At 44.2% G+C, this 72,089-nt stretch overlaps 1 protein-coding gene and 1 long non-coding RNA gene across 2 annotated transcripts; one reads left to right on the forward strand and one right to left on the reverse strand.

Annotated features, from left to right (window-relative positions):
* The first annotated feature begins 11,877 nt into the window (after positions 1-11,877).
* Positions 11,878-16,769, forward strand: LOC121002137. The gene is made up of 2 exons (XR_005779228.1): positions 11,878-14,902; positions 14,984-16,769. It is a non-coding gene; the product is annotated as an uncharacterized LOC121002137 (long non-coding RNA).
* A 139-nt stretch (positions 16,770-16,908) lies between these two features.
* MTURN (maturin, neural progenitor differentiation regulator homolog) lies at positions 16,909-36,914 on the reverse strand. The gene is made up of 3 exons (XM_040433465.1): positions 36,436-36,914; positions 23,070-23,192; positions 16,909-17,362 (listed from the first exon to the last, which is right to left on the reverse strand). The coding sequence occupies exons 1-3, from the start codon at positions 36,595-36,597 to the stop codon at positions 17,252-17,254; spliced, it is 396 nt and encodes a 131-aa protein (XP_040289399.1). The 5' UTR covers positions 36,598-36,914; the 3' UTR covers positions 16,909-17,251.
* Between the last annotated feature and the right edge of the window lie 35,175 nt (positions 36,915-72,089).

Here is a 72,089-nt window from a genome sequence, read left to right on the forward strand (position 1 = left end):
CATGGGCCACAAATGTGCATACAATGTACTTTGATTATAAAAGCACGGATCTATTTCCCCTGGCAGCTTTAGGATTTTTTTTAATTTTTTATTATATTACTGTATGTGAAAACTAGAAGATATGTGTATCATATATAAGGTTGTGAATCTTGAAGAACAAGTCAGTGGGTTATTTTTACCCCTTAAGGACACAACTATTTGGACTGTAAAGGTTCTTTTCTCCACAATTGACATTTATCACCTATTCACAGGATAAGAGATAATTGTCTGATCTCTGGGGGACCCACTACTGAGACCCAACACCCAACAATCACTAGTGTCTCAAGCCCATGTTTAGTCATGCAGTTAGGAGGAGTTTGAATGGGGCGATGGCCAAGGGCATAATGTGCCGCTCCATTCAAAATCTATTGGACTGCAAGACACAGCCGAATACAGCACTTACTTGTTTCCAACAGCCCCACAGACATTGAATGGAGTGACAGGATGCATGCTCATCAGCGCTGGGTGTCAAGAACATACTGCCAGTGCTGTAAATGTAAGTCAGATGGCGCCAAAGGGTTAAACAGAGGCTATGATCAATGATGGCTTTTGCTGAGATGACGCTTTATTCAGGGCTTATAATAGGAAATATGTCTCTCAAGATTTTACAGAGCAAAAAGTAGTATTCGAGTATCCCTTGCTGGTGTGGATTTCTTTTTCTGGCTCATGGAACTCCAGATAATGCGCAAAAATTATTACCTCTTAATTATTATGGCAGATCGCACGCCATTGGGTTTTGTTATTAAGACTAGCGTAAAAGCATCAGTCTTAATACTTAGCCACCCTCAAAGTGTCCTGCTCGGACTCCAAACAGGGAGTGGTAGGGCCATTGAGCACAGGGAAGGAGATCAGGCCTAGACTGGATCACTGGAAGTAGGAGGGCAGTTTATTTCAGGCTTGTGCACATGTGAACTGTGTTCGGTGGAGCGGTCCACAAGAAAGGCTGAAGTCTGTGTGAGAACAGCAGCCTCAGAACAGCCGCTACTGCTCCTGGAGTGAAACTTCAGCAGCTCCAGCAATAAGGGAGACAGGGCCAACCACAACCATACACAAGGAAAAAGGCACCTAGTGTAAGAAAGGACTAGTTCTCATGCAGAACCGGCCTCCAAGTTCACTGTTACGCACTCTGAATTATTCTGTTTAGACTGTTCCAGTTAGATCTCAAATTACTCAAGAGGTGGTTCTCAAAGAGACTGTTCATGTAAACATGTCATAAAGGAGAACCTCTGTTACGATATTCTTGCTGTATTTTATTCTTGCTCAAGTTGTTCAGTAAAGTATCAGTTAACCACACCTGGTCTGAGTCTACCATGTGTACCATTCAGCTGTAATCTGTGGGGGAACCGAGTATTAAAGGGGTTCTCTAGGAATTAAGAAAATTAAAATACTTAAATATTACTTTATTATAAATATATTCCCAAATACCTTTCACAGAAAGGACGAACAGGACAGACTGTAGTAATGGAGACTGCATACAAGTGCTGCTGCACATTATCCACATCCCCACTTCCTCTCTGTACTTCATGTCTCCTCATGGACTCCATTTCTACAGAGATTCAGCTGAAGACCTGATCAGCTGTATTCAGGATCATAACCCCTGACAAGCAGAGCAGAGAGGAGGATGAGGCAGCTCTTTACCTTAGTGTTATGAAGTAACTTGTCCTGCTGTGTGATCAGGACAGGTTTTGTGTGCACTAATGGGACAGCGGCCATTTTATTTCCCCTGATGATTGCTCCCCAGATAAAACGAGCCATTATATCTAATGAAAGGCATACATTTATAATAAAGTAATATTTAAGTATTTTCATTTTCTTGATTCCCAGAGAACCTCTTTAAGTATTCACTATCCTTGTACAGAAGCTCCACCACCATGGGACAGAAGCATTTGAGACTCCATGTAATACAGGGCCTACAAAGTGATTAATTCTCTTTGGGAGTATTCATACATCGCAGCCAAATAGCATTTTTGCCACAACCACCATATAGCCACAATGTGTTAATACACCCATTGTAGCCCCTTTCCACTCTGGCTACAACATAAGGGCTGTGAATAAGGTATCCCCTATATAAAAGGGTACCTCCTGTTATAAAACGTAGCCTTTAATGTTAATTACATATAAAATAACAAACTGTGGGATTAAATGAGAATATTGATTTCTCCTGCTTTTTATAGCTGACCATGACTTACCTATATAGGAATATAGTGTCAGTATAGTGTCAACTACGAGAAGGGGAGGGTCTGTAGCCGTCTCCTACACTATACGTTTTCACTCTCTCCTGACATATAACAATTTAATTTGAAACAAAATGAATATTCTTGCCCACACTGATTTGGCACAGAAATAGAACGAATAGCTAGGATGTTCCTGTTATACATGCATGTACAACCATTAACCCATTAATCACGTGATTACCTGTTATATCATGTGACTGAGCACATGGCAGCGCGTCATCATGTGATCGTGGATGCGGTGATGCGGATCACGTCATCACTAAGCGCCCCTACTCCACATCGAGGCATGGTGGTGTGACGTGACTAGTGACGAAGTTACGCGCCATCACGTGACTAGTACAGGCGGTGACGCAGTGTTGACCATGCCACCGGTTACGCCTACCTAGGGATAAATACACATTGATGACGGTGAGTACGCTGACATTAGCCCCTCCCACCTGTAAACCAGGCGGGCTATTTAAACCACACTCTAAGTATAAGCTGGCGACCTCACCAGTGAGACCAGTGAGGCGCCGGCATAGGTGAGTGTTTGGAAGCAGGGATGATTCGAATCCCACAGCAACGAGGTCAGTAACATGAGGATTGCTTTGGCTAAATTGTCCATCTTTCCCCTGGTTTCCTTCAGATTATCATGGGTCAAATCGGAACACCCGGGGCACGCCACAAACCCCAGTGAGCCCAGGTTATTGGTGTGGGCGAAACGCGTTGGAATCAAGGTGCCTAGCTGTATATTGTTGCTCTAGGGCAGCAATTCCAGGCGCTTAAAATATCATATGTATACCAATAATGTGTTTGGCATCTCATTAGACAGCTGTACTGTGAACTGATTAATATATGTACTCAGCAGCTTTGGAGAATATGTACATAGATAACCGTATATATAGAATATCACGATTCTCTTGTATCATTAGGACGACACATTGTGGAGAGCAATTGTTTATCAATATACCGGGCATCCACAGCTGTGGCGCTCTACTGCTCCTTGTACGGCAGCTTTGTTATATTTTGTACCTAGACTAGACCATCACTAACTGGGCATCCAATATGGCTCTGCCCACAATCTTGCAATAGGGTCAGCCTAGGGCATTTCAGGAGGTTCCTGAACACGGGATCGCCCTTATTTGGGCGGCCATTACGTTTTTAGGCAGGGCATATGTAGTAGAGGGCCAAACCTAGGGATAGGCCCAAACCAACATACGACTACCCTGCCTATATCCTAGCGTCCTCAAACCACAACTGAGGAACAGGAACATTGCTGCGGAGTATACACAGTATACATCCACCCCTGATGTGTAATTTTTTCATTTCTTTTTTCTGTGTTTTGTTTGTCTGTGGGAGTTTGTTATGTTATATGTAATTAACATTAAAGGCTACGTTTTATAACAGGAGGTACCCTGTGACTAAATAATTATATATACATACCACCCGTAATCATCACTCCCTCTGACGGGATATCGTCTTAGCAGTGATTTCTCCCTATATAGAAGGGGTAGTCTCATCTGAGACATTGTGGCATATCGCTAGGATATGCCACCAATGTCAGACAGGTGTTGATCCAAGAGTTGGGAACCACAGCTATCTCTAGAACAGGGCCCCCAAAGTGAACGAGGGTGCACCACACAAGTGCAGCCACCCTCCATTCACTTCCATAAGAGAAAATGGTTAAGTTCCGGCTCAGCTATTTCAGGAAATCCCATAGAGGTGAATGGAGAGATGACACTGCATGCAGCATGGTGCTCTCTTCCACTTCTATGGGAGTTCCGGAAGCGTCCTCGGATATTTTTGGAACTCTTATAGAAGAGAATAGAGAGCATGCTATGCATGCACAGTGCACTCTCCTTTGGTTTGGGAGCCCCGTTCTAGAGATGAAAAGATAAAAAAAAACGGTAATATGACATGTATGTATATTTATGGTACTAACTGTAGACAAAAAGACAAGCAAAGCCTTAAATTGTCTAATTCTGAGAATGCATGGTCTAAGACAACCCTTAAATTTTCCTTTGTGTTTGTATCATATATCACAGAGGTTACAATTTTGCAGCATGCTTAGTAAGGCTTAGATTGAAAATAATTAATGCCAAATTACTGAATAATTCATTTCTAGGAAAATCTAGGCAGTCCGTTTACAGATAAATACTCTATCGAGACCCAATGATGCATTTACAATTGTATTCTAGTTAAGCTTTTATATATTAGTGACCTCTAGAGGAAAACGCTTGAAATTGTTCTAATGCCTGTTCTACTGTGCCGCTCTGTCAGTATACAAGATCATATTGTATGTTATTTAGACACAACCAGTTTCTGTCTGTGCCTTCAGACAGCTGTATCAGATATAACAGAATGGTTTGTGGACAATAGACTAAGGATAACATTTATTTTAAATGATTTCTTCCGCACTAAAGTCACAGAGGTTGTCCGAGAATAAATAAAAAATTCCCCCCTAAACAGCGCCATTCTTGTTAACGGGCTGTATCAGGTACAAAAAAAGAAAGTTTTAATATATGCAAATGAGCCTCTAGGAGCAACGGCATTGCTGGTACCCCCAGAGGCTCTGCTCTCTACAACTGCTGCGTTCAGTGCACTTTGATTGACAGGAGCCATGCCTGCCCTGACTTCGCCTAAAGTCTTGCGCTGCGCGCTTCAGTATCCAGCAGAGGCGCAGTACAGGAAAGAGGCTCGCTGGCAGTTCTCTTCTGTACTGTTTGTTGTTTGATACATTTGGTGCACCACCTTCTATGCAGTATAATTGTGTCAATATTTGCGACTATTTAAGAAGTTGGAGTCAATAAATCTGGCTTGAATCAGCTGAATAGGCTAATCATATCCAGTTTCCCATATGAGGCTGAAGTTGGTTTCTTATTCATCAGCTTCTTATTCACATCATTTGTATTATTATTATTTTTTTAATGAATTTTTAGTTGCAGTGAGCTGTCCTTAAAGTAAATCAGTTGAAAGCGGCATTAAAATACAAATGATGGGCAGAAATGGGCAGAAAAGTGGGCACAAAAAGTGTGATTTAGAGAATTAAATGAATTTGGGCCAGTGATCTTGCACTGCCAACATACAAAGGGCGATGCCTGGCATCAGATACAGTCGACTTCAGCCTGGCCTGAACAGGTTCTGGTACAAAGAGAGAAAAAAGAGGTGTGGGGCGCCAAAGAGAATCAGAGAACTCCTAGGAGAATTCTGTATGTATAATCGTCATGTGTAATTAAAATATAGAAAGACAATGAGAAGTGTGACAACTCAGGGTCACTTAGCTCTCCAGGATCGCCATCTTAGACGGTTGGCACACCTCAAGAAGCCCCTCCAACACTGCAGATTTGGTTGCAAACTGACCACGACCAGCTTTATTGTCACTTTTACAGCAGTCCAAACAAATCATAAACAAATCCTCGGCCGTCTGGCCACTGACTACACAGTATTTTCCCTCTCTATCGGGATCTGGGTCTACCACCCAGCTCCCCAAAACACAGCACGGTGCTTACCCTACACAGGGTCAAAGGGTCCTGGCTCCCACAGGCCTTGGCGCGGCCTGCTCCTTCCCCAGACGGGGAGCCCTGATTGAGGAGCCCAGCCTACCTTTACCTGAGCTAATCAGCTGCCTGCTAATTATCTAAATTACCAGCCAAGCTTTTGCAGACAGTGGGAAAAACCTATTTTCCCAGCCTATCCTGTTCTCAGCCAGGCTCCTCTGGGTGAGATACACCATTTCAATGGCCCTCATATGGCACTCTGGCAGCTCCACTGCCACAGTAGTTATAAATAGTTATAAATGAAAGATAGAATAAAATCCCATCACAAATGATAAAAAGAAGAACGTTACTGACAATACTGACTGACACATGGAGCAGATCACTTCAACAAGGGGGGGTGCAAGATAAACTCAAGACACTTGCAGCCCTACTCTCCCTCGCCGAGGTCGCCTTAAAGGGGTTGTCCGGGTTCAGAGCTGAACCCGGACATACCCTTATTTTCACCCCGGCAGCACCCCTGAGCCTAGCATCGGAGCATCTCATGCTCCGATGCGCTCCCGTGCCCTGCGCTAAATCGTGCAGGGCACGGGCTCTTTTGTTTTCAATAACACACTGCCGGGCGGTAACTTCCGCCCGGCAGTGTGTTCGGTGATGTCACCGGCTCTGAGGGGCGGGCTTTAGCTCTGCCCTAGCCGTTTTACTGGCTAGGGCAGAGCTAAATCCCGCCCATCAGTGCCGGTGACGTCACCGGGGTTCCTGTCAGCCCCATGGAGAGCCCCGGTACGTCACCGGAACGCCTAAAAATGCCTTTGCCCTACGCAATTTAGCGCAGGGCAAAGGAGAGCATAGGAGCATGAACTGCTCCGATGCTCATGTCAGGGGGGCTGCCGGGGTGAAAATGGAGGGATGTCCGGGTTCAGCTCTGAACCCGGACAACTCCTTTAAGAATGGTCAGCACCCTGTCCTTGTGAAAAGATGAACCGGAGGACTCCAATGTCAAGAAGGATGCTTTAATAGTAAAAAGCTTGACGCGTTTCGGAGTATTAAACAACAATCCCCCTCTTCAGGAGCACATACAATGAAGAAGGTGATTGTTGTTTAATACCTCGAAACACATTGAGCTTTTTACCATTAAAGCATCCTTCTTGACATTGGAGTCCTCCGGTTAATATTCATCTCTGCCAAGTTGATCTCTGACCCAGGAGGACTTTACTGTACTACGGACAATACCGTCCATCTAAAAGATCTGCTCCATGTGTCAGTATTGTCACTAACACTCTGCTTTTTATCATTCATGATGTGATTTTATTCTATCTTTTATTTATAACTATTTATAACTATTCATTGTCTTTCCATATTTTAATTATACAAGACGATTATACATTCTCTTAGGAGTTCTCTGATTCTCTTTGGCGCCCCACACCTCTTTTTTCAGAACGAAAAAGTCCATAGGATACGCGTTGCGCAGACCGATGACAAAGTATGATCGCGACCAACTAGAAAGCAGAGTCTGGATGGGCGGCGACACCGGGGGGAGGGACCGGTGGGACGCAACGAATCACGGTCCGAGGCACACTGGGGAGTTGATCTCCATTGGTCAGCCTTCTAGTGATGACATCATAAACAAAGGTTATATAGTTAAGCCGAGCAGTAACACGCTCACACTATGCCCTAACCCCTGAAGACGCCGGTACTCGGCGAAACATGTCGGGGGGCAGCGTGGATCTCATGTTTTAATACAGCACCGTCTCTAGCAAAATATAAGTAGGAGACACTAGCTACATTGTACCTCCAGCAATACTGGCAGCGTGCAGCCTGGAAGGCAACAATGTATATTCCATGTTAGGAGACACCAACAGGGAATGATAACCACTACCCACAATTGCAGAGACGGACTGGCAATTTTAAAAGCATCCTTAGTTAACTATTAGTTATAAATTGATTAAAGGTTAAGTTTTAGGATAAGGAGGTGCAGGATTAAAAGGTGTAATTTGGTCCAAGGGACATCAGTAGTTTAGATTTAAATAGTTAAAACACCGTATTCTGACACCATAAGGGAAAATATAGGTAGTTGTGAACCTGTGAATCAAAGGTACCATTACATTCATGTACAGGTGGGCTATAGGACAATGTAAGCACTGTATATGGCCATATGGTGGTGACAGACTCCCTTTAAATCACTTTTTTGTGCCCGTCGTTTGTTTTTTGAACTCTGCTTTCAACTGATTAACGTTAAGTACAGCGCACTTTTTATTACTTGGGATAAGGTATCCTCAAAATTCATTAAAGCCCCCCCAAAATACAAGTGATGTGAATAAGAAACTAACGAATAAGAAACCAACTTCATTCTTGTGTTTCCCATTCACTTTTAAAAACTGGAATAGCGTAAAAATGCTAAATCCTTATTTTGCGACTTTTTGAAGCCAGAATTCTGCAGTGCAGGACCTGATACATTCCCTTGTGTATATTTTTTTACAGTTTAATACAGGAATATTTCACCATATTGTAGCAAAAGCATTGTGTCACCAGCTAGCCATCAGGTGAGAAGTAATGTGGCAGCATTACATGTAGCAAATACAGTCTAGTCACAAAATGATGACCACTTCCTACTTTCAACGTTGGCAGCGCATAGGTCATGATAGAAGTCACCTGTGGTGAGCTGGCTTGGTGGGTATACAAGGCGTACAATAAGCTATCTGTACACATATCACTCATTGCTGTGATGGGTAAAAATAGTGATTTATCAGAGTTGCAAAAAGAGATGATTATTGTTTTTTGTGCCAAGGGTGCCAATATTTCTAAAACTGCGCAGTTTGTGAAGGTACATGTGCTGCTCTGGTGTATTGTGAGTGGACAAATGGCACCATTGTGAATAAGCATAGAAACTGGGAGGCACCATATTCCACTGATGTGAGAGGTGAATGTTGGCTACAAAGGTGCACGAGGACACACTACAGTGGAGCAGCTCATCGCCAAAATGAACCAATCAACAGTTCAGAACCCAACTGCGTATGGGGCTGCGTATAAAGCAGACGGATGGTTATTGCACTTCTGCTAACGAAGTTGCATCGGCAGAAAAGGCCTCCATTTTTGTGGAAACATCAGAATTGGACATCCTCTGATCACCTTTTGTGCTTCATTTGACGGATGGACGGTGTCAGGTAAGAAACATCAGAGAACAAACACCTTCCAACCATTGCTGGTAGAACACAGGCTGGTGGTGGCAGTATTATGGTCCGGGGAATGATTTTGTGGCATTTTCTGGGCCCACTCATACATGTGGAAGGCACTCTCAACAGATTTGGCTTTGAATCTATCCTTGCAAATGGCGTAAGACTCATACATGCTAATTGTCTTCCCTGGTACGGAGGGATTTTGACAGCAAAGAAACGGCACACAGCAAAAAATGTCTGACATTGGTTGGAAGACCATGACCAAGACGTCTAGGTCTAGGTACTACCCTGGCCCTCTAAGTCCCCACAGTTGAACCCAATTGAGATTCTGTGGGACCACTTTGATCATGCTGTTTGCTCTATAGGGCCTCCCCCATGCACCCTCCAGCATCTGTGGGATGCAGTGTAGTCAGCATGGTTCCAGATACCTGAGACAACCTACCAGGACCTTATGGAGTCACTCCCAGCCTGTCTAGCTGCTGTCTGTGCTGCACACAATAGTTACACTCGATATTAGCTGGTGGTCATAATAATGTGACTGGACTGTGTGTGCCTCAAATGGGAGCAGTCTCTCCATCTCTAGTCTCCGTATCTGCCCCCGCCAATTCACAATTCAGTCTTAATTCAGTACCAACCTCCTTTCCTTGGCAACTGGCATAATGTGCTAGTGACTTGCATTCATAGAGATTGCGAGTGGTAATGCCAGCCTTTACATCATATACTAAAAATTGCTGAACATCTGGTAACTGAACCACATCTACACTGCTAAGTCTTCTTGTTCTATCGTTTTGTGCTGGATTTTGTTTTTTACAGGGCACAGTAAGCCAATTTCACGCAAGTGTAACGGGTACATTTGTTTGCACTTAATGAGAGCAAATCCTAGCTTGACAGTGGGTCTTATAGCCCCAATTAACAGCATCTATGGACCTATGATGGCGTTAATTGAGGTGATCAGATCCACAGTTGGGTTCAGATATGCGGCCATCTTATGAGTGCAGAAAAGCGCCCTTGTTATGTAACGTTCATGTGAAATTAGTCTTATGCTCCTATTATAGCTCAATACAGGAAGTGGCTAGTTACCTCAGTGATTTCTAGTAATAATGGAGCCATCATTTAGTCATCTAGCTTGCACATGGTTGGAGCCTCTGCTTTACCACAGTGGCGTCTGGATGTCCTCTGCTTCCACTGCTGATGGCTGGCTCTGCTCTACTCCGATCCCCTTTGTATAGGCTTCTGTCAGAACCAGGTGGGAGCTTATGAGAAGGTTTAAAGGGGTTCTCCAGGCATTTAATATTGATGACCTATCCTCAGTGCATGCTGTCTCCTGTGTCTTTACCTGCTAGGTCTATGGCAAGCAGGGAGAGAGAGACAGGAGACGGCAAGCTTGCACCTTCTCTTCATACCTCTGATCAGCAGGGTGCAGAGTGTCGGACCCCCACTTATCTGATATTGATGTCCTATCCTGCGGAAAGGTCATCAATATTAAAAGCCTGGAAAACCCCTTTAAGGCACAGAAGATGACCATACTGGAGGCGCTGTGACACAGTCCACGCTGATTGCACAATAGAAGACCAGCTCAGATTTATGCCACTTTGACACTGGGCATTGTGAACCACCCACTTAACAATTTATTCATAATTTGCATAAAAGGTGCAGAAGGTGATGCCAATGATTGTAGCGGAAAAGGGGACCTACGGAAAATAAAATATTGCTCTGCAATCAGGAGAAAACAAGCAAGAATGGTATGGTGTCAGATTTAGTTTTTTGGTGACACGATGGCTCCTGTTTAAGAGCCAGGATGGTTATATTACTATAGTCTTTAAGAGCCAGTTACAATACTCCAGAAACCAGTGTGATATTGGTTTTATTTTTTTGGTAGCCAGGGATTAAAGGGGTGGATCGTCCTCTAAGGGCCTTTCGGCAGACGGCCCACATCATGGCCGTACAGGCAGAGGAAAGCATACTTGACCTGCTCCCTGCCATTGGGTGCCAACTCCTCCACACCCCTGCAGCGCTCGAGTCCCACTTTTTTAGCATATGGTTTGACAGATGATTTATCCCTCTTGCGTGATGTCAACTAGTCATGGGACACAAAGGGGGTAGGTTACCTCCGCGGTCAGTCATAGGCTGCAGTAGCATCAAACAGGCATTGACAGAGGGGCACCCAAGCACTGCAGCCGTGACCGGGGAGTGAAGGAAAAGGAACACAGCGGCGGCGGCAGCAGGTAAGTATGCTTCCCTCTGCTGGTATTGACATGGGGGAAAGAAAGGCCCGCAAAAGATGAGCCCCTAATAAAACCTTTCTAAAGAAGATAACCCAAAAAGTTAGGGGACCCCATGAAATTTCTCAGCACAGTAGGGGGACTTTATTAAAGGGCTTTCCCCATTTGGGACATTAATGCATATTGCTAGGATAGGCCATCAATGCCAGAGAGGTGGGTCTCACGTCTGGGACCTGCTCCTGTCTCCAGAACAGGACCCCAGAAGTGAACAGAGAGCATCCACGCATGGGTGGTCACCCTCCGTTTACAGCTATAGGAGCTCCAATAACAGCCGAGTGCTGGCTCGTCTATTTCCAGCAGTCCCGTTGGAGAGACCGGAAAGGTGTCTGCACTTGCATGGTGCACACTCTAGTCACTGCTATGGGTCTTCGGAAAATAGCTGGGCACGCTTGCTTGGCTATTTTCGGAGCTCTCATAGTGATGAATGGAGAGCATGCGGTGTATTCTCCGTCATTTTGGGGTTCCTGCTCTCTAGCTTGACACTGATGGCATATCCTAGCAATATGCCAACAGTGTCCCAGATGGGAATATTTCTTTAATAAATTCTGGCACACCTACTTGTAAAGGTGTTGAGCCGTGGAGGCGACACCTACAGCCAAGCCCCATGAGTGAGGCGGACCATTCAATCTCCGCTTTGTGGTCAAGCTTTGAAATAACAAACATACACTTTTTTTTGTCGATGTGTAGATGATTTATTAACCAAGACCCCAGTCCACAGATAGAAGCAAACATCTTTTACATGCAATGCCACCACAAATCTTTGTCTACATGAAATACAAAGCTTTTTTTTTATTTATTTTTTTATTACTATTATTTTTTTATACATACAGCTTGGTAACTTACACAAAAGATTAAGTTGTTGGAAGCAACTCTGGAAACAATGTAAAACAGGATATGGAGTTGAGTTATGAATACAATAGGTTTGTAAAGGAAAAATACACCCAAACTGGAGGTTAGGCTCACTCAAGTCTGAATAATATGCGATATACTGCCGTGTTCAGGCATCTATGTCCATAAAACTATATTACTTAACAAAATAGCTGCCTCCTGTGCCATTTCTTCAGTAACTAGAGTATGTTCATTGTTCAATATGACTTTACAATTGATATATAAAATATTCTAGATAAAAAGTTATTCAACGGTGAAAATATAATTCACTACTCTTGGATCAATACTGAATGCCAGTCTGTACTATAGTCCAGGACGCCACTCACAGTTCAGCTGGTCGCTATCAGAAACAGTCAACCAGGTTGTCTAACAGCTCGGCTGAGCTCCTCTATTAGATAGCTATTAAGATGATACTTTACCCGGACACAAATCGCTAGACAAAGCACCATGCACATGCTTGGACATTCAATAGTTTCATGCCTGCAGAATTGTGAATACAGCTCTGGACTACCATACAGATTGTACAGATAAGTAACCAATGTATTTCGCAAAGGTACTTCATTTTATGTAGATTAATTCTATATGTAAACTGTTTTGGTATTTGAACGTGGACATACCTTTTAAAGGGAATCTGTCACCAGCGACCTCCCAATCCAGCTGTATGGACACATAGCTGTGGATCACCTGATTAAAACGCCGTTTTTGTTTTGTGGGTCTGAGGCTCCATTCCCTAATTATGATAACTTTTCTTAATTTACAGATTAGGACTTTGGAGCAATGAGGGTGTCACCATTGTTCTTGTTGCACCCAAGCGCTGTTCCTTTCTGTGGCCAACCCCTTCCTCGCTGCTTTGCCACTGCCTGGCCATGTCAATCAATACAATGAAAAAAAGTGGAGGATGGGTGCAACAAAAGCACTAGTGGCGCCCTCATTGCACTAAAGGCCTAATTTGCCTATTAAGAAAACGTATATCATCAACGTATCGGGAACGGAGCCTCATATCAACAAAAGAAAAACAGCGTTTTAAATCAGGTAAACTGTGTGTCTGTGCAAACAGTTGGATAGGGAGGTCACTGGTGAAATATTTTTAAATAACTGAGTCAAATGAAGCCTAACATATTTTGGGTATAGTATCCCTTTAATAGTAAAATGGATATGAACGTGTTCAACTTTGGAGAGGCACTAAAAATCGGAATCGTGTCAATGAGCATGTACACATCTATAGAGCATAAAAAGAATATTTCAAAATAAATAAAAGGTCCACGTCGGCCTCAAAGTCATCCACAAAACAATAGCTAATCCCACCCAACGCTGTATTTCAAAGACAAACATCTGATTGACCATGGTCGACCAATTCTAGACTGAGGGCAGCCGCACAGAACGCTAAAAACAAGTAGATAGATCTCAGCGGATATTAGCGTTGGCTGGTTTCAGTCAGTAGGTGGATACGAGTTGTCATATGTGTCCTGACGATCGCTCAGACTGATCCTCTTGTTAGACTATGGCTTCTTTAGTAGAGTGGATGAGCCGGAAATCAAATTTCAGAACGTTAATGACTAACTACTAAGTGGACTGAGTGGAGGATAATGGAATACACTTATAGCAACAAATGGTTCCCAGATGAAATATGTTCCTCTTTTCTACAAATCCTTCTAATATTCAAATTATAATAATTTTGGACTGGCATGAGTGGGCTCTTCGGGAGGATGAGGTCATGCAGAAAAACAGTCAAGAATACTTGGCATTTTACATTTGATTGGGCTAGACAGTTTTTTCCGCATGACTTCCAGAATTACATTTAAAGGGCATCTCTAGTTTTCGATAAAAATAAAAAAAAAATTACCTACAGCAGTAAATCTCCCGTATACTTTGTTAACCTTCTGTGACCCATTTGTTAATATAACCTTCAGATCCACCTTCTTCACTATGTAATTCCGCACAGAACGATCTCTATGCCTCCAGAGCTTCTTTATTCACTGTGCGCCCTCCTTATGACAGGCAGCCTATAACCGTCAATAGGTGGCGTACATCAATCAAATCTCACTATGGAGGCAGAGGGGACACTGCGGAGATTGACACAGCATGAAGCAGGGACCAGTGACTGTACTGCAATAAGTAAGATCTACCTGCAAACTTTCTTGTAAGTTCCTACTATATTGAACACAACAGCAACTGGTCCTCTATAGCCCGACAGTGATTTAAAGAGCAAATTTGCTCAATTTGCAGAATGTTGCCATTTTAAAGCTGTTCTTCTCTTGAATGGAAGCAGCGCTGCAGTAAGCAACTCCATCTACTACACAGTGGATGGAGAGGTGTAGTTCCAGTGCTCGTTTCCGACGTCTGAGCTACTGCCTGGAGTCAGACCCCCCCCCGCTGATCTGATATTAACACCCATCCTAAGCATAGGTCATCAATATAAAAAGTCCCGGAGAACCCCTTTAAATTTAGATGGAGAAACCCTCTTTAAAACTATCCCCATTATGGAGTCTAATCAATTTCCGTTTATTAAAGGCTTTGTACATATTCTATTGTTTCGAGAAACAGTGCCACTCCTGTCCATGGGCTGTGTCTTGTAGTGCATCTCACCCGACCCCAAGGGAATGGTACTTAGGGTTCATTTGAGTAGATTTTTTTTTTTTTTAGAAGGAAAATGTTAGGAGGATTTCCTGATGTAGAAGTCTGGGTTCATATTGTGTCTGAGCCCTCAGCTGGGCTTTTTGTTGTGGGTGTACGTTTAAATACCCAAACCCTGTATTCGAAGATATAACCCAACGCATACAGTCATGCTCCAAGGGGCTCATTTGCATGTAGTAAAACATAATTTTTCCATATGAACATCCATATTTTTCCATATGAACATGGGACCAACACAGAAGTCTTCAGCTGCCAAGTTCACAACAGGTCAGCCAGTTACATAGGTACAAATCTGTTGACAGATTTCCTTTAAATGTACTCTGCTAAAGGAATGCCCAGGAGGGCTAAAATGCAGAAGGCTGTGACATGGGCATACAATGCCATAGTTTGCCGCTCTGCACAGAATACCATATTCCATAAACTAGAGGAAACAAAGTTATACAGACGCATTTTGGCTTGATGTATGCCAAAGGGGCACTCTTGGCATTCTCCGGTTGAATGGGTCCCTATAGCTATATTCGGTGAACCTATGAAGTGCGTACAAAGTCTTATGTAATACCAGACATAGCCTATGAAGAGTTGCGCTGTTTCTGGAAAATAGTTTTAATGATTATATAGTGAACACGTTATCTTACAGGTAGGAAAATTATTTTCCGCAAATTTCACTAAATCGGCACCGGTGTGGCCTGTACTCACTGTAATACTAAAGACTGCTTTACTTCAAAATCGGCAAATTCTGACAATACCTGTAGTACTTAAGTCGCAGGGCACATCTTAGCCAGAGGATAAAAAAAAAAAAAAAAAAAAAAATGTTTTCATCATGTTAAAATGAAATGACATAATAGAGTATGCAGTTGAACTACATGCAATATTGTGATAATCTCCCGCACATAATTGTAGGGGTACGTTATGTAGTGTCAGCCCCGCTAGCGCGCAAAAAAAAAAAAAAAAAAAGCAAGAGGAGTCTGGAATGCAATATATCTATGCATGCTATACTAACATGGCAAACTTGGACAGTGCTGTCACAAAGTCCTTGTCACAAAAAATGTTCGGAGAGAATACAATGAAAGATAATTAATGAGTGTGATCTGTTTAATATATCAAGGTATATATTTCCTGCTCTGTGTAATGAATTCCAGTTCAACCATAACAGTGCAAATTGTGCAGCCCGGGAGAGGGCACCAGCATCTCATATAAGTCTGCAGAAGATCCTAGGCCGACTTGCTGATAACCACTGACTATACTTCCCATCTACCGCCATTACCATTCTCTCTTGTGGTACAATGCAGTGCTTCACTTGTAATGGACATCATGGAGGGAGAACAGTACGCACAGGAAGCCATAATGTCTGTGTAACAGCAGAATGCATATATGTGTACATTAAACTAAATTCAACTTGCCTGTGTGCACAAGGCTCCATTTTGCCAGGGAGGGGGTTCTTAAAAAAAAATCCAAAATGTATGGAGCAGCTCATTATTTCCCATCAGAAGTGGAAAAGTTTAACTGTACTATTGAATGCCTGAAGTTTGGAAGGGCGTCTGCAAATAAGAGGCATCATTTTCATTTTGGACTTATTACTAGTTATTAGTAATAAGAAATTTATATAACAATTCTAGCACCTAAAATAATTTATAGGATGAAATAGTACTTGGCCATTAGAATTTAGTATGGTTAAAAAAAAATAAAAGTTCACTTGCCGTACACAGTGTAAAAGTAAGAAAAGATAGCATAGTAAACTTCTTCAGGCCAAAGGCAGTACCCACAGAAAGCATTAAAAAGTTTACTTAATGAAAAATCATGCAGCATAACCTGTAGATTTTCCCCTATAAACTTCATAGGTTGATAGAATTTTTTTAGATTGCTCAAAAGGAACAGTTATTACTTAGTACGTCGCTGCTTTACTATTGCTTCTTGAGAAGGTAAGACCACAGAAACGCTGCAATAATGACTAGAATTTGACCCATCCTTTGATTTGGGCATCTAGGTAAGCTATCTGACACCTTCATTGATATCATCAGCATTTTACCGCTCCGGATGCACGTGCATGCTGTTAAAAATGCGCTTAATTACTAATAATGGCGTCTGGGAAAAATGGCTGCTATACACTATGGAGGTGGGAATGTTTAACTATGAAAGACACGACTCAGGTTTTCTATTTGGTCTTTTTTAAAATAGAAATAATATGCAGTGCTCACTAGGGTTACCTAAAAACCTCCACCATGAAGACTACGTTTGGGCTACTCTTTAAGGTCACATTTAAAGGTCCCCATCCACTGTTATCAAATCGGCACTTGCAATCCCTATTAGTCAGATCTGTTCCAAACTGAGCCCAACAGCCTCCAAACAATTATAGAAAATTTTACAATCGGAAATGGATGGAAAGCAACAAAACTCCCATGGAAACGCTGCTGTCGGCAAGCCTGATGCTCTGCTCGCTGTGAGTGGTTCTGCATTTTTGTCAAATGTGTTTACTATTACATTATGTTGGGTTGGTTTTTCTTTCTATAGGGAATATCCTAGGTATTCTACTGCTGGCTGACCCCCATCTGCTGGTGATCTGCCTCTGGTTCTTCTTCCTCCACATCTGCATTGTATTCTTCAAAAGTGTCATCGTCCACATCTGGGAGACCGAGGAGCTGGAGGAAATAAAAGAATGAATCCATCAGACACCATGACCTGTTATACAAATCATAATAGCTCATGTCAAAAAACAACATATCCAGTAGCAAGTCTGGCTACAAAGTTGCGTCTCCATTACTAGCAGGTTTGGGCCTGTGCATAGCTCTGTCCTGACTAGTAGGGTGTGTGTCAGGAAACCACAAGTTACAGCTTTAAATAAAAAAAATAAAAAACTCTGGGGGGGACAGACATTCTAAGGTTCTTTTCTTTTACAATACTGTGACACGAAGGCCACCACCAAAAAGCAGGCAAATAAAGAACATTGACACCCGATTCCTACAGTGATGAAATGTTCTTGGAGTTTTCTCATTACCACAGGATAAGGCCTCATGCACACGAACGTATTTTGTTTCAGTGTCTGTTCAGTTTTTTTTTTTTGCGGATAGGATGCGGACCCATTCATTTCAATGGTTCCGCAAAAAATGCGGACGGCACACCGTGTGCTATCTGCATCTGTATATCCGTTCCAGAGCCCTGCAAAAAATAAATAAATAATATATGTCCTATTCTTGTCCGTTTTAAGCATTGTTACAATGGATCCTTTTTTTTGCGGACCGCAAAACACATACAGTCCTGTGCATGTAGCCTAAGACTCCATTCACACGTACATATAATGGGTCCGCATCCGTTCTGCAAATTGCGGAACGGGTGCTGACCTGTTCATTCTCTATGGGGGCGGAATGGATGTGGAGAGCACACCATGTGCTCTCCGAATCCGCATTTCCGGAGCGCCTCCCCCCCCCCCCGATCTTTCAGTCCGCGGCTCCGGAAAAATATAGAAAATTTACTATTCTTGCCCGCAGTTGCCTAAATTCAGCTTTTTTAAGAATTTGAAATTCAAACAGTAAAAAAAAAATTATTCTTTTTTTTTTAACATTTTAGCTTTTTTTTACTAATATAGTGCAAACGTAAAAAAATTCCTCATTGTCTACAGTTAATATTAATGTGTTACATGTCTAAGGGTAAACTGGTCTTGACTAGTGATATCATAGCGATTCTCAGGTGGAACAGCTCTTTGGGGTGAGATATTATTGTATATTTCCTTTTTCTTTTTTTTTTTTTTTTTTTTAATACACTTGTCCCCTTTTCTGACCTTTGAAGGACAAGAGACCCTGGTTACTCCCAGAAGCAGGGTACACCATGTCTGTCTACTCCAGGGTGCCCAGCAGTCTCTGATTGCAGGGGGCATAGGCGGCTAAAGCCTGTGCCGTAAGTATAATAGACCTTTAGAGATCTGAACCATAGCCATCCTTAACAAGTTACAGGGGTTGTGCAGTGGTAGAATACTGATGACCTATGCTCAGGATAGGTCGTCCGACTCCCAGAACCCCTGCCAATCAGCTGTTTGAAGGGGTTGCGGTGTCCGAGTGAGTGTTGCGCCCTCTTAAAGGTTTAACTGCATGTCTGAGGATAGGTCATCAATATTATACCCCTGCACAACACCTTTAAAAAGAGAAACCGCCATAAAGTGCAGTACTTAGTTGAATAAGGCATGGCAATGAGAATACCTGTAATATAATAAGTGTGCTTTACTCTCTGCATTGTGGGCTAAGCTTCAGGGAAACGGTTTCATTGTCACACTCATGGATAATGTAAGACCATCATTACAGTGTTGACAAGATCCAGCTACACTCATCATATGCATTGAGTCTCCTTCAAAGAGCTGCGGCCATACCACAGATATCAGTTGAACTGGAAGAGCAGAGGCGCAGGCGGTGTTCGGAACTGAGGGCATCAGCCTCAAATGTTTTACTGGGCAAGCGCCGAGCCCAATGTCTGTTTGATCCTCTGCTGGAAGAGAAGAAGTGCGGCGAGATTTGTCAGTGACAATGAAGGCAATGGTGGGAGTGGATTTTTTTAAGATAGAAACCAAGCAGCAAGGAAAGAAAAGCACATCTGGAAAGGAGGCAGTAAGTGCTGCAAGACAATAGTTTTAGTTTAATGGTGATGATTCTGGTGACAGATTTCCTTTAAGAGTCTCTGTCACCAGGATAAACCCCATTAAACCATACTGCCTGGTAGGGCTCATCATGCTGATTAAAACTATACCTTTCTTTTCTCTGTATGATAAATAGCTGCAGAGATATCTGTGTTTTTATTCATATGCAAATGAGAAGTTTGAGCACTAGGAGGCGGGGCTGAATCCTTGGAGCACTGCTTTGTAACACCCCCTGTGCTCTGCACACACACCCCTCCCCTTGACAGGGTTAGACATCAGGTCGAGGGCATAGCTGTACTATGTACTATAGCTTCATCACACTGAGATCTGCTCAGAAAGCTAATCTACATATTACAAAGAGTTAATTGATACCAGCGCTGCCGCCACAAAGTTTTGCAAGGAAAAAACAAACAAAAAAAAAACCACCTTTCTTATTCAGATTTTTTTTTATTTCTACCCATAGTTACATTCATTTTCATAAAATTGACAGATTTCTTGCTTTTCTAAAAGTAAATCTAGGGTATTGGGATAGTTTCCCCTATAACTTTATCTTGCTTCAAAATGTCCCAATGGCGTTTTACAATAAAAAATAAATAAAAAAAGCCTCTCCTTTTTATTATATTGATTAATTATAGGAACTTTGAAATCAATTTCATCCTTTTCTTTACTTGAGTTATCTCTAGTCACCTTTTGTAGAAGGGTATTTCTATCAATTTGCTTTACCTCTTGTTTTATTTTTTTCTAATTCATTCATTTTGTAGCCTTTTTCTTCAAATTTCATATGAAGACTGCTTGCCTCTTTTTCAAATTGTTCTACCATCGTACAATTCCTCCTCAATCTAATATATTGGCTATGGGGGATATTAATAAGCCATATTGGTAAATGGCAGCTATCCAATGATACAATATCGGTTTCCTATTTCAACGGTATGGTTACTATGGAGACGGACGCCTATAAAATCTCAAGCAGCAAGAACCACTCCTATTCCTGATGAAGGAATCAGAGTATTCCAAAACGCGTTGGCAGTGTGGACTCAGGAGGCATCCGTAGGTATGAGCGTGTGACGTCACACTGAAGGCCTGTTCTACTGGAAACAGTAACGCGACTTCCCCTCGTGCACGCAAGCTACCAGTCGGTGCCGCGCTTGGGGAGGAGGAAGCTGAAGAGTGCGCTATCTCCTATAGCTCTCTCTGCGAGAGTGAAAGTAAAACCAATTACCAATGGCAAGTACCGATTGTGCGTGTATGTATATGTGTGTATATATACATTTATTGGTTAGATTTGCCTTAAGTCAGCGTGGGTTCGGCTTTTGTAATAATTAATCTACATATTACTGCACAATGTATGATTATAAAGACACCTGTAATATGTGTTAGCTCATAAGCACAGAAAAGACATACAGCGCTATGTGGTAATGTTATAGCTTAGTGGTTAAAGGGGTTCTGCAGCTCGTTTTAACTGATGATCTATCCTCTGGATAGACCATCAGCATCTGATCATCAGGGGTCCGACACCCGGCACCCCCGCCAATCAGCTGTTTGAGAAGGCAACGGAGTGCTCCAAGAGCGTTTCCCTCAGGCCCAGTGACGTCACGACTAGTATCACCGGCCTGGGCGGGGCTAAACCCCATTCAGGTGAACGGAGCTTAGCCGCTCCCAGGCCAGTGATACTAGTCGTGACGTCACTGGACTTGGGGGAAACAGAGAGAATGCTTTAGCGCTCATGGAGCGCCGCTTCCTTCTCAAACCGCTGAACGATGGCGGTCCCAGGTGTCTGACCCCCCGCAGATCAGATAGATCATTTAAAATTGCAGAACCCCTATAAGTATATTGGTTTTGCATATAGAGATCCCAGGTTTGAATCTTGGGAGAATCTTCAAGTTTTTTTCTTCTTCAGATATTTAGCTTTCCTTTCACATTTATCCCATAAGAAAAGTCTGTGTCCTTATCATATTGAGAATAATGTTTTTTTTAGAACGCTAATAAATATTACTAGTTTCTTTATAATCATATATTGGGTCTGAGAATAAACCAGTAATAGGTTTTATCAACAACAATAAAAAACACTATTCTCAATATAGTAAGACCTTTTTGTTATTATATGTGTTCCCTTAAAAGGTGGCAGGAGATTGGCGAGACTGTCAACACGTGGTTTGATCTGACATGTTTTCCGTTTGGATCAAAAAAACACCCCAATTCCATTATGATTTTATTTTTTAATGTTGTTCGCGGGGCAGTTTAAATAATATTAGCTTTATTATAGCGTAGTGTGTTTTTATGGAAAAATTGTTTTATTAATTTATTTTTTAATAACGTTTGTTAACCTTCCTTTAGTTATTTTTTTTTAGTCCCACTAGGGGACACCACTTTCATAATGCACTGGTATACACTGTATACCAATGCATTATAGCCCATCACCGTAACAGTGACAGGCAGTCTTATTAGGCTGTGTCTGGGAAAGATATACAGTCATGGCAGACCTGGGGGCCCGTGTTAGGATCTCAGCTGCCTTGGTAGCACATCAGCACCTTGTGATTGCGTTCCTAGGGGGGCCGATGGTGACAGGGAACTTCTTACTTAACTGCCTACATGCTGCAGTCGCTACTGGCTTTGGCATCTAGGAAGTTCCGCAACTGGGATTAGAGTTATATCCGTTCCAGCTGTTAAAGTGGCAGCCTGGCTACAGTCAGTCCTCCCGCTGTGATCTGGGACGCTGTAAAAGCGTAGCCTGTGCAGGGTCCTTTTAGTCCCTGTCACCCAAGCCAGGGTTAATGGCCCAAGAGGCAGGGACTGAACACACAATACAGCATGCAGTCAAAAAAAATTTGATTATTCGATTTTTAAAAAAATAATAATTGTGGGCTCTAAATGGGGGAATAAATCAAGTTAATTTGTTTAATCACTCAGCCCTACTTCTGCTTTTCAGTGAAATCTGACAGAGCTGCTCTGATGCCTTGATCTCCAGCTCTTATCTGTACCTTTAGAACAGCTCATAAACTCTCATGTGGGACGTCCAGCTCCTGCTCCTCAGGGTTAAATGCCATTGAACACAGGATCCTGGTCTTCCTCACTCTATGGTCGGCGTGGATAGCAATGATATGGGTGCCGCCCACGGAGCACAGATGGTCGAGGCCCCTTTGGACCTTTGTTCTCTATTAACATATAGAGCACCAAAAGTTATTACAGGCCATAACTACTACAGAACAGGGGTCAAATTGTAAAATAATAAAAACCACAAGCATCAGTGGACCAGTGGGAATGACAGTGTGTAAGCCATTCCGATTTTAATATTTTTTTATTACAGGTCCTTTTTATGCTAAAGAACTGATAAGAAGTTAGCTTAAATGTGTGTTTATGAGCTATTAGGAGACTGGAGATAAGGGCTAGAGATCCAATCCTCAGAGCAGATGGATTTCAATGAGAAGTAGAAGGAACAGTCTGCAGTCAGTGAAAACCTAGAAGACAATCTGTTGAAAATATTTAATAAAGGCCAATTGGTAAAAAGTAGAACGCAATAATTAAAAAAAATGCCCCCCAAAGGTGTTCCTTGCCTTTAAGTCCTGGAAAACCCCTTTAATGCTGGTTGGTGGACAAGTGGAAGGATACGTTCACTACCTTCCTTATGTACTGATAAGTCACATAGCAAAAAAAAAATCACAACGGTTCCCACATAAATTGTACAGTACTTGTGTTATGCCTTTACTGGACAAAAACATGGGACTTACTGGCCGAAAAGACTTGAAGACTTTCTCCAGTATTTCATGAAGGGTTTTCTTCCCACAAGATGAAATGTAATCCTGAGCTAGCTGCAGGAAAGGCAAGCAGTCTTCACTTTCACTCCACACATGCTGCAAGACAATAAGAAAATAATACCAGCGAGTTATTAGACCGCAGCAACGATGAAACATATTATGTAACCCAATCAACGCGACAGAGGTGAAAGGTCATTCGGTCACCTGTAGGAAGACATCAGAAGATGCTTATTTTTATCCTTTGGTCTGTCAGGACTTCTGCCTACATAAGCACTAAGCGCAGAGAATGCCCCATTGTAGTCCATGGTTAGGACTAGATAATTACACCAACGCAGCAAGGTTCCAACAATAACATTTGTGTCTTGTGTTTGATTATAGTGTTTTGCTTGTACAGCTAACAGAGATAATCATCTTTGTGTCTACAGGCTTTTATTAGTCATACTGATCATGGAGAGCTCATCATCTGACATTGAGCAGAATGAGATCAAGCGCTGGCACAGCTGGTTACTTCTCGTGGACTTCACTCCTTAGGGCTCTATAAGGCTACTGTCACACTAGCGTTTTTACTGGATCCGGCAGGGTTCAGCAAAAACGCTCCCGTTACTGATAATACAACCGTCTGCATCCATTAAGAACAGATCCAGTTGTATTATCTTTAACACAGCCAAGACGGATCAGTCAGGAACTCTATTGAAAGTCAATGGGAGACTGATCAGTTTTCTATTGTGTCAGAGAAAACTGATCCGTCCACATTGACTTTCATTGTGGGTCATGCCGGATCAGTCTTGCTCGGCATCCCAGAACATGTTGCGGTTTGCCCTCCAGTCTGGGAACGCAACTAAACGGAACGGAATGCATTTTGGAGCACTCCGTTCTGTCTCCATTGACAATGAATGGGGACAAAACGGAAGCTTTTTTTTTTTTTTTTTCGGTATTGAGACCCTATGACGGATCTCAATACCAGAAAATATTAACGCTAGTGTGAAAGTAGCCTTACACTGGCCAATGGTCGGCCAGATCATCACTAATGAACAGTCAAAGGAACGCTTGTTAGCAATGATCTGGCTGTGTAATACAGGCCTAAAAGTGCATGCGTTCATGGGGCAATCAAGATTTTAAAGGTAAAAAAATCATGGTTTGCCGACAACAGGTCGTTCTGTCTAATCCCAATCTGCTGCTGGCAAACAATGATTCAGTATAGGGATGAGCGGTATCATTAGCGATCGCTGCATGTAAATGTAAATGCAGCAGTCTCCTCCACTAACGAGCAGGCGAACGCTTCCCTCCTGACAATCGGCTGGAGGATCGGCAGGTCTAATACAGCCCTTATACCTCATTCACATGTCAGCGTTCGGTCAGTGATTTCCATCAGTGATTGTGAGCCAAAACCCGGTGCGGCTCTAAACACAATCTATATATCCCTGCTCAAAAAGGATTACACAGGTGTATGGTCTCTCTCCAAATATATCAAAATCTCAGAACAAGACCTGGAAAATTATTATTAATAAAACATAACTTTTACTAATTATAAATTAAAATTACAATGTATACTAGGAAAAGCGGCGAATATAATATATAAAATGGTATAACGTTACCGTATGCACCTATGAACGATAATTCCCAGAAAAAAAAAATTGAATGATCTTACCAGATCTAGGAACACAGACTGTAACTTGTGTCTATATAGTGCCGTCCTTAGCTGATGTTAGAGGCGAATGCTTGTGTCGAAACTGCTTCCAAGGGGACTAGAACTACATGACCCTACCTGAGAGAGGGTAGGGGGCTAGTGGTCCCTGCCTAGCAGTATACAGAGCGCCCGCCCCGATAGGGGCGACCCAGTCAGGAACCTATCCCTGAATGGGGCCTAAAACCCTAATTATGTCCCTCACTTATTTCAGAGCAAAAACAAAGCCATGAGGAGGAAGGATCTGGAGAAGGGCACAAACAATGTCTGCTGCACTGAAAGTTTCCAAGAGCACAGTGGTCTCCATAATTCTTAAATGGAAGAAGTTTGGAACAACCAGGACTCATAGAGCTGGCCGCCCCACCAAACTAAGTAATCAGGGGAAATGAGCCTTGGTAAGAGAGGTGACCAAGAACCTAATGGTAACTCTGGCTGATCTCCAAAGATTTTATGTGCAGAAAGGAGAAACTTCCAGAAGGTTAACCATCACTGCAGCGTTCCTCCAATCTGGGCTTTATGGCCAGAAAGTCAGTAAAAGACACATAAGCCTACAAGAAGTACTTTGAGAAACAAGATTCTCTGGTCTGATGAAACCAAGATTGAACTTTTTGGCCTCAAACCTGAGTGTCATGCCTGGAGGAAATCAGGCACTGCTCATCATCTGCCCAAACCATCCCTACAGTGAATGTCCTTGAGTTGCCCAGCCAAAACAGAATAGCAGATAATCCCCAAATTGAAGTGTCCAAACCTTGTGGCATCATACCCAAGACTAGAATCGCTGCCAAAGGTGCTTCACTTTCACACAAGCATTTTTAGCTCAGCAAACATGCTTCTATTACTGATAATACAACCATCTGCATCCATTATGAACTCCATTGAAAGTCAATGGAGGATAGATCTGTTTTCTATTGTATCAGAAAACTGATCCATCCCCATTGACTTGTATTGTGGGTCATGACGGATTGCTCCACATCCCATGACAGAAACAAAACCGCAGCTTGCTGCGGGTTGCTCTCCGGTACGGAAACGCAACCAAACGGAATGGAAAACGCAACCAAACGGAATGGAATGCATTTTGGAGCGCATTTACGTTTTGTCTCCATTAACAATTAATGGGGACAAAACGGAGGCGTTTTTCTCCGCTATTGAGAAAATATGACGGATCTGAATACTGGAAAATGTAAACGTGTGAAAGTAGCCCAAGTACTGAGTAAAGGATCTGAATTAGAGATGAGTGAATCGATTCTAATGAATCCATTAGTCTCATCAGCAGAGCTTCTTTACTTGTGAGGGGCTGTCCTCGCAGAAACGCCCACCTGACAATTTCCTGGCTGTGCCACTGCTCCGCAGGTGCCCCTGCACAGATGGCTGGACAAACGAGTCAGAGCAACACAACAGGTCTTGTGAGATGTGATCGGTGTGCAGTGGGTAGAACCCAACGTCACAGGAAAGGACAATCAGCGACATGGTCATAAGTGGCCAAAGCTCACCGATTTGCTTTTGGTAAGGGCAAGCTAGCCTGTCTGATCCTACCTCATAGAAGAGCTACAGTAGTACAAATTGCCAAAAATATTAAAGAGGACCTGTCACCACGAAATGTAATGCAATCTCCAGGCAGCATGTCATAGAGCAGGAGGAGCTGAGCAGACTGATATATACACTGAACAAAAATATAAACGCATCACTTTCGGTTTTGCTTCCATTTTGCATGAGCTGAACTCAAAGATCAAACATTTTCTACATACAAAAAAGACCCATTACTCTCAAATATTGTTCACAAATCTGTCTAAATCTGTGTTAGTGAGCACTTCTCCTTTGCTGAGATATGGAGGTGAACATGCTGGATGTGGAGGTCCTGGGCTGGTGAGGTTACATGTGGTCTGCGGTTGTGAGGCCGGCTGGATGTACTGCCAAATTCTTCGAAAGGCCTTTGAAGACGGTTTATGGTAAAGAAATGAACATTCATTGCACGGGCAACAGCTCTGGTAGACGTTCCTGCAGTCAGCATGCCAATTGCACGCTCCCTCAAACGTTGCGACATCTGTGGCATTGTGCCGTGTGATCAAATGGCACATTTCAGAGTGGCCTTTTATTGTGGGCAGTCTAATGCACACCTGTGCAATATTCATGCTGTCTAATCAGCACCTTGATATGCCACACCTGTGAGGTGGGATGGATTATCTCGGCAAAGGAGAAGTGCTCACTAAGGCTACTTTCACACTAGCGTTTAAGTTTTCAGGTATTGAGTTCAGTCATAGGGGCTAAACACCGGAAAAAAACGCTTCCATTTTTATTCCCATTCATTGTCAATGGGGACAAAACTGAACAGAACGGAATGCTCCAAAATGCATTCCATTCCGTTTAGTTGCGTTCCCAGACCGGAGAGCCAACCGCAACATGTTGTAGTTTACTTTCCGTCCTGGGAAACTGATCAAGTCGGATCCGTCATGACCCCAAATACAAGTCAATGGGGACGGATCAGTTTTCTCTGATACAATAGAAAACAGATCCGTCCCCCATTGACTTTCACTGGAGTTCATGATTGATCCGTCTTGGCAATGTTAAAGATAACACAACCGGATCCGTTCATAACAGATGCAGATGGTTGTATTATCAGTAATGGAAGCGTTTTTGCTGGGCCCTGCCGGATCCAGCAACAACGCTAGTGTGAAAGTAGCCTAACACAGATTTAGGCCTCATGCACACGGCCGTTGTTTGGGTCCGCATCTGAGCCGCTGGCTCGGCAGCTCGGGTGCAGACCCATTCACTTCAATGGGGCCGCAAAAGATGCGGACAGCACTCCATGTGCTGTCCGCATCCGTTGCTCCGTTCCGCGGCCCCGCTAAAAAAATATAACAGGTCCTATTCTTGTCCGCGCTTTGCGGACAAGAAAAGGCATTTATATTGACGGCCGCCCATTCCGCAAATTGCGGAAGGCACACAGGCGGCTTCCGGTTTTTGCGGATCCGCGGTTTTCAGACCGCAAAAAAAGGAACGGTCTTTTGCATGAGGCCTTAGACAGATTTGTGAACAATATTTGAGAGTAATGGGTCTTTTGTGAATGTAGAAGATGTTTCAGATCTTCAAGTTGGGAGCAAAACCAAAAGTGTTGCGTTTATATTTTTGGTCAGTGTAGTTTTGTGGGAAAAGATTCAGTAAATCTTGTAATTTATACTTTTAAAGGGGTTTTGGCACCCTGCTCCTCTGCTCTCTGGCCTCCACTGCCCAGGAGGGAGGGGGACGTTGCCAAGAACCCCCCAAATACGCACAACCCCTTTAAGCTCTGCTCTCTCTGTGCTATGAGTCACGCCCAGCCCAGTCAATCAAAGTGGAGAGGACGCAGCAGGTGCAATGCCAACGCCCCCGTTGCTCCTACAGACTCAATTACAAATATCTGAACTTCATTTTTCTAATGCGGCATTGCCCAGGTGTACATCTATCTATATAAATATTTTCTAATGCCTTCTCTTTCCTGGAAATACTTCTTGTTGTCTTTGGTCCAATCAGAGAGATAAAGAAAACATCCGCCATTGCTGTAAAAATCAATGTATAGGCCCCCTACATATTAGCGTATTGCTGGATGAACCAGCTATTCTTGGCGGGTTCGCCCAACAGTTTAACCCCTTGACAACCTCTTAAGATGGCGCCTATACACGCGAGTGCAGCAGGTGCCATAGCACTAGGTTTCTGCTGTTTCAAACAGTTCGCGATCGGCCATAAGACCAATTGCAGACATTTAACCCCTTAGATGCCATGGTCAAATGTGGCAACGGCATCTGAGCAGTGAAAATGTGGGAGCTGCCTGCTCCCATGCTCATAATAGCCTTCCCCGGCTGAGATCAGGGAAGCAGTTATGTTCCCGTGATAGCCGAAGCCTGGTGGTATATTCCAATACAGACCTACAGGTGGCAGCACTGTAATAGAATGTACTGAATGCTGTGTTCTGTGATGGACAAATGCCCATTACAGAATACAATTGGCAATCTAATAATTGCTTGTTATAGTCACCTAAGGGTTTGTGGGGAAAAAAAAAAAAGTTTAAAAAAAATACACTGCTCAAAAAAATAAAGGGAACACTTAAACAACACAATGTAACTCCAAGTCAATCACACTTCTGTGAAATCAAACTATCCACTTAGGAAGCAACACTGAGCGACAATCAATTTCACATGCTGTTGTGCAAATGGGATAGACAACAGGTGGAAATTATAGGCAATTAGTAAGACACCCCCAATAAAGGAATGGTTCTGCAGGTGGTGACCACGGTCCACTTCTCAGTTCCTATGCTTCCTGGCTGATGTTTTGGTCACTTTTGAATGCTGGCGGTGCTTTCACTCTAGTGGTAGCATGAGACGGAGTCTACAACCCACACAAGTGGCTCAGGTAGTGCAGCTTATCCAGGATGGCACATCAATGCGAGCTGTGGCAAGAAGGTTTGCTGTGTCTGTCAGCGTAGTGTCTAGAGCATGGAGGCGCTACCAGGAGACAGGCCAGTACATCAGGAGACGTGGAGGAGGCCGTAGGAGGGCAACAACCCAGCAGCAGGACCGCTACCTCCGCCTTTGTGCAAGGAGGAATAGGAGGAGCACTGCCAGAGCCCTGCAAAATGACCTCCAGCAGGCCACAAATGTGCATGTGTCTGCTCAAACGGTCAGAAACAGACTCCATGAGGGTGATATGAGGGCCCGATGTCCACAGGTGGGGGTTTGGCATTTGCCAGAGAACACCAAGAATGGCAAATTCGGCACAGGCGCCCTGTGCTCTTCACAGATGAAAGCAGGTTCACACTGAGCACATGTGACAGACGTGACAGAGTCTGGAGACGCCGTGGAGAACGTTCTGCTGGCTGCAACATCCTCCAGCATGACCAGTTTGGCATTGGGTCAGTAATGGTGTGGGGTGGCATTTCTTTGGAGGGCCGCACAGTCTTCCATGTGCTCGCCAGAGGTAGCCTGACTGCCATTAGGTACCGAGATGAGATCCTCAGACCCCTTGTGAGACCATATGCTGGTGCGGTTGGCCCTGGGTTCCTCCTAATGCAAGACAATGCTAGACCTCATGTGGCTGGAGTGTGTCAGCAGTTCCTGCAAGACGAAGGCATTGATGCTATGGACTGGCCCGCCCGTTCCCCAGACCTGAATCCAATTGAGCACATCTGGGACATCATGTATCGCTCTATCCACCAACGTCACGTTGCACCACAGACTGTCCAGGAGTTGGCAGATGCTTTAGTCTAGGTCTGGGAGGAGATCCCTCAGGAGACCGTCCGCCACCTCATCAGGAGCATGCACAGGCGTTGTAGGGAGGTCATACAGGCACGTGGAGGCCACACACACTACTGAGCCTCATTTTGACTTGTTTTAAGGACATTACATCAAAGTTGGATCAGCCTGTAGTGTGTTTTTCCACTTTAATTTTGAGTGTGACTCCAAATCCAGACTTCCATGGGTTGAAAAATTGGATTTCCATTTTTTTATTTTTGTGTGATTTTGTTGTCAGCACATTCAACTATGTAAAGAACAAAGTATTTCAGAAGAATATTTAATTAACTCAGATCTAGGATGTGTTATTTTTGTGTTCCCTTTATTTTTTTGAGCAGTGTATATAAAGGTTCAAATCACCCTCTTTCCCCAAAAAAATTATAAAAATAAAACAAACACTTAAAAAACACCATAGGCATTGCTCGCATTTGAAAATACCTGTAATATTAAAATATATTTATCCCATTTGGTAAAAGGCGAAATAAAAAAAATAAAAATTCAAAATGGCCACTTCGCCATTTTTTCATCACTTCACCTCCCCCAAGAAATTGAGTAAAAAGTGATCAAAAAGTCTTACACACCCCAAAATGGTATCAAAGATAGGTGCTGATCGCCCTGTAAAAAAGAGCCCTCGCACAGCTCCATAGACGTGACTATAAAAAAGTTACACGTTCGAATATGGCAATAAAATCTAAATTCATTTTTTACAAAAGTGTTTTTTCAGTATTAAAAACACAAGAAAAACTATACAAATGTAGTATTGTTGTAATCGTACTGACCCAGAGAATGATGGGAACAGGTCCGTTTTACCACATATTGAATGCCTAAAAATGAAAATGTGGCAGTATTGTGGTTTTATTTTTCCAATTCCATCTCTTTTGGAATTTTTCCAGCTCCCCACAATATCATATGCAATATTAAATTCTGCCAATAGAAGCTACAACTGTGGTATCCCGGCCTGGATTCCTGCTGAGAGCAGGAGCGCACGGCGTCATTGGTTGCTATGATGCCGTGCGCTTCATGCCGCCGCTGCTGTACAGTAATACACTCGTATAGATCATACAGCAGTGGCGGCATGAAGCGCACGGCGTCATAGCAACCAATGACGCCGTGCGCTCCTGCTGTCAGCAGGAATCCAGGCCGGGATACCACTGACCGTTCACGGCCGTGTGCATTCGGCCTTAGGGCTCATTCAGACGGCCGTATGCTGTCAGCAAAAATACTGATAGCTATCCGTTTTTTTGCGGATCCGCAAAAAAAATGAAACATGTCCTATACTTGTCCGTGAAAATCAGGACATGGCCCCATTGAAGTCTATGGGTCCGCAAAAATACTGAATGCTATCCGTTTTTTTGCGGATCCGTTTTTTTGCGGATCCGCAAAAAAACGGATAGCATTCAGTATTTTTGCGGACAGCATACGGCCGTCTGAATGAGCCCTATCCTGAAGAAAAACAAGCCCTCATACGGCCATGTGAACAGAAAAAAAAAAAAAAGGAAATGCAAAAATTGAAAATTATCCTCTAAGGCCCCTTGCAGACAAGCGCGAGCGTATTAGATCCGTATGCGTTCAGTGAAAAATGCACGATTTTGCAAGCAAGTTCATTCAGTTTTTTTATTGTGCGAGTTCCTACAGTTTTTATTGCGCGAGTGCAATGCGATTTAATGCATTTTGCACGCGCGTGATAAAAAAACTGAATGTTTACAAACAACATCTCTTAGCAACCATCAGTGAAAAACGCATTGCACTTGCTTGCAGATGCGATTTTCACGCAGCCCCATTCACTTCTATGGGGCCAGCGTTGCGTGAAAAAAATATTAATAAAAATAATATAGAACATGCTGCGATTTTCACGCAACACACAAGGGTGATGCGTGAAAACCAACGCTCATGTACACAGACCCATTGAAATGAATGGGTCCGGATTCTGTGCGGGCGCAATGCGTTGCACCCGTGCGGAATACTTGCTCGTGTGAAAAGGGCCTAAGGGTTAAAGTGTACGGAGAGCTCACTAATCTCCCCTGACAGATGAATATTTTTGCCTGATCTTTTAGTTCCCCTGGGAGCAGTGTTGCCAAAAGGTCCAAAAATTTCTAGACAGTCTGTAAAAATAAGCAACTTTTTCCTGTGACCGTGAAAAAAAAAAAAAAAAAAAAAAAAAGTAGATTTTTTTGAGGCTGGTGGTACTTGACTGGATTATTTTGATGGTAATTATTTTACAGCTCGCAGTAAATGCTGGTAATGAGTTATTATCAGTATATTGAGCTGTAGACATGTATTACCTATAATCTTTACCATTCATTATGGTTTTCCAATTTATCTGTAAACAATGTTGGCTGTGCGTGATTTCGAGGTAAGATGTCCAGAAAAAAGAAAGATTCGGGTTGGCAACCCTGCCTGGGAGATAAGCAGCCACCAGAAGTCTCTAGCGGCTGCTTTTTCCTCTCCCTCCATTAACGGGGTTGTCTCATCATGGACAATGGGGGCATATCGCTAGGATATGCCCCCAAAGTCTTATAGGTTCGGGTCCCACACCTATATCGAGAACGGAGCCCTGCAAGGTGGTGGCTGGAGGACTCCGGTCACCACCAAGCCGGCCCCCCATAGAAGTGAATGGGAGCGTACCGCGCATGCGTGGCCCCCGCTCCCATTAATTTCTATGAGGCCAATGGAAATGGCCGAGCCAGCGCTCAGCTATAGTCGCCGGCCCCATAGAAAATGAATGGAGGGCGGCTGGGCATGCGCACTCCTTCACTTTCAGGGCTCTGTTCTTGATATAGGTGGCGGAACCCGCACCTATAAGACAATGGGGGCATATCCTAGCGATATACCCCAACTGTCGTTGATGAGACAACCCCTTTAAATACACACACACACATTAGGACAAGCCAATGTGTATGGGGAAGCTGGGAGAGATAACCGATTGTTTGGCCAATAGCTACTGAATGTGTATGGCTGCCCTAACATTTTGGTCATACCTGCAAACTGCCCCAGGTGCCCTTTCACAGAGGAAACATCTGTTTTGGGAGTGCCCCTCTGCGTACGGTCTGTTGGACCTTACTTCTGCCCTGCCTTTCATCTCCCTGCATGTGCTGTCTAACAGACAAACTGTTGGTTGCCCATTAGTAACCAATCACAGCACAGCTTTCATTTGCCCCATTGTGACGAATTACAGCACAGCTTTCATTTTACTACAGCAAACCTCCCAACATTCCAGGATCTCGCGGGACAGTCCCGGTTTTCGACGGCTGTCCCATGGCTCAAGCGTGTCGCAATTTCCTGAGGACGCAGAGACAGTGGAATGTAATAGTAAAGCAGGGGGCCATCAGCTCTGCTTATCCATCCCCCGGCCTGTGTGCGATGCGGTGACACCTCATGCCTCTGGGCTGTTACTGCATCACTCCTGCTGGGGAGTGCAGGTTATGCTCCCATCATCAGGGGAACGGGGCTAGGCGAGTATTATTATTATTTTTTTTATTAACAGGGAAGCATTATGAGGGCAGAAGTACTGCTTGGGGGCACTCTGGGGGAATAAATACCATGTGGGCTTTTCAAAAGTTGGGCGGTATGCTACAGCGTATGGTAACTAACCTTTGGCTCTCCAGCAGCTGCAAAACTACAACTCCCATCATGTCCCGGCATCCTGCAGCCATCTGGTCTACAATATTGTTCCAGTTCCATGCACGCTGCATCAAAAACCCATTACTCTATTAGAACCTTCCAGAACCCTGTCGGACGACTTGACAACCCCTCGGTATTTTAAAGGGGTTATCCAATACTAAAAAAGAGTGTGCCAGACCTGCCCAACCAAGGGTGGGGGGTGATTCTTACCGGATCCTCACTGCTGGATCTGGTCTCTTGGGCTCCTCGGCTGGCAGTTCCGCTCCCACATGAGCTGAGGACAATGTCCGTTGACATGACCACGGCAACCAATCAAAGGCCTCAATGGCGACCTTCACCACTTGCGTCACTCGTGATGTCAGGGGGAGCAGGTCACCGCTGCGGCCTATAATTGACTGCAGCAGTCACATGTGCTCCTGTTGACGGATGTTGTCCTCGGTGCACATAGGAGCAGAACTGCCAGCCTGGGAGCCCAAGAGACCAGATCCAGGGGTGGGGATCAGGTAAGCCTGGGACGGGCAGTGGGCCACTCTTTTAGCATAGGATAACCCCTTTAAAGGGAACATGTCACCGGGATTTTGTGTATAGAGCTGGGGATATGGGTTGCTAAATCGCCGCTAGCACATCAGCAATACCTAGTCCCCATAGCTCTGTGTGCTTTTATTGTGTGTAAAAAAAACAAAAAACGATTTGATCCATATGCAAATTAACCTGAGATGAGTCCTGTCCCTGACTCATCTCACATACAGGACTCATCTCTGGTTAATTTGCATATGTATCAAATCGGTTTTTTTACACAATAAAAGCACACAGAGCTATGGGGACTAGGTATTGCGGATGTGCTAGCGGCCATCTAGCAAACCATGTCCTCGGCTCTATACACAAAATCCCGATGACAGGTTCCCTTTAAGTTGGATCATGAAGCACATATGTACAAGTTTTGTTGAAATCCATCAAGGCACGGAGGAGCCCATGAAGAACAAACATACAAACTTGCACTTTTAAAGGCAAAACGCAGATCCGCAAAAAATATTGATGATTTTTTTTTTTGCAGAACCATCGTAAATGTTTATTCTTGCCCGCTAAGCAGACAAGAATGGAACACGTTCTGTCTTTTTTGAGGGGCCACGTAATGGACATACGGATGTGGACAGCACACGGTGTACCGTCTTCATTTTTGCGTTCCCATGAAATGAATGGGTCCACATCCAATCCTCCAAAAATGCAGATCGGATGCGGACAAAAAAATATGGTTGTGTGAACGGGGCCTTATATATGTATATATGTAGATTTATGGCGATATATATACCTAACGTTACCTGCAGCAGGAAGAGAAGATCCTGGGAGCAGTATAATTAGATCCTCTTTAAAATACTTAAGGCTACTTTCACAATCGCGTTTGGTGCGGATCCGTTCAGATAATACAAACGTCTGCATCTGTTCAGAACGGATCCGTTTGTATTATCTGTAACATAGCCAAAACGGATCCGTCTTGAACACCATTGAAAGTCAATTGGGGACGGATCAGTTTTCTATTGTGTCAGTGAAAACGGATCCGTCCCCATTGACTTATATTGTGTGCCAGGACGGATCCATTTGGCTCAGTTTCGTCAGATGGACACCAAAACGCGGCAGGCAGCGTTTTGGTGTCCACCTCCAGAGCGGAATGGTGACTGATCGGAGGCAAACTGATGCATTCTGAGCGGATCCTTTTCCATTCAGAAGGCATTAGGGCAAAACTGATCCGTTTTGGACGCTTGTGAGAGCCCTGAACGGATCTCACAAACGGAAAGCCAAAACACGAGTGTGAAAGTAGCATAAGGCCCCATTCACATGTCCGCAATTTCGTTCCGCATTTTGCGGAACGGAATTGCGAACCCACACATTTCTATGGGGCCGGTACGATGTGCGGCCCAGCTCCAGGAATACGGATCCGCGCTTCCGGTCCGCATTTCCGTTTCCCAAAAAAATAGAACATGTCCTATTCTTGTCCGCAATTGCGGACAAGAATAGGAAATGTTCTATTAGTGCCGGCTATGTGCGGTCTGCAAAATGTGGAACGCACATTGTCGTGTCCGTGTTTTGTGGATCCGCAAAACACGTTACGGACATGTGAATGGACCCTAAACTTGGGCCAATGTCTCCTTCTGGGAGGGGGGCCCTTTAACAGGAGTTATGTATAGCTAGCTATAAGTGGAAGGCCCTGCACTGGTGACCCAAAAGTAGCCCGAACCAACGTCACCCTATGGAACAGATGATTATTCTTTGATGTGATCACAAAACCTACTGATGCTGCTGGGTGGCACCAATAAGACGCCAATCAGCACTCTGGGCAGGAAGGAGTTAACACCTCTTTCACTATGCCCGCCACACCTCTGCGCCAGGGGTGCCTGCCATCCACTCCTCAGCATCGAGCACGTGTAAGAAATGGCAGTATGGGAGTGCGCCTCCTGTACTACATGGCACTGTGCCCCCAGTATGCTGGCACTGCACAGGGCATTGTAGGGGAGTAATCTGCCCAGGGCAGTGGCTGGAATGGGTTTCCTGCCAATGGGGGGGGGGGGATTGCAAAGCTTCCATGTATGGTGAAATCATGGAGCCCACTGCCTATCCACAGTGCCCAGACAGGGCAGCAGGACAAGCCCAGGCCTCCCGCAGTGCACCAGACAGGACCGCCTATGCTAGGCCTAGGGTCTGTATGCAGGGAGAATGCACGCCCCATGCCCACCAGGCCCTTGCCAGCACCTGGCACAGCACACCACACAATACTCACAAAATTGTCCCCGCAGCCATTGTCGGGGCACAGCACGTAGAAGGAGACCCCGGGGTCGGCGTAGAAATCCATCCTCCGCTCCGTTTCCTCGGTGGCGATCAGGTCGAAGGGGGTGTTGGAGCACCATTTGTCGGCGACGTCTGCCAGCTGCTGAAAATCCATCCTGGCCCGCGCTGCGATCTCCGCGGTGACTGGCTATGTCTGCATTGTTTACATGCTGCTCCTGGAGGGTGCGGGGCAGAGAAGGCCGCGGTGATGCAGCGGATGCTCGGGTATTGTTCGCCTCCCCGGCCGCTCCGAACACAGCTGCGGGTTGGGCTGTTGCCGTGTGACGGAGGTAATGCAGGTCAGTGACGTCACAGCTGGCCCTGCCTTGCGAACAGCTGGGTCGGCAGCTCCCCCCCTCCTGTGACGTCATCAAGGCGGTGCCCAAGCGACAGGTTCTGCGCGGCTGAGAGGATGAAAGCTGCGGCATCAATGACCGGGCAACCGGGCCCGAGAACCGCGCACGTACGGCATCCATACTGCATTGAAAGGGGCATGAGGGAGCTGCCTCACAAGCACTGGCCTCATACACTGGGGCCCTGCACAGGTTTTCATAGACGACATTATGCTCTGTTCACACTAGCTTCAGAGTCTTTGAAAGATTTGGTGGAAAGTCACTGGGGGAGATTTATCAAAACTGGTGCAATGGAAAACTGACTAAGGCTGCGTTCAGACTTGCGTTGTCCGGATCCGGCGTGTACTCCACTTGCCGGAATTACACTCCGGATCCGGAAAAACGCAAGTGTACTGAAAGCATTTGAAGACGGAACCGTCTTCCAAATGCGTTCAGTGTTACTATGGCACCCAGGACGCTATTAAAAGTCCTGGTTGCCATAGTAGTAGTGGGGAGCGGGGGAGCGGTATACTTACAGTCCGTGCGGCTCCCCGGGCGCTCCAGAATGACGTCAGAGCGCCCCATGCGCATGGATGACGTGTCCATGCGATCACATGATCCATGAGCTTGGGGTGCCCTGACGTCACTCGGGAGCCGCACGGACGGTAAGTATACTTCTCCCCGCTCCCCACTACACTTTACCATGGCTGCCAGGACTTTAGCGTCCCGGCAGCCATGGTAACCACTCTGAAAAAGCTAAATGTCGGATGCGGCAATGCGCCAAAACGACGTTTAGCTTAAGGCCGGATCAATGCCTTTCAATGGGCATTAATTCCGGATCCGGCCTTGCGGCAAGTGTTCCGGATTTTTGGCCGGAGCAAAAAGCGCAGCATGCTGCGGTATTTTCTCCGGCCAAAAAACGTTCCGTTCCGGAACTGAAGACATCCTGATGCATCCTGAACGGATTTCTCTCCATTCAGAATGCATTAGGATAAAACTGATCAGGATTCTTCCGGCATAGAGCCCCGACGACGGAACTCAATGCCGGAAGACAAGAACGCAAGTGTGAAAGAGCCCTAAGGCTGCGTTCAGACTTGCGGCAGGACGGATCCGACAGGCTGTTCACCATGTCGGATCCATCCTTCCGCTATTTCGCCGGACCGCCGCTCCGTCCCCATTGACTATAATGGGGGCGGAGCTCCGGCGCAGCATGGCGGTGCACGGTGAAAGGCCGCCGGACCAAAAGTCCTGCATGTCCGGCGGCTTTCGCTGTGCACCACCGTCCCCATTATAGTCAATGGGGACGGAGCGGCGGCATGGCGAAATAGCGGAAGGACGGATCCGACATGGTGAACAGCCTGTCGGATCCGTCCTGCCGCAAGTGTGAAAGTACCCTAAGGCTGCGAACACACCTCCGGTTTGAATTCCGGCAGAGAATGTTTGCCTGCCCTATTAAAGGGGTACTCCCATCACAATGATCACTGTGTAATCTGTTAATGATGTGCCACTGGTCATTTTTGTAAATATATTGTACTGGCAAATTCCCCCCCTTCTTGATAAAATTCCTTCCCTCCTACCTCATTGTTGTCATATGATATCCCATAGATACGCCACCGCTTGCCTCCCGAATTCATGGGCCGCGCTTGCGCAGTAGACACTTTATTTTCACCCAGCCGGCCGCTCATTGCAGTCCTGAATGCGCATGTGCCAGGCTAATTTCTTCCGTGCCGCGTCTCATACAGAGCCACGCATGCCCTATATTCAGCGCGGCTCTGTATGAGACGCGGCACTGAAGAAATAAGCCTTGCGCATGCGCGGCAGCGTGCACATCCAGGACTGCAATGAGCGGCCGGCTGGGTGAAAATAAAGTGTCTACTGCGCAAGTGCAGCCCAGGGATTCGGGTGGCCATAGGAGACACATGAACGAGCACGCAAGGAGTGTGATGTCAGAAAGAGCCGTGGCCCAGCTTTAGGCCTCATGCACACGACCGTTGTTCTGGTCCGCATCCGAGCCGCAGTTTTGACCGTCAATGGGGCCGCAAAAGATGAGGATAGCACTCTGTATGCTGCCCACATCCGTTGCTCTGTTCCATGGTCCGCATAAAAAATATACCCTGTCCTATTCTTGTCCGCAAAGCGGACAATAGGCAGCTATATTAAAGGCTGTCCGTGCCATTCCACAAAATTGTGGAACGCACACGGACGCCATCCGTGTTTTGCGGATCCGCAGTTTGCGGACCGCAAAACACACAACAGTCGTGTGCATGAGGCCTAAGAAGCATGAATCCAGGAAGTGAGGAGCAGAGCTGGCTGCAGGTGAGGACGAAATAGCAAGATGTGAAAACCCCTTTAAGGCCTCATGCACACGACGGTGCCGTTTTTTGCGGTCCGCGGCTCCGCAAAAAACAAGCCACCCGTGCGCCTTCCGCAATTTACGGAACGGGCGGCCCATTGCAGAAATGCCTATTCTTGTCCGCAAAACGGACAAGAATAGGACATGCTATATTTTTTTTTTGCGGGGCCACGGAACGGAGCAAAGGATCCGGCTCGGATGCGGACCACAAAAACGGTCGTGTGCATGAGGCATAAGTATAATGGAGTCCAGTGGGGATCTGTACGCATTCCGGGAGACAAACTGCTGCATGGTGCGGTTTCTGTCTGGCCGATTCTCCACTCGCCTACCGTTAAAGCCATGCCGGAGTTTCACACCAGAGGTGTGAAAGTAACCTAGGTTGCAGCCAATCAGATTGATCCTTTTATTTTCTAAGGGAGCTTTGAAAACTGAAAGGTGGCATCTGATTGGTTGGTATGGGTAACTTACTCCGGCATCTGATTGCATACTAGATGTAGTGCTTCTGGTGCCGAATGTGTATATACATCATAATTTATATACTGATATGTACAAATGTTAACGGCGTATCTTGGTGTGTTGACGTCACACAGTGTATCCGGTGTGTGGGGTTTACACAGTGTTATTGTCCATTGATGATGCATATTCATAGATAGCCATATCTCTGGCTGTTTATATATTCCTTATGACATATTTATTATTGGCAGCATTTCCACCCACGCCACTGAGCATCCAAGGGGGTGGCTGGATTGTTGCTTTTTGAATGATTATCTATACTTTGTTTTTGTTTTGTGTACCCAGAGCAGGCCCCAAGTAGGGATCCACCAGGGTCACAGGGCCTTATCAGGGCCACCAGGAGGTTCCAGAATACGGGATCGTCCTTATCAGGGCGGCCATTCCGTTCTTAGGCAGGGCTATTTAGCCCACGGCCAGGAATAGGGACAGGCTAGACTTCATTTCTATCCTCTCAGTCCACACCTGACCCGCACTTCTGAACCATTATAAGTATCATCTTCCATGTCATTAAGGATATATTTTCTGTTTTGTTCTTTTTCTATGTATGTCTGTGGGAGTTTTGTTATTTTATGTTATAATTAGATTAAAGGCTACGTTTTAAACAGGTCGTTCCCTGTGATTACATTGGTATGGGTAACTTAGCCAGTTTTGTATATCATGTACTATTGATTTATGTAAACTTGTATATAGGAACAACAAAACCTACAAAACACCTCCCTATCCTATATTAAGTAAATCCCACCCATGGATACCATACATCTGAGCTCGAACACCAAAAAGAGAAAAAGCCAATGGGACACACAGATCTAAAAAATTCTATGACAATCTTTATTATAGTAACATAGTACATAAGGCTGAAAAAAGACATTTGTCCATCCAGTTTGGCCTGTTATCCTGCAAGTTGATCCAGAGCAGTGTTTCTCAAATAGTGGGGCGCGCCAGGCTCCGTGAAGGGGGGCTCGTTCAGGGCCGGCCTTTGGGGTGTGTGAATTTCTTCTGTATAATGCCGGCAGGCAGGCCGGGCGGCCGGCGCGTCCCTCAGTGATGTCACGTGCCTGCGCCGCCTGCTTTATGAATGAAGCAGGCGACGCAGACAAGTGACGTCACTGAGGGACGCGCCGGCCCGCCTGCCGGCATTATACAGAAGATATACGGTACTATTAGGAGTGAGGGGGGCATGTTTAATAACTTTAAACGGCGGCGGCGGGCACACGAAATCGGTGGATGGCACAGTTAAGGGCTGGGGGTCTGTGGATGGCACTGTTATGGGCTGGGGGGGCACTGTGGATGGCACTGTTATGGGGTGGGGGGTCTGTGGATGGCACATATATAACAGTGCCAGCCACAGATCCCCCCCATAAGTGTCCGTCATCCACAGATCCCCCCCATAAGTGTCCGTCATCCACAGATCCCCCCCATAAGTTTCCGTTATCCACAGATCCCACCATAAGTGTGTGTCATCCACAGATCCCCCCATAAGTGTCCGTCATCCACAGATCCCCCCATAAGTGTCCGTCATCCACAGATCCCCCCATAAGTGTCCGTCATCCACAGATCCCCCCATAAGTGTCCGTCATCCACAGATCCCCCATAAGTGTCCGTCATCCACAGATCCCCCCCATAAGTGTCCGTCATCCACAGATCCCCCCCATAACAGTGTCCGTCATCCACAGATCCCCCCATAACAGTGTCCGTCATCCACAGATCCCCCCCCATAACAGTGTCGGTCATCCACAGATCCCCCCATAACAGTGTCCGTCATCCACAGATCCCCCCCCATAAGTGTCCGTCATCCACAGATCCCCCCCCATAACAGTGTCCGTCATCCACAGATCCCCCCATAAGTGTCCGTCATCCACAGATCCCCCCATAAGTGTGTGTCCGATCCACATTTCTTTCTTTTTTTATTCTCTTATACGTTAATAAGGATACAGTGTTATGCAGAGGTGTACTTGTTAGGAAAATTTACTCTCTTTTACCTAACTTGTCCCTATCTTTAGATTTCGGCGATCAGCTTGAATTAAGTCTATACCGGTACCGGGAGAATGAATTAGATTGACCACATGAACACATGTCTATTTCCAATCCATTCTGGTTTATTCACAGCTGGCAAACAGTTTTAATAGAGGTGGTTGATCTTCCTTGACATCCAATCATATGTTACCATTAGTATTTGACCTATGGTATGGTCACACATGAGCTCTGCATTAACATAATAGATGACTCCTAGTAACAGCATTTGACCAATCAGGTATATACACATGGGCTAGCATACAGTTGAGCCAGATGACCTTATATGGCTAGGACTGTTCATACTTTCAAACTAAGGAATGTATGGATTTCTTGAAACAGCCCAGGATATGTCACACACATTCCTTAAGGGGGAAGGGAGGTTTTGTAGTGCAGTAACCAAATGTAATACACGTGGCTAAATGAAACAAAATGGAGTCACACATATCCCATCAAATCCCCTCTTAGAACCTTATATATATACTATATGGTTCTTTCTCTGCTCTTCCTTGGTTTGCTTATAAGCCTTTAGGTATTCCATATACCCTTCAGGAGTATAATCCTCAGGCTTTGTTGAGGTTGTGTTTACCTCTTCTACCTCTACCGGTGTATAGAGGAATGTTGGGTGTACCCCTCTTTCGGCCACCTTTTGACATATGGCTAGAAGGGAGGGCACACACTGTAGACAACAGCAGAGACACACTATTGCAGCGACCACGGCGAGTGCCACTCCTAAAACATATCTTATTTGACCAAAGTCAGGTATTCAGCCAAAAAGCCAGTCCCCCCAACCTTGGTCAACATCCTGTTTTATGTTTTCTCATCTCCTCTAATTGGCCTATTTTATCTTTTATTCCATGGGAGTGATCTAATAAATTGAAACAACACATCCCTGCGAACGCTGAGCATCCTACACCATGTTGGAGCAATAAATAGTCAATAGTTGCCCTATTCTGCAAGATAGCCTTTTTATATGATTGTATATCCAGCAGCATATCTTGCAGAACTGCACTAGTGACATTTATTTGTTTTACCATAAAACAGGCAAGTTTTGATATTGTCCTGTGTTTATATATGGCCAACCCTGGTACCCCTATCAAAGATACCCCTAAACTCATATATTCTGATCTAGAGAGGAGATTCACATTATAATCACAATTTTCTGGTAACTGTAGGGAAGTGTCTCTCGTGTGTCGTGTCTGCATTGCTGGGAATAGTGGTATCATTGCTAATGTCAACCTAGCTATTGTACAGGGTCCCTCTGTAATATTGGCCGGTATGTATGTGTGACTAGTATTCCCACAGGCCAATACCCATCCTGTTGGTAGAGGTACATGTTTGTCTAGGGATGGTACTGTTTTTGTAATATTACATTGCATATTCTTTCCTGATACTATTTTTTTACAACTACCTAAATCTCTATCACAAATATTTGGTTTAGTCTTATTCTGCATTTTTGCTTGTATGCAGGGAGGCAATAGTGTCTCATCACAGGTGAAGTTATAACATATTTCTGCTGCTGTAACAAGACCTGTAATTATTTCTATCATATTACTTTGCAGAGTCTCATATGTAGGACAGTCATAACAAGCATGATAAGGATTTACATATCCATATTTAACATCATGATCCTCCATATCTGCGTCATTCCATTGGGAACGTAGGAGCTCCGTCCATACATCTAGTGGGGTGGGGACTGCTACCAGACATGTCTCCAAAATGTTAGATGCCGATAAAGTGGTTTGGAGACAAAAGTCAGTTAAGTTCAGAGTTTTGGCCAGCTACAGCCATAAGTTCTCCTTTGTCTTCCATAGACTGTCTTCCCCTCTGCATTCTGTTTTCAAGTATATCTGTCTGTTCCACAGCCATGGGACAGTAAGTAGGAGACACAAAATTGCAATTATTAAGGCACTACATCTCAGCCATCTCGAGGAATTTCCCGACTGCGTCATCTTGTTGGGGGTCAAGGCTGTCTGCCTCCGTTAGTACCCCTTCTGTATCTTCTTCGAGGTCAAGGCTGTCTGCCTCCGTTAGTACCTCTGGGCCTCGTTGGAGGTCAGGGCTGTCTGCCCCCGTTAGTACCTCTCTTTTCTTCACCAACTTAATCCTTGTGGCGTGGATCCACGTGGGCGACTGTTCAGTGAGGACTGCTGTTCTGGTGATCACGACTACCTCGGTGGGTGGTCCGAAGGTGAAACTTCCTGGTTCCTTTCCCTTCTTTAAGATCTTGATCATCACCTGGTCGCCTATCCGGAATGGACGGGTTGATTCCTGTGAAAGAGAAGGAGACTTACAAGCCACTTTTTCTTCAGTTTTACTGAGGACTTTGATCAGATTAGTACTTCTCTCTGATCAGGTCCAAGTCCCCTTCCTGCACCACCAGGGGGCTTCTTGCCCATGGTGTGGGGAAAGGCCTACCCATGAGTATCTCAATGCTGTTTATGTCCTACTCTGTGAAAATGTGCTATTAAGATGGAAGCACTGTGTTGGGGAATACACAACCTCCCCTCTTCGCAGACTAATCCTATCTCAGGATTTTTCTGCAATACTGGATAACACCAGTCTTGCTGTTCCTGTTCAGTGGCATACCACTGAAGATCAGTAAGCATTTGCAACATCTCAGGGGTTGGAGGTGCCAAACATGGCATCTCCCAATGGTTATACAAACCTGTGAGGTTGCATTTGGCCACTCATTTCGCCATCTTAACTGCCAGCGCATTGCCCTGTGAGACATGATCCTTACCATCTGCTGCCGTAAATCCTCTCCTCTGCCAGATCATACCATGGTCCCACACTACCCCATGTGTGTACCTACTCTCAGTATAAATGGTAACAGGTCTATCAGTATGTAGAATACATGTCCTAGTGAGTGCAATAAGCTCAGCTGCCTGCTGTGTTGAGTGCGGATGTCCTTGAGTAGGCCTACAACATCATGAGTGGTGTGCAAAAATGGTGTAATGTCACATTGTGAAAGAATTTGTCAACTCTACCATCCTAGCACAGGCTGCAAGAGAACACAGACATGCCGGCTTCCCCTGGACAGAGGTGGGCATTACCTTTGAGAAAAACACACAAGGACGCAACTTGCCTCCGTTTTCTTGTGTCAGTACACCCGCCATGGTTTTACAATTTTGGCGTGCAAACATGTGGAAGGGCATATTATAGTCAGGGAGGCCCAGCCCTGGACTCGACATGAGCGAACATTTCAGATAATCAAATGCATTGTACATTTCAGAAGACCATTTAATCAAATCTGGATTTTCTTCCAGAGTGGCTTGCCTCAAAACATTGTCATAATAGGAGCAATCAGGAACCCATTGTCTACAGTAGTTTATCATACCAAGGAAAGATAACATTTCCTTCTTGGTGTGCGGGGCGACCAAACCGGCAATAGACTGGACTCTTTCTGCGCTGATTCTCCGTTCACCTTTTGTGAGGACAAAGCCCAAGTATTCAACCTGCATTTTACACCATTGCATTTTCTTAAGTGTCACTTTGTGACCACATCCTAACAACCATTATAACAGTGATATACCATCCTGAATGCTGGCCTCCGCTGACATGCTACACAGTAATAAATCATCGACATATTGCAGCAGCACAGAACCTTGGGGGGATGTACCATGACTCTAACATCGCTTGGAGGACTATGCTGTACACTACAGGTGAATCAGCATATCCCTGGGGCATTTCTTCACCAGGTCAGTTGGCGTCTGTCAAAGGAAAAAGCAAAAAGTAGTCTGGCTATCTTATCAACTGGGATAGAAAAGAATGCATTTTTCAGATCTATCACACTGAACCAAACAGCGTCTGCTGGAATGGCAGATAATAATTAAGTGACATCAGGTACAACAAGGGCTATAGGCACAATGATGTTGTTGATGGCCCTTAAATCCTGTACAAAGCGGGTAGCACCATCTGCCTTTGTCACTGGATTCACGGGCGTGCTGTAGGGTGAAATCACCTCTTCCAGGATTCCCTTTTGTAGGAATTCCTTTATAATTGGCCTAAGTCCATCAAGTTTCTCTTTTTACAGCAGGTATTGTTTCTGGAACACTGAGATGACACCTGGTTTCACAGTAGCTTTGTAAGGTGTGCAATCTATGAATCCTGTGTCATATTCATTTGAGGACCATAATGCAGGGTTAATGTTATTAAGTTCTGGGTGGTTCTGTATGTTTGCAAGAATCAGTGGCACTGGTGTAGAGACTGGAATGAGATCTGAGTGTATTCTAATGCCCTGAGTCTTTGCTGATACCTGCAAGTCAAGCTTAATGAACAAATCTCTCCCTAATAGGCTGACTGGGCAATCTAGTATAATGCTAAATACATGACATGATGTATTCCCTGTCCATGGTTTCTACTGGTAAGGAATCTTTTCTGTATGTCCTTGTCAGTACCCCATTTATTCCCATAGAGGGCTCACATTTCCTTCCTCTCATTCTGAGTCACCTAATCCACCCCTTTTGGTCGGACGCTTTGGTCTGTCTTCTGTTCTGCCATTAGTATCTTAGCTGTCCATACGAGCAGAGCTCTGATGTTAAGCACAACACTGAACATGTAACATGTAACTGCAAACATTGAAACAAACAGATCTGACAATACAGACATGAACACACAAAGGGCCCATAAAAACTTTTCATTGAAATAAAAATGTACAGCTTGATCAATGCTGTTGGTACCAATAAAACCCAAAAACTTCCAAGAAAATAAAATAAAATTCTCAATGCGCATATTATATGAAAACAAATACCATACTCCATACGCATTCATATACATTTTCATGTACTCATCTTCACAAAACAGCTCATAACCACGCCCTTACACATAAAATATGAATTGCACACACAGCTCTGCTACGTACATACAACTCAGAGCCACACCCATTCACATTCCACTGAATCATTTGTCTTTCATCCTAATCACACAATCTCTTTGTTACATTCCAAAATTTGCAGCACAGACAAACACAGCTTTCCGGGAAGCAGATATTCATACCACACCCAGAATTGCTGATGGTCTGTCACTGTAAAACAATATACATGTTAATCATACAGTCATTTTGTTAAAATTAACAAATCATCCTCTATGCCATGTCCTCTTGTCTTGCGTCTCTTATTTCAGGAGGGTTCAAACAGGGGAAGTAAAGCAATACATCAAGACGTTCAGCTGTACCACATGTTCCTCAAACTTTTACTCATATCTGAATAAGGACTTAGAATGGGTGCAACCTTAGATTGATAGGATTGGACACTTCCAATTAGCATCATCACTGCAGGCACATTTTAAACCATTGGAACATACAATTGGGAAAGATCTAATCCAATACTGGAGCCCTGTCTGGAATATCTTATAGATAACACAGGTTAGCATCTTCACATTCTGCCAATGCATTTACCAATTAGCAGCCCCCCTCCCCCCTCAACCCCCATATGAGCAGAGGAGGGGGGTGAGATGGGAGGGGGCTCTCTCTGAAAACACATCTCAGACAGAACAGGAAGAAGTTGTTTTTTTTTGTGGAACTACAAGTGACATTTTGGAGTTTACAGCAGATGTGGTGGGGGGGGGGGAATGCCTAATGGCAACTTCTTTGTTCTCTATATAGGATTTAAAATCCTCCATCTTGAAATAAGAAATGCTGCTCATTTCATTTCTCTAACTTCAATTATCAATACACTTATGCATTAACTATCCATCTTTTAGTGCTGTAATCTCTAATTTTAGGACTATAAATCGTCACTATTTAAACACACACAGATCATTAGGGCAACAAAACTTAACCAGTTCATTTCTGAACGTTTAACACAAGCCCTTTCTAATTGCAAACACTGAAACACTTTTCCCCTTGCCATGAATTAACTTCCTGACTCTGCTGTGTCTTGTCACTCACCCTAGCCCCCCTTCACAATCACAGGAGCTCTGATGTAACCAGTCTGTAAGCTTCTAACAGCTTTTTGCAGCTTTTCATCCTTGTTGCCAGCCGGGCATAACATTCTGTTTCACATTTTAACTGTCAATTCTCACATCTTGCCCAATTGTCTATCCATGTGTTAATTTGTGGGACTAGACCGTGCAACAAAGTTTACATGTTGGCAGTAATAGAAACAGAATGATTTCAAAGCGGGATGCGACCGTAAACTTACCACCCGGCCAACATCTCACACAGACAGATAATCTTAATACTTCTAAAATACTTATACTATATATACATAAGAGTTAATTCAAGCTTGTATCCTTCTGTTCCCGGAACAGATATCCTTATATAGTGCACTATCTAACGATACGGACCCAAATGAGCCTCTTACAATCAACATTTTATACCTAACGATATGGACTCAATGATATGAGCCGCTTAAAATCAACATTTGCGTGTCCCAGACATCGCATCACTGAAATCATAAATAGATGGTTCGACTTACTTGAATGGGATTTTGGTCATTGCTCCAGGTCCAAGAGGACAAAAAAATTGATGTCTTTCACTGTAGACCTGAAGAGGACCCTCCCAATCCCGGACTGAGTCCCCAAGCTGTTAGGAAAATTTACTCTCTTTTACCTAACTTGTCCCTATCTTCAGATTTCGGCGATCAGCTTGAATTAAGTCTATACCGGTACCGGGAGAATGAATTAGATTGACCACATGAACACATGTCTATTTCCAATCCATTCTGGTTTATTCACAGCTGGCAAACAGTTTTAATAGAGGGGGTTGAGCTTCCTTGACATCCAATCATATGTTAGCATTAGTATTTGACCTATGGTATGGTCACACATGAGCTCTGCATTAACATAATAGATGACTCCTAGTAACAGCATTTGACCAATCAGGTATATACACATGGGCTAGCATACAGTTGAGCCAGATGGCCTTATATGGCTAGGACTGTTCATACTTTCAAACTAAGGAATGTATGGATTTCTTGAAACAGCCCAGGATATGTCACACACATTCCTTAAGGGGGAAGGGAGGTTTTGTAGTGCACTAACCAAATGTAATACACGTGGCTAAATGAGACAAAATGGAGTCACATATATCCCATCAGTACTTATAACAATTTTATAGACAAATGATACTATTTACAGTCGCGTGGGGGGCGCGAAATGTTTTCTTCTTCCTAGGGGGGGCATGACAGAAAATAATTGAGAAGCACTGATCCAGAGGAAGGCAAAAAAAAACCTGTGAGGTAGAAGCCAATTTTCCCCACTTTAGGGGAATAAAAAATTCCTTCCCGACTCGTCAGGCAATCAGAATAACTCTCTATATCAACGACCCCTCTCTAGCAGCTATAGCCTGTAATATTATTACACTCCAGAATACATCCAGGCCCCTCTTGAACTCTTTTAGTGAACTCACCATCACCACCTCCTCAGGCAGAGAGTTCCATAGTCTCACTGCTCTTATCGTAAAGAATCCTCTTCTATGTTTGTGTACAAACCTTCTTTCCTCCAGACGCAGAGGATGTCCCCTCGTCACAGTCACAGTCCTGGGGATAAATAGATGATGGGATAGATCTCTGTACTGACCCCTGATATATTTATACATAGTAATTAGATCTCCTCTCAGTCGTCTTTTTTCTAAAGTGAATAACCCTAATGTTGATAATCTTTCAGGGTACTGTAGTTGCCCCATTCCAGTTATTACTTTAGTTGCCCTCCTCTGAACCCTCTCCAGCTCTGCTATGTCTGCCTTGTTCACAGGAGCCCAGAACTGTACACAGTACTCCATGTGTGGTCTGACCAGTGAAAATATAAATATCTGTTCAGTTGGCAGAAAGAGACTAGATGGAAAAAGATTCAGGGAACATAGCAAAGGGCAGGTACACAGGGGTGATCTATATCTCGAACAGTAGATTACAAATATTTAACCCCTTCTATCCCGGGCCTGTTTTCACCTTTCTGCCCTGGCCATTTTTTTGCAAATCTGACATGTCACTTTATGTGGTAATAACTTTAAAACGCTTTTACTTATACAGGCCATTCTGAGATTGTTTTCTAATCACATATTGTACTTCATGACAATTATAAAAATGAGTAAAAAAATATTCATTTTTATTTATAAAAAAATGCCAAAAAATTGGAAAAATTTTCAAATTTCAATTTCTCAACTTTTATAATAGATAGTAATAGCTCCAAATATAGTAATTACTTTACATTCCCCATATGTCTACTTCATGTTTGGATCATTTTGAAAATTACATTTTAATTTTTTGGGACGTTATAAGGCTTAGAAGTTTAGAAGCAAATCTTAAAATTTTTAAGGACATTTCCAAAACCCAATTTTTTCAGGACCAGTCCAGTTATGAAGTCACTTTCTGGGGCTTACATATTAGAAACCACCCATAAATTACCCCATTTTAGAAACTACACCCCTCAAGCTATTCAAAACTGATTTTACAAACTTTGTTAACCCTTTAGGTGCTCCACGAGAATTAACGGAAAATGGGAATTAAGTTTCAAAATTTAACTTTTTATAGATTTTACATTTTAATCTATTTTTTCTGCAATACATCAAGGGTTAACAGCCAAACAAAATGCTAAATCTATTACCCTGAATCTGGAGTTTACAGAAACACCCCATGTGTGCTCAAAAACTGATGTATGGACGCACAGCAGGCTTCAGAGTGGAAGAAGCACCATATGGCTTTTGGAGAGCGGATTTAGCTGGATTGGTAATTGGGAGCTATGACGCATATGAAGACACCCTGAGGTGGCCCTACAGTGGAAACCCCAAAAAAGTCACCCCATTCTGGAAACTACACCCCTCAAGGAATATTTCAAGCTGTGTAGTAAGCATTTTGACCCATCGGGCGTTTCACAGATTTAGGAAACACTTGGCTGTGAAAAATAAAAATACAATTCTGGAAAAAGTTGCTTTACACCCACATTTTTCACTTTCACAAGGGGTAACAGGACAAAATGCACCCCACATTTTGTTCCCCATTTCCCCCCGTATACGCCAACACCCCATATGTGCTAAAAAAAATTATGTATGGGTGCATGGAAGGGTTCAAAAGGGAAGTAGCGCCATAGGGCTTTTGGAGGACAGATTTTGCAGGATTGGCTTTTGGGAGCTATGTCGCATATAAAGACACCCTGAGGTACCCCTAGAGTGGAAACCCCCAAAAAGTGACCCCATTCTGGAAACTACACACCTCAAGGAATATTTCAAGATGTGTAGTGAGAACTTTGTCCTCAAAGGTGATTCATGGAATTGGCTGTGAAAATGAAAAATTAAATTTTTTTCCAGAAAAATGGACTTTAGGTCCAAATTGTTCACTTTCACAAGGGTGAACTGGAGAAAATGTCCCCCCTAATTTATTGACCATTTTCTCCTGATTACAGCAATACCCCATATGTGCTTGTATACTGCTATATGGGTGTACCACAGGGGTCAAAAGGAAAGGAGCACCAAATGGCTTCTGGAAGGCAGATTTCACCGGAATAATTCACAGGCGCCATCTTCCAATTGAACACACCCTGAGGTACCCCTACAGTGGAAACCCCCAACAAGTGACCCAATTCCGGAAACTACACCCCTCAAGGAATATTTCAAGGTGTGTAGTGAGCACTTTGACCCATCGGGCGTTTCACAGATTTAGGAAACGTTTGGCTGTGAAAAAAAAATAAAAAATTCTGGAAAAAGTTGCTTTACACCCACATTTTTCACTTTCACAATGGGTAACAGGACAAAATGCACCCCGCATTTTTTTCCCCATTTCCCCCCGAATACGCCAACATCCCATATGTGCTCAAAAAATGTTGTATGGGCGCACAGCAGGCTTCAGAGTGGAAGGAGCACCATATGGCGTTAGGAGAGCGGATTTAGCTGGAATCATAATTGAGAGCTATGTTGCATGTGAAGAAACCCTGAGGTGGCCCTACAGTGGAAACCCCCAAAAAGTGACCCCATTCTGGAAACTACACAACTCAAGGAATATTTCAAGGTGTGTAGTGAGCACTTTCACCCATCAGGCGTTTCACAGAATTAGGAAACACTTGGCTGTGAAAAAGAAAAATCTAAATTTTTTTCAGATAAAGTTTCTTTACACCCACATTTTTCATTTTTACAAGAGGTAACAGGACAAAAGGCACCCCACATTTTGTTCCCCATTTCCCCCCGAATACGCCAACACCCCATATGTGCTCAAAAAATTATGTATGGGCGCAGGGCTATAGAGTCAAATAGCTAAATATGGATTTAGCTGACCTGAATTGGAAGACATGGATTTTAGGTGCTATGTTGCATTAAATCAATTTCCTGAGGTCCCCAGAAAAGAAAAACCCCAAGAAGTGACCCCATTTCAGAAAAAGCATTTTAAGTGGTAGAAAGGGTGCTTTTCAGCAAACAGGTGTCTCACAGAAGACAGAAATACTTGAGAAAGCATTTCAAAGCACACATTTGTGAAAAAAAATTACTAGCAGACCCCATTTTTTCCCCCATAAGGGGTTAAAAGAGAAAATGCCCCCCAGGTTGTGTTCCCCATTTTCTCCCTATCCAGGAAACACCCCATATGTGCTTGTAGCCTGCTGTATGGGCGTACAGCAGGCAAACGGCAAAATATGAATTTTGCTGACAGGCCTGAATTGGCAGATATAGATTTTAACCACCTCAGCCCCCAGTGCTTAAACACCCTGAAAGACCAGGCCACTTTTTACACTTCTGACCTACACTACTTTCACCGTTTATTGCTCGGTCATGCAACTTACCACCCAAATGAATTTTACCTCCTTTTCTTCTCACTAATAGAGCTTTCATTTGGTGGTATTTCATTGCTGCTGACATTTTTACTTTTTTTGTTATTAATCGAAATTTAACGATTTTTTTGCAAAAAAATGACATTTTTCACTTTCAGTAGTAAAATTTTGCAAAAAAAACGACATCCATATAGAAATTTTGCTCTAAATTTATAGTTCTACATGTCTTTGATAAAAAAAAAATGTTTGGGTAAAAAAAAAATGGTTTGGGTAAAAGTTATAGCGTTTACAAACTATGGTACAAAAATGTGAATTTCCGCTTTTTGAAGCAGCTCTGACTTTCTGAGCACCTGTCATGTTTCCTGAGGTTCTACAATGCCCAGACAGTACAAACACCCCACAAATGACCCCATTTCTGAAAGTACACACCCTAAGGTATTCGCTGATGGGCATAGTGAGTTCATAGAACTTTTTATTTTTTGTCACAAGTTAGCGGAAAATTATGATTTTTTTTTTTTTTTTTTTTTTTCTTACAAAGTCTCATATTCCACTAACTTGTGACAAAAAATAAAAAGTTCTATGAACTCACTATGCCCATCAGCGAATACCTTGGGGTCTCTTCTTTCCAAAATGGGGTCACTTGTGGGGTAGTTATACTGCCCTGGCATTCTAGGGGCCCAAATGTGTGGTAAGGAGTTTGAAATCAAATTCTGTAAAAAATGACCTGTGAAATCCGAAAGGTGCTCTTTGGAATATGGGCCCCTTTGCCCACCTAGGCTGCAAAAAAGTGTCACACATCTGGTATCTCCGTACTCAGGAGAAGGTGGGGAATGTGTTTTGGGGTGTCATTTTATATATACCCATGCTGGGTGAGAGAAATATCTTGGCAAAAGACAACTTTTCCCATTTTTTTATACAAAGTTGTCATTTGACCAAGATATTTATCTCACCCAGCATGGGTATATGTAAAAAGACACCCCAAAACACATTCCTCAACTTCTCCTGAGTACGGGGATACCAGATGTGTGACACTTTTTTGCAGCCTAGGTGGGCAAAGGGGCCCATATTCCAAAGAGCACCTTTCGGATTTCACTCCTCATTTTTTCCTGAATTTGATTTCAAACTCCTTACCACACATTTGGGCCCCTAGAATACCAGGGCAGTATAACTACCCCACAAGTGACCCCATTTTGGAAAGAAGACACCCCAAGGTATTCCGTGAGGGGCATGGCGAGTTCCTAGAATTTTTTATTTTTTGTCACAAGTTAGTGGAAAATGATGATTTTTTTTTTATTTTTTTTTTCATACAAAGTCTCATATTCCACAAACTTGTGACAAAAAATAAAAACTTCCATGAACTCACTATGCCCATCAGCGAATACCTTGGGGTCTCTTCTTTCCAAAATGGGGTCACTTGTGGGGTAGTTATACTGCCCTGGCATTCTAGGGGCCCAAATGTGTGGTAAGTAGGTAAATGACCTGTGAAATCCGAAAGGTGCTCTTTGGAATGTGGGCCCCTTTGCCCACCTAGGCTGCAAAAAAGTGTCACACATCTGGTATCTCTGTATTCAGGAGAAGTTGAGGAATGTGTTTTGGGGTGTCTTTTTACATATACCCATGCTGGGTGAGATAAATATCTTGGTCAAATGCCAACTTTGTATAAAAAAATGGGAAAAGTTGTCTTTTGCCAAGATATTTCTCTCACCCAGCATGGGTATATGTAAAATGACACCCCAAAACACATTCCCCAACTTCTCCCGATTACGGAGATACCAGATGTGTGACACTTTTTTGCAGCCTAGGTGGGCAAAGGGGCCCATATTCAAAAGAGCACCTTTCGGATTTCACAGGTCATTTTTTACAGAATTTGATTTCAAACTCCTTACCACACATTTGGGCCCCTAGAATGCCAGGGCAGTATAACTACCCCACAAGTGACCCCATTTTGGAAAGAAGAGACCCCAAGGTATTCGCTGATGGGCATAGTGAGTTCATGGAACTTTTTATTTTTTGTCACAAGTTAGTGGAATATGAGACTTTGTATGAAAAAAAAAATAAAAAAAAAAATAAGCATTTTCCACTAACTTGTGACAAAAAATAAAAAATTCTAGGAACTCGCCATGCCCCTCACGGAATACCTTGGGGTGTCTTCTTTCCAAAATGGGGTCACTTGTGGGGTAGTTATACTGCCCTGGCATTTTCCAGGGGCCCTAATGTGTGGTAAGTAGGTAAATGACCTGTGAAATCCTAAAGGTGCTCTTTGGAATATGGGCCCCTTTGCCCACCTAGGCTGCAAAAAAGTGTCACACATGTGGTATCGCCGTATTCAGGAGAAGTTGGGGAATGTGTTTTGGGGTGTCATTTTACATATACCCATGCTGGGTGAGAGAAATATCTTGGCAAAAGACAACTTTTCCCATTTTTTTTATACAAAGTTGGCATTTGACCAAGATATTTCTCTCACCCAGCATGGGTATATGTAAAATGACACCCCAAAACACATTCCCCAACTTCTCCTGAGTACGGCGATACCAGATGTGTGACACTTTTTTGCAGCCTAGATGCGCAAAGGTGCCCAAATTCCTTTTAGGAGGGCATTTTTAGACATTTGGATACCAGACTTCTTCTCACGCTTTGGGGCCCCTAGAATGCCAGAGCAGTATAAATACCCCACATGTGACCCCATTTTGGAAAGAAGACACCCCAAGGTATTCAATGAGGGGCATGGCGAGTTCATAGAAATTTTTTTTTTTTGGCACAAGTTAGCGGAAATTGATATTTTTAATTTTTTTCTCACAAAGTCTCCCGTTCCGCTAACTTGGGACAAAAAATTCAATCTTTCATGGACTCAATATGCCCCTCACGGAATACCTGGGGGTGTCTTCTTTCCGAAATGGGGTCACATGTGGGGTATTTATACTGCCCTGGCATTCTAGGGGCCCTAAAGCGTGAGAAGAAGTCTGGAATATAAATGTCTAAAAAATTTTACGCATTTGGATTCCGTGAGGGGTATGGTGAGTTCATGTGAGATTTTATTTTTTGACACAAGTTAGTGGAATATGAGACTTTGTAAGAAAAAAAAAAAAAAAATTCTGCTAACTTGGGCCAAAAAAATATCTGAATGGAGCCTTACAGAGGGGGGGGGGGGGGGGGGGGGGGATCAATGACAGGGGGGTGATCAATGACAGGGGGGTTGATCAATGACAGGGGGGTTGATCAATGACAGGGGGGTGATCAGGGAGTCTATATGGGGTGATCACCACAGTCATTGATCACGCCCCTGTAAGGCTTCATTCAGACGTCCGGATGCGTTTTGCGGATCGGATCCATCTATCAGTGCATCCGTAAAAATCATGCGGACATCTGAATGGAGCTTTACAGGGGGGTAATCAATGACAGGGGGGTGATCAGGGAGTCTATATGGGGTGATCACCACAGTCATTGATCATGCCCCTGTAAGGCTTCATTCAGACGTCCGGATGCGTTTTGAGGATCGGATCCATCTATCAGTGCATCCGTAAAAATCATGCGGACATCTGAATGGAGCTTTACAGGGGGGTGATCAGGGAGTCTATATGGGGTGATCACCACAGTCATTGATCATGCCCCTGTAAGGCTTCATTCAGACGTCCGGATGCGTTTTGCGGATCGGATCCATCTATCAGTGCATCCGTAAAAATCATGAGGACATCTGAATGGAGCTTTACAGGGGGGTGATCAGGGAGTCTATATGGGGTGATCACCACAGTCATTGATCATGCCCCTGTAAGGCTTCATTCAGACGTCCGGATGCGTTTTGCGGATCGGATCCATCTATCAGTGCATCCGTAAAAATCATGCGGACATCTGAATGGAGCTTTACAGGGGGGTGATCAGGGAGTCTATATGGGGTGATCACCACAGTCCTTGATCATGCCCCTGTAAGGCTTCATTCAGACGTCCGGATGCGTTTTGAGGATCGGATCCATCTATCAGTGCATCCGTAAAAATCATGCGGACATCTGAATGGAGCTTTACAGGGGGGTGATCAGGGAGTCTATATGGGGTGATCACCACAGTCATTGATCATGCCCCTGTAAGGCTTCATTCAGACGTCCGGATGCGTTTTGCGGATCGGATCCATCTATCAGTGCATCCGTAAAAATCATGAGGACATCTGAATGGAGCTTTACAGGGGGGTGATCAGGGAGTCTATATGGGGTGATCACCACAGTCATTGATCATGCCCCTGTAAGGCTTCATTCAGACGTCCGGATGCGTTTTGAGGATCGGATCCATCTATCAGTGCATCCGTAAAAATCATGAGGACATCTGAATGGAGCTTTACAGGGGGGTGATCAGGGAGTCTATATGGGGTGATCACCACAGTCATTGATCATGCCCCTGTAAGGCTTCATTCAGACGTCCGGATGCGTTTTGAGGATCGGATCCATCTATCAGTGCATCCGTAAAAATCATGCGGACGTCTGAATGGAGCTTTACAGGGGGTTGATCAATGACAGGGGTGTAATCAATGACAGGGGGGGTGATCAGGGAGTCTATATGGGGTGATAACCACAGTCATTGATCACGCCCCTGTAAGGCTTCATTCAGACGTCCGGATGCGTTTTGCGGATCTGATCCATCTATCAGTGGATCCGTAAAAATCATGCGGACATCTGAATGGAGCTTTACAGGGGGGTAATCAATGACAGGGGGGTGATCAATGACAGGGGGGTGATCAGGGAGTCTATATGGGGTGATCAGGGGTGATCAGGGGCTAATAAGGGGTTAATAAGTGACGGGGGGGGGTGTAGTGTAGTGTAGTGGTGCTTGGTGGGACTTTACTGAGCTACCTGTGTCCTCTGGTGGTCGATCCAAACAAATGGGACCACCAGAGGACCAGGTAGCAGGTATATTAGACGCTGTTATCAAAACAGCGTCTAATATACCTGTTAGGGGTTAAAAAAAACACATCTCCAGCCTGCCAGCGAACGATCGCCGCTGGCAGGCTGGAGATCAACTCTCTTACCTTCCGTTCCTGTGAGCGCGCGCGCCTGTGTGCGCGCGTTCACAGGAAATCTCGCCCATCGCGAGATGACGCATATATGCGTGACTCTGCGCAGGGCTGCCACCTCCGGAACGCGATCCTGCGTTAGGCGGTCCGGAGGTGGTTAAGTTCCATGTAGCATTAAATAAATTCCTGAGGTCAAAAGGAAAATAAAGGGCACATGCTGTTCACCATGTCGCATCCGTCCTTCCGCTATTTCGCCGTGCCGCAGGACCGCCGCTCCGTCCCCATTGACTATAATGGGGACAGGGGCGGAGCTCCGGCGGTGCACGGCGAAAGCCGCCGGACTAAAAATTCGGACATGCAGGACTTTTTAGTCCGGCCTTCGCCGTGCACCGCTGTACTGCGCCAGAGCACCACCCCGTCCTTATTATAGTCAATGGGGACGGAGCGGCGGTCCGGCAGCACGGCGAAATAGCGGAAGGATGGATCCGACATGGTGAACAGCATGTCGGATCCGTCCTGCCGCAAGTGTGAAAGGGCCCTAACAAACCAAATTAAAGACAAATATACTAACGGGGCTAGTACAGGTATTGATAAGCGTATCTGGGGGTAGCAAAGCTGAGCCTAAGGGTAGAAGAGAAGTCTATCCCTGTTCGGCCCTAGAAATAATCTCTGCCCAGGGATGCCCCCTGATGGTGGAGGCACCCTGTCCCCGTGCCTAAAGCCTGAAAAAAACCCTATTAGAGCCCTACATTAGTGTACATATCCGATGTGTACATATTGTTTGGGTAGAAAACCTATAAAAATATATAGATGACACAGAAAATAACAATTCCGACGCGTTTCATCCACATCTGGTGGTTCATCAGGGGGTGGTCAATATAAGTATTTGTAGGGGATGATATAATAGATAGAAAATAATAATAATAAGATACTTGGCTCCCTGAAGTCACATGTGGGGTTGAGATACACAAAAGACCATGTCAGCAGAAACAGACGCCTGAATTTTTTTTTTGGGGGGGAACAAAATTGTCACTCCAGGCTTGTATAATGTCAGAAGATCATGAGAAAAGAGTTGTACTTACTGGCATGGAATACCCACAGCGCCTCGCACGCCGATGTTTTGGGAAGCTATTGTGGCTAGTGAGAGGACGCCGGCGCTCAGAATTTAAGCGCAAGCGCCACATGATACTTCCAGATGCCGAAAAGATACTTCCAGCCAGTGGAGTGCATGGCTGAGGCGCAAACACGTGACTTCCGGTACTTGGACCGCACGTGTGGAACGCAAGGCTCCAAATCGAAAGTAAGGAAGGCGTGAGGCCCGATATAAGAAGCGAACAGGTGATGATATCATAGATGCTACCAAAAAGTACTTGTAATCGGCCCCTGATTAAAAACAAGCATGATAAGTGTATAAAACTAGCCACATTTATGTATTGAAAAGGGAGATAAATGGAAATTGTTTGTATACGGCTGAAAAATGAGATGGACCCCATACGGTAGTGGGGTACCTACAATCACTATAAAGAAAATGAGGGGACCTAGATATATGGGTCACCGTTCATGTTACAGGTGCTTCTCGCACCATCATGGTCCAGTTGGGAACAATATAATTACTAAAGGTAGAAGCTATAGTTGAAAGGAGAAACAGTTCAAATAAAACAGGTGTAGGTCAGTCTTTTGTTAAGGCCGCCTGGTGACTGGGAGCGGAAGCGATATATCCATTCAGTCTCCTTCTGGAGAATCTCCCGGTCCCAGTCCCCCTTTCTAGGAGGCATTGGAACAACCTCAAGTGCGGAAAACATGAAGCAGTTGAGGTTACCACCATGATGTTGATTAATATGATTAGCAATGGGAGTATCATTACGTTTGATGTCATTAGTGTGTTCGCACACTCTCTGTCTAAATTCTCTATATGTCTTCCCAATATAATCTTTGGGGCAAGTACATTGGCATATATAAATGACTCCCCTAGTCTTACAATTTATGAAATCTCTGATTGTATGAGTGTGGTTAGTCACCGAACAGGTTACAGTTTTTATTTTATTTTTGTATAAACTTGCAGTCCTTGCAGGTGCCACATCTAAAGAGTCCTATTGGTCTTCTATCTAGCCATGTACCCTTTCTAATTGGGCCAGTGTAATGGCTATGTACCAAGCGGTCCTTTCGATATGTGATCTGTGGGAAGGGTAGGATGGCTTTGGAGAGATCATTATCCATGGCTAGGATGGGCCAATAGGGTTTTAGAATAGCCAAGATTTCCTTGTTGGCTACGTCAAATGTCGAAATAAGACGGATCAGATTGTCATCATTTTTTCCTCCAAAGCTTTGGGCACCAAGAGATCGCTCCTTTTTCTTTTCTCCGCTATCTGAAATGCTTTTTTTTAAATAGAGCCGGGGTAGCCTCTCTGAGATAGTCTATTTTGTAGTTTTCTTGACTTATGGTAGAAATTCTCATTATTCGAACAATTCCTGCGAATACGCAGGTATTGCCCCTTGGGGATACCTCTTTTTACTGTGACCGGGTGATGATTACTCCAGTGTAAAATACTATGGTTCAATCAGTTTTTATTGGTTTATCCAGTAAAGATGGTTATATAGAGAGAAAACATCTTTCCACAAAGGGGCTACTCCAGGGCAATCCCACCATATATGAGCCATTGTACCTATATCTATTTGGCAACGCCAGCAGATATCCGGTACCAATGAATAGAATTTATGTAGTTTTACCGGAGTCCTATACCACCTGGTCCAGATTTTGTAATTAAGCTCTTGGAGGCCAATTGAAATGGAGGACTTATGTGTGAATAATAAAGATCTTTTCCATTGATCTGGGGAAATAGTAACTCCCAACTCTTCCTACCAAGCCCTAACCCATTTCATTCCCTGGGATGTATCTCTGGATGATTTTGGTTCCCAACCCTAAATGTAACAATGTAGCTTTAAGGAATTGCCAATTAACCCTATCAAAGGCCTTCTCTGCATCCACTGAAAGAAGACACAAAGGGGTGTTCGATATGCGCGCCCTGGCCATCAAACCAATAGATTTTAGAGTATTGTCGTGAGCTTCTCTACCCGGGACAAAGCCTACTCGGTCTCTATGGACACAGCCCGAGATATGAGGATGAAGCCTAAGGGCTAAAAGCTTTGCGAAGATCTTTAGGTCTACATTCAACAAGGAGATGGGCCTATAATTAGTACATAGAGAGGTGTCTTTTCCCGGTTTAGGAATTACTGTGATGTGGGCTTGTAAGGCTTGATACGGGAAAGGGCACTCCTCAATTGCATCGAATGCCTTCAAGACAACTGGGGCGAGTTCTTCTCCCAAAAATGTATAAAAACGAGGGGTTAGGCCATATGGACCGGGACTTTTTCCATTTTTAAGATCTCTAATTATGGCCAAGAGCTCAGGAGATGTGAAATCGGACTCCTTGTCGCTGGAGACATTAGTTAGTAATTGTTTGGGCCTGTCTTGCGACACATAATCCTGTATATCAGTAACCAAATCGGAAGAATTGGGGGGGGGGGGGGAGTCTGATTTAAAGGGCTTCTGTCACCCCACTAAACTCATTTTTTTTTTTGTGTACTTATAATCCCTATCCTGCCATATTGCCATACATTATGTTATTAATAATTTTCGTTCAGTAGATTTAGCAAAAATTACTTTTATGATATGCTAATTACCTTTCTACCAGCAAGTAGGGCGTCTACTTGCTGGTAGCAGCTGCAGAAAACCGCCCCCTCCTTCTGTTGATTGACAGGGCCTCCTCCGGCCAGCCCTGTCAGCATTTCAAAAATCGCGCGCCTGTGTTGATTCGGCGCAGGCGCTCTGAGATAAGGAGGCTCGCCTCCTTAGCACTCCCTCAGTGCGCCGATGACGTCACCGAAAGAGAAGACGTCATCGGCGCAGGCGCACTGAGGGAGTGCTGGGGACAGAAGCCCTTTAAGTTATATAAACCCGAGTAGTAGGATTAAAACTCTTGTGCGATCTCAGAGGGGGAGTGAACTAAGCCTCTAGACGACATGTTCAACCCCGCAACATGAGTTAGCGTATTTTATGGGTGAAAGGCCCTTGCTAACCACTTTCCACATTTATCCCCATATTCATAAAAGCCATGCCTAATTTTGTCCCTAATGCAGAGGTATTTCTAGTCTAGTATCTGGAGAATTTGTTGACGTATCAGGGAAATCTCAGATTTTAACTGATCAGAGGGGAAGGTCTTATTTAAAACATCTTTCTGATTAAGGTCATTGAAAAGCGCGGTAGCTTGTGGGTGCGTTCTTTCTTTAGTCTAGCTCCATGAGATATGAAGACACCCTGTAGCATGCACTTGAGGGCCTCCCGATGTATGGGTGGGGCTGTCCGATCCGATGTATGTATATAAAAAAAATCGGAGATAGCGAATCGCAGAAGCACACATCTGGTCTTTTAATAAATTATCGTTTAACCTCCATGTATATGGGCGAGCACCTCTAGGGTTTGGGGACAGGAGACCATAAACGGGGGCGTGATCTGACCACACCAATGTGTCAATAGAACAACATGGATGTAGGTCCAGTAATGCTTGGGAAATAAAAAGATAGTCTAATCTCCCATAACTGTTATGAGCTAGAGAATGAAAGCTATAATCCTTGACACCTGGGTGCAGAACACGCCAAAGATAAACTAACCTAAATGAGGAGAGGGCTGATTTAAACAGTCGCAATGCTGATGGAGAGATTGAGGACTTACCCACCGATGAGTCAAGGGCAGGATCCATTGCCAGATTAAAATCTCCTCCCATAATGATGGGTGAGCCGTCTGCAAATCTGGAAAGGCGTCTCAGGAGTTTGGCACCAAAGGAAGTCTGGCCCTGGTTAGGAAAATAAACGTTAGCTATCGTATAAATAGATTGATCAACAGAGAGCCTGAGAAAAACAAATCTGCCTTTGGGATCTATGTCTGCAGACAGAACTTGAGGGCGGAATATTTTATGAAAAGCTATAGAAACACCCCCTGCCTTCTTGGAGGGATGTGGGCTATGAAACCATGTATTATAATACCTACTTTCACATTTGGGTATGGTAGAAGACTTAAAATGTGTTTCCTGAAACATGACAAGCATTACCCTTTTCTTGTGGAAGCGGTACAGAATCTGACTACGCTTCTCGGGCTTGTTGAGTCCTCTGGCATTATAGTACAGAATGTAAATGGCCCTGACATCATGCAAAATGGGTGAAGCTAAATAGGCTGGCGTAGGGGCTTATAAGAGAGGGAATAACACCAAGGGTAGGGTGAAGATGAGACGAAAGAAAAGAAAGAGGAAGACACGACTAAGGAAGTCGAAAAGAAAGAAAAAACGAGAAAAAAAGAAAGCCGAGAGCGGTTTAGTCGCTAACTATAAGGTGACTTCAGTCACAGACAGTACTAAGTACTGAAATCCCTAAGTGGGGGGTGGAGAAACTGTGGTTGAGTGGCTACCCCAACTATCTCAAAGTCAGAAAAGATGAAAACAGAAAAAAAATAAGAAACGTATAACCTGAGAACAGGATAGAAACCGTAGTTATAAGGCGTCTAATACAATATTTCTACGCTAAAGAACCTCTGAAGCAAGGAGAGAGACTTATGCAAAACATATTAACTGTGATACAGATGGGAATATCAGTCCTTAGCGGGACGTGGTCTCCTGGCGATCTACGGTTCTTGGGTGCTTGTTCTAGCCATCCCTCACGACACAATAAAAGGTGAAGTGTAAATGGATGCGGCCAATTTGGAAAGGCCACTGTTGGGAGGCCAAAGGTGTCGAGGAGGCTCGGCAGATCAGACAGCGTTTTAAACGTAGCGGATTTCCCATTTTTTCTGGCAAACAATTGGTAGGGATATCCCCATCTGTAAATTATATCATTGTCCCTCAGTAGCGTGAGAAGGGGTTTTAACGCTTTTCGTAACAGTAAGGTCCGTCTTGCAAGATCTGGTAGGATCTGGACATCAGGGACATCAGATGTGTGAGTCCATATTTCTTGCTGCTTTGAGAATAGCTTCTTTCTCTTTGTACATATGGATCCTACAAATAACATTTCGTGGACGAGAGGGATCACTCGGCTTAGGCCCTAGCGTTCGATGAATTCTATCAATTTCGATCAGCGGAGCTGGACCTCTAGTTAGTAGTTTACTGAAGAAATCTTGCGCCCAGTGGTTTAGGTCTTGTGGGGGAATAGATTCGGAAAGCCCTCTAATGCGGAGGTTGTTCCCACAATTCCTATTTTCGATATCATCAAGGTGATTCATGATGTCTTGAATCTGGTCGGAAAGTGCTTGTATGATCTGGCGGTGAGCCTCCAGAGCTGAGACAACTTGTTCTTGGGATTCCTCTATCTCCACCACTCTATGGCCCACATGCTTGAGATCTTGTTGGAGAGCTGCTATATCCTGTTTGTGTGAGGTCTCCAATCTGGTGAAAAGCGCGTCTACCTCCATTTCGTTGGTAATGCTTTCAAGTGGGTTTTCCAGTCCCAATCATCGTCACTGTGTCTAGAAGGGATCCCCGTGGATGGACTTGGGGTCGGCGCCCGCTGGTCTCCATGTTTAGGGGAAGAGCCAGGTGACTTAGAGGCATATCTAGATAAATCGGGTGATGAATTGACAGTTGACAAAGGGCTGGCCGCCGCTGCTGCATAAGAGCTTGGAGGGGTCGCATTGCCCTGAACTCTTGGCTGGTTACCAGTAAGCTGTAAATGCGTCGGACTATGCGCCATGGCAGTCTCTTTTGATTTCATATAGTTTGTATTATCTGCCGCAGTGTCCACTTGTTTGTTAGCAGGAACAAAGAATCGGGAGAAGGATCCCGTGTCCCGTTCCAGGGGTGCTGGCGTGGATGATGTTCTCCTCTTTCTGACCATCATGAGCCCCGTATCAGGAGCGTCTCTTGCAAGAGAATAAAGATGAGGAGACAGTGGGGAGCCTTGCAGCAGGTATCTCACTCAGCTATAAATGTGCTCCACTGCCTCAGGAGCAACTGAATATCACAATGGTAAGCTGTTGCGTCTCTCTAATCAGGATTAGTTTCCACCTCCAACAGAGGATGATACCAACATGAAAAATTAGGCAATGACCTCAAAATGTAATGTTCACAAAAGGCTGGAGGTAGGGTGTGAGGAGGAGGTCAAGCTGGGAGCCGGTCACAAGCCACTGACCAAGAGATGAGAAAGGGGCCAGGATCTTCGAGGGCACACTGGAGGGAACGTCCCAGGTACTCACTGTGACCAGGTCTGCATAACCGCTATGAAGGGTTGCATGCGGCCAGGAGGATGGCCGTGTGTAGCGCCGCTTAGGGAGGTAAGATGGCGACTCCTCAGATAATGCGGGCTTTGGTGACGCAGTCGGTAGGTTAAACTGAGGTTGCCTCGTGAGAGAAGCCGCTAAGGCACTCACGCCGACCAATGCAGTCCTCCTAAATGGTGGTCCGGCCGCACGGAACGTCTCCGCAAACTGCGGCTGCGCTTCTAGGCAAAGTCGAGGCCTCTGTCCGTCTGCTAGGCCGCAGGTAAGTGGAGCTTCAACCTGAACGCCTCGGAACCTGAACCCAGTCAGATGGCAGTGGACGGGTCCGGGATGTATCCCAGGTGCAGCTGAGGAGTCAGACGGGTCAAGGTGGACGGGCAAAGGAGAAAGACGTCCGCACCGCTCTGCTGCTGCTCACGCCCCCTCCAGTGTAAAATACTATTAGTAGCAGTGGGTTTTCGAAACACCGAAGTTGTCAGATTCCCAGAGGTAAGTCTCACTTCTACATCCAAAAAAGTGATACACTCAGGTTGTATTTCAGAAGTAAAACACAGGCCAATATCATTATCATTGAGGGTGACGATAAGATCATTCAACTCCTCTCTGTTGCCATTCCAGATCAGAAAAACATTGTAGCTGTAACAAGTCCAGAAAAGGATCTTATCGTTCCACCAGTCCTGATGGTCTGGGAAAACGTATTGATCTTCCCACCAGCCCAGGAGGAGATTAGCATAGGTGGGAGCACACGGGCTCCCCATTGCTGTCCCCCTGAGCTGGTGGTAAAAAGATCCATTAAACAGGAAGAAGTTATAGGTTAGAGTGTATTCGAGAAGGCGCATGATGAACTGATTGTGATTCTGGAAATGAGTGCCTCTGGTCATGAGATAGTGTGCTGTTGCCGGCATACCTCAATCATGGGGTATGGATGTGTACAAAGATTCCACATCTATACTAGCAAGAAAACAGTGGGAGTCAACAGAAATAGTTTTGATCTTGCGTAACAAGTCCATAGTGTCTCTTGTATATGATGGCAACGACCAAACAAAATCTTTCAAGACCCTGTCTAAATAGACCCCGCAGTGATGAGTAAGGGAGTGAACTCCGGACACAATGGGGCGACCTTTAAGTACATGCAGCCCCTTGTGCACTTTCCGGAGACCATAAAAGGTCACCAATTGAGGAGACTTTGGGAAAAGAAACAGATATTCCGTATTATTGATGACTACCTGTTCAAGACCCTCCTGAAGGATAGATTTAAGTTGTGTCTGGAACATAGGGGAGGGATCGCTTGGGAGAATCCTATAGCTGTTCTTGTCATTTAACAGATCTAAGCACATTTTCTGATATTTTGGATGGTCAAGTACCACCAAATTACCACCTTTATCGGATTGTTTTATTACAATTGTGTTATCAGTTTCAAGGCTTCTAAGAGCCATTGATTCACAATAAGATAAGTTTTTGATGTATAGATTGGTTGCTATTGAGTTGCTCTAATTCGGCAACTGCCAGCTGTAAAAAGATGTCTATATGTTACGAATTCATCGGAGGTGGTAATCTAGTGCTGATTGGACGTCGATTAGTGAATGGACCGTCACCTGGTTCTCTCGATTCCTCCTCCGAGAGGTCCATCAGAGTCTTTAGGTCAGGGAAGTCATTTAGGTTAATTCCTAGTTCAGTACATGTTTGTTTATTGGTATTCAGGTAGAACTTATGCCACTTAAGCCTCCTACAGAAAAGGTTAAGGTCCTTAACCACCTCCCGACCGCCTAACGCACGGATGCGTCCGGAAGGTGGTTGATTCATTCCTCCTGAACGCATCCGTGCGTCATCTCGCGAGACGCGAGATTTCCTGTGAACGCGCGCACACAGGCGCGCGCGTTCACAGGATCGGAAGGTAAGCGAGTGGATCTCCAGCCTGCCAGCGGCGATCGTTCGCTGGCAGGCTGGAGATGCGATTTTTTTAACCCCTAACAGGTATATTAGACGCTGTTTTGATAACAGCGTCTAATATACCTGCTACCACCAGAGGACACAGGCAGCTCAGTAATATGTAGCACCACTACACTACACCCCCCCCCTTGTCACTTATTAACCCCTTATTCACCCCTGATCACCCCATATAGACTCCCTGATCACCCCCTGTCATTGATCACCCCCCTGTTATTGATCACCCCCTTGTAAGACTCCATTCAGACGTCCGTATAATTTTTACGGATCCACTGATACATGGATCGGATCCGCAAAACACGTACGGACATCTGAATGGAGCCTTACAGGGGGGTGATCAATGACGGAGGTGATCACCCCATATAGACTCCCTGATCACCCCCCTGTCATTGATCACCCCCCTGTAAGGCTCCATTCAGATGTCTGAATGATTTTTACGGATCCACGGATACATGGATCGGATCCGCAAAACACGTACGGACATCTGAATGGAGCCTTACAGGGGGATGATCACCCCATATAGACTCCCTGATCACCCCCCTGTCATTGATCACCCCCCCTGTCATTGATCACCCTCCTGTAAGGCTCCATTCAGACATTTTTTTGGCCCAAGTTAGCGGAAATTTATTTATTTTTTCTTACAAAGTCTCATATTCCACTAACTTGTGTCAAAAAATAAAATCTCACATGAACTCACCATACCCCTCACGGAATCCAAATGCGTAAAAAAATGTTGACATTTATATTCCAGACTTCTCACGCTTTAGGGCCCCTAGAATGCCAGGGCAGTATAAATACCCCACATGTGACCCCATTTCGGAAAGAAGACACCCCAAGGTATTCCGTGAGGGGCATATTGAGTCCATGAAAGATTGAAATTTTTGTCCCAAGTTAGCGGAAAGGGAGACTTTGTGAGAAAAAAATAAATAAATCAATTTCCGCTAACTTGTGCCAAAAAAAATAAAAATTAGATGAACTCGCCATGCCCCTCATTGAATACCTTGGGGTGTCTTCTTTCCAAAATGGGGTCACATGTGGGGTATTTATACTGCCCTGGCATTTTAGGGGCCCTAAAGCGTGAGAAGAAGTCTGGGATCCAAATGTCTAAAAATGCCCTCATAAAAGGAATGTGGGCCCCTTTGCGCATCTAGGCTGCAAAAAAGTGTCACACATCTGGTATCGCCGTACTCAGGAGAAGTTGGGCAATGTGTTTTGGGGTGTCATTTTACATATACCCATGCTGGGTGAGATAAATATCTTGGTCAAATGCCAACTTTGTATAAAAAATGGGAAAAGTTGTCTTTTGCCGAGATATTTCTCTCACCCAGCATGAGTATATGTAAAAAGACACCCTAAAACACATTGCCCAACTTCTCCTGAATACGGCGATACCACATGTGTGACACTTTTTTGCAGCCTAGGTGGGCAAAGGGGCCCACATTCCAAAGAGCACCTTTAGGATTTCACAGGTCATTTACCTACTTACCACACATTAGGGCCCCTAGAATGCCAGGGCAGTATAACTACCCCACAAATGACCCCATTTTGGAAAGAAGACACCCCAAGGTATTCCGTGAGGGGCATGGCGAGTTCCTAGAATTTTTTATGTGAAAAAAAATGTGAATTTCCGCTTTTTGAAGCAGCTCTGACTTTCTGAGCACCTGTCATGTTTCCTGAGGTTCTACAATGGCCAGACAGTACAAACACCCCACAAATGACCCCATTTCGGAAAGTAGACACCCTAAGGTATTCGCTGATGGGCATAGTGAGTTCATAGAACTTTTTTTATTTTTTGTCACAAGTCAGTGGAAAATGATGATTTTTTTTTTTTTCTTACAAAGTCTCCTATTCCACTAACTTGTGACAAAAAATAAAAACTTCCATGAACTCACTATGCCCATCACGAAATACCTTGGGGTGTCTTCTTTCCAAAATGGGGTCACTTGTGGGGTAGTTATACTGCCCTTGCATTTTAGGGGCCTGAATGCGTGAGAAGTGGTTTGAAATCAAAATCTGTAAAAAATGGCCGGTGAAATCTGAAAGGTGCTCTTTGGAATGTGGGCCCCTTTGCCCACCTAGGCTGCAAAAAAGTGTCACACATCTGGTATCACCGTACTCAGGAGAAGTTGGGCAATGTGTTTTGGGGGATAAATATCTTGGTCAAATTCCAACTTTGTATAAAAAAATGGGAAAAGTTGTCTTTTGCCAAGGTATTTCTCTCACCCAACATGGGTATATGTAAAATGACACCCCAAAACACATTGCCCAACTTCTCCTGAGTACGGCAATACCACATGTGTGACACTTTTTTGCAGCCTAGGTGGGCAAAGGGGCCCACATTCCAAAGAGCACCTTTCGGATTTCACCGGCCATTTTTTACAGATTTTGATTTCAAACTACTTCGCACGCATTTGGGCCCCTAAAATGCCAGGGCAGTATAACTACCCCACAAGTGACCCCATTTTGGAAAGAAGACACCCCAAGTATTTCGTGATGGGCATAGTGAGTTCATGGAAGTTTTTATTTTTTGTCACAAGTTAGTGGAATATGAGACTTTGTAAGAAAAAAAAAATAATAATAATAAATCATCATTTTCCGCTAACTTGTGACAAAAAATAAAAAGTTCTATGAACTCACTATGCCAATCAGCGAATACCTTAGGGTGTCTACATTCCGAAATGGGGTCATTTGTGGGGTGTTTGTACTGTCTGGCCATTGTAGAACCTCAGGAAACATGACAGGTGCTCAGAAAGTCAGAGCTGCTTCAAAAAGCGGAAATTCACATTTTTGTACCATAGTTTGTAAACGCTATAACTTTTACCCAAACCATTTTTTTTTTTACCCAAACATTTTTTTTTTTATCAAAGACATGTAGAACAATAAATTTAGAGAAAAATTTATATATGGATGTCGTTTTTTTTTGCAAAATTTTAAAACTGAAAGTGAAAAATGTAATTTTTTTGCAAAAAAATCGTTAAATTTCAATTAACAAAAAAAGTTAAAATGTCAGCAGCAATGAAATACCACCAAATGAATGCTCTATTAGTGAGAAGAAAAAGAGGTAAAATTCATTTGGGTGGTAAGTTGCATGACCGAGCAATAAACGGTCAAAGTAGTGTAGGTCAGAAGTGTAAAAAGTGGCCTGGTCATTAAGGGTGTTTAAGCTAAGGGGGCTGAGGTGGTTAATCCACGTGAAAATGTAAAATTTTGTAGTGGGTACAAAGGAAAGACCTCTCTGTAATAAGTTGATTTCAATATCGGTTAATGTACGAGAGGAAAGGTTAATAATTTGGAGACTATCGGTAAAGGGCGATTGTCGCCACCCTTTGTGCGGTCTCTCAACTGATAGGGACTTTGGTTGTTGGAAAAAAAAGGGACCTGAGGCTGATGAGAGGAGGCAAATGAGAAAGAGGAGGGGGGGGGGGGAAATGACCCCCCGCCTGCTCGACCAACATGTTAGTATATTTGTCTTTAATTTAGTTTGTTAGGCAAGAGCCTTTTTGTCACATCATTTTGGTTATTATTAGGGTTGTTCCCCTGTTACCCTTAAAATAAAGGTAATTTTAGAAGCACGTTTATTATTTTTCTTCTTCTTATACTCAAATTCCAGAAATGAAAAACCCCAAGAATTGACCCCATTTCGGAAAGAGCACCCCTGTAAGAACATTTTAAGTGGTGGAAATTGTACTTTTAAGCAAACAGGTGTCTCACAGAAGGCAAAAATACTAGAGAAAGGATTTCAAAGCACACATTTGTAAAAATGAAAAATTACTAGCAGACCCGGATTTTAAAGGAGAAAATGTTAAAGGACAAAATGTACCCCAGTATATGTTCCCCATTTTATCCCCTTTTTGCAAACACTCCATATGTGCTTGTAGCCTGCTGTAAGGACGCACAGCAGTGCTCTAGTGGTAAGGTGCAAAATATGTTTTTTGCAGGCCTGAATAAACAGACAGACATGGATTTTAGCTGCCATGTCGCATTCAAAAAATTCCTGAGGTCCCCAGAAATGAAAAACCCCAAGAAGTGACCCCATTTAGCAAAGAGCACCCCTGTACGAACATTTTAAGGAGTGGAAAGGGCACTTTTAAACTAACAGTTGTCTCAAAGAAAAGAATATGTAGTGGTTGTTGGAAAGTGGATATGCAAGTGAGGTGGCATAAATCAGAGATGTGTAGTGGAAATATTACAGGGAGCATAAAGGATGAAATTAAAAATCCATGGATGAGTGGTAGGTTCGGAAACAATCCTTTATGCAGAGGCCAGGTTTATCTGGGCAGGTTTCGCACTGATAAGTGGTGTGTTTTCGCATTCCCTTTTGTAACAAACCCGACATCTTTTTTGGGTCTTTCCCCTCTTCGCTGTTTGTGGGACTTCACCAGGGAAATGTTGTCCTGGTACAACACGAGAACCATGACCTCCTGAAGTACTCGAACCCTCCTCTTCCTGACTTTGGAAAATTAAGGCCTTGATGACCACCTCTTGGAACTGAAGGAAAGTTCCTTTGTGGCCTGCAGCTCTATGTGAAATGTACGCATTGTACAGTGTCATCTGTACAATGTATACAGCCAGCTTTTTGTCCTACACCTTAGTTTTACACATGGCACTGTAGGGCTTCAGAACTTGATCAGACAGATCAACCCCTCCCATGTGCCTTTTGCAATCAAGGATGCTGTTTGGCTTGTTGACAGTGTGTCACGGACGTTCCCGTGGCAGGTACGAGGAGATCAGAGACTGGCAACTCGTGGGTTAAATTGACAAGTTCACTGTGGATCTTATTGTGTCTGTGTTTTGGTGAATGCCACACCCCTTACTTCAGGTGTTGCTTGTTGGTAAACCACCTTTCCCATAAGTAGCATCTTCTCACTCTTGGAGGTGTGGTTTATATATTTTCTTCCTGCCTTCTAACTAGCTGGTCGGTTGTACTCTGGTGCTTCTGGAGTTGCCAGTTACTTTCAGATAAGTCTAGTCAATCTTATTCCCAGGGCTAAATTGCCTAAATCTAGGTTGTATAATCTTTTTGAACCTGAAAGGCAGGCCATGAGAGAATATATTTCCGGGAGTTTGAAGAAAGGGCACATAAGACCTTCCAAGTCTTCAGTGGCTGCAGGGTTCTATTTTGTAAAAAAAAAAAAAAAAGATGGAGGTCTTCGGCCATGTCTGGATTTTCGTGAACTCAATCAGATTACTATCTGTGAACCTTACTCTCTTTCTTTGATTCCCCATTTGTTTAACCAGATTATTGGTGCCAAGGTGTTCTCCAAGGGGGGCATATAATCTGGTTAGGATCAAGGAAGGAGATGAATGGAAGACTGCTTTTAATATTCCTGAGGGGCACTTTGAGAACCTGGTCATGCCTTTCGGGTTGACCAATGCCCGGCGGTCTTCCAACATTTTGTGTATGACATCTTTCATCACCTGGTGGGGAGGTTTGTGATCGTGTATTTGGATGACATTCTTATTTATTCTTCTGACATGGAAACACATCAAAATCATGTGAGACATG

Source organism: Bufo bufo, chromosome 5, assembly GCF_905171765.1.
Source record: "Bufo bufo chromosome 5, aBufBuf1.1, whole genome shotgun sequence".
Taxonomy (NCBI): domain Eukaryota; kingdom Metazoa; phylum Chordata; class Amphibia; order Anura; family Bufonidae; genus Bufo; species Bufo bufo.

Excerpts from the sequence above, each read along its gene's own strand:
- MTURN (XM_040433465.1), bottom strand. The coding sequence starts at position 36,597 with ATGGATTTTCAGCAGCTGGCAGACGTCGCCGACAAATGGTGCTCCAAC. Across the intron at positions 23,193-36,435 it reads ATGGCTGCGGGGACAATTTT|CATGTGTGGAGTGAAAGTGA; the intron begins GTGAGTATTGTG and ends ATTGTCTTGCAG. Across the intron at positions 17,363-23,069 it reads TCTTCAAGTCTTTTCGGCCA|CTCCTCGGTCTCCCAGATGT; the intron begins GTAAGTCCCATG and ends TATTTCCTCCAG.